Source organism: Pan troglodytes, chromosome 11, assembly GCF_028858775.2.
Source record: "Pan troglodytes isolate AG18354 chromosome 11, NHGRI_mPanTro3-v2.0_pri, whole genome shotgun sequence".
Taxonomy (NCBI): Eukaryota; Metazoa; Chordata; class Mammalia; order Primates; family Hominidae; genus Pan; species Pan troglodytes.
In genome coordinates, this window is record NC_072409.2 from 65,917,879 (window position 1) to 65,989,967 (window position 72,089).

Here is a 72,089-nt window from a genome sequence, read left to right on the forward strand (position 1 = left end):
CCTCACCTCCTAATACTATCACCTTGGGGTTGAGGATTTTAACATGAATTTTGGGAGGAAGTAAACCCTCATAATATAGCATTGTATTTATTTAATAGTTTTCTTCTTAGTGGATGGTAAGTCCCAGGAGGACAGGGACCATGTCTCTTTTGCTCACTAATGATCACTTAGTATCTAGCACAGTACCTAGCACATAGTAGGCACTCAAGAAATTTTGATAAGTGAGTGAATACCTGCATTGCTACAAGTTGTAATAGTATGCTCTAAAAGCTAAGAAAACTCAAGTATTTTTCATTGAGCTGACAGCCTACTGTGTGCAGAGGGAATCTTATGGAACCCATGGGAAACCTTAGATGTGAGATCTGTCAGACCTTAAGCAAGTTGCTAAACTTCTCTGAACACATTTTTATCTTTTAGGAAAATAAAGAATCATAATACGTGTTCCTTTTGCCCACAGAAGGATTTTGAGGATCAAATGAGAGAATCATTATACTAGTGCTTTGGGAGCTTAAAATACTTATTCAAATGTACATTGTTGTTGTTATTAAATAAAAAAATCATGTCCAAAAGCAGAGTGGGAAAAGAAGAGAAGGCAGTCTGAATAAGAAGGGACAAATGGCTGATAGCCAAGAGGTCATTAGTAAATGAACACAGTGTCCTGAAGTTTGTTTTCTATCCTTTTAAACTCTAGTATTTGAGAAAAAAAAATCAAAACAATCATAAAACATTGATAATACATATATTTTTGGGCTGCTTACATCTTTGGGAAGTTTCCTAGCAAATGAATCTCACTTGATTGAGAGCAGATGTTATCTATATTTTAAAATTTCTTAGATCTTCATGATTTTGAATATTGCTTCAACATTCAGTACTTACTTTTTTCATATGTCATTTTCTGTCTTCTCCAATTTTTCTTTCCTTTTGTAAATTGTATGCTAATTTCCAAACCTGTATAAATTCCTTTCTGATGTTAATGATTCCTTTTCTCAGGCCCATTTAATTCTGAAATTCTCAATTCATCAGGCAATTTAAGCAAAACTTATAAAACAACCATTATAATCTGTCTCATTGCACTTATAAAGAATGATTGTAGCTCGGAGGGTATTAATTAAGCCTTAGCTACAAGGTTTATTGGTGACATCATTTGACTCCTGATTTCACAGTGGATTTTATGTAATGACCACCATTCTTATTTCTGATCAAGTATGATGAAGAAACCTCATCTCTGGTTTCCAAGTGAAAAACAAGTCACAGTGAATATAACACTCTAATTAGCTGTCATTTTCATAATGGATCAAGGAAGTGTCTTCTTTCATTCAATCTGAATTTAAACTCTTTAAAGAAATTGTGTATTTGGCACATAGAGGTGCTCCGGTGTGCTTACAAATTCACCCATCCATTTATTCAATAAACTACTATTTTAGGTGCTAGGCATTTTATAAAAGACTCTGTGTTTTTACTTTCCAATGTGTTTCCTTCTTGACTTAGATTTTAGTTATGTAAAACTCATAAAACTCAGGCTTGGTATGAAGATTTTTGATAATTTAGAGGCTTACTAGGCCATTAAAAATGCTTGATGGCTGATATCCAATGCTAGTTTTGCAAAACCTGGGTTGTCACTAGTCACACAGACACACACATGCACACATCTCTTAACCACTCATTTAAATTCATTTTTATTTTCTAAAAATAAGGATGCCACAAAGCACCTTGTTGATAAGCTGTGTCAGTCAGGATACTGGTTTGACTGCTTTGACAGAAAGCATGATAACAGTGGCTTAAACCAGATAGGAGTTTATTTCTTTCAGATGTAAAAGTCCAGGTTGGCAGGGAGTTCAGAGGAAGGTAGCTTTGGTTGACAAGGTTATGCAGGCACCCAGGGTTCTTTCTGTTTTGTGACTCTGGCATCTCCTAGAGTGTTGCCTTTATCAGTGTGGGCAGTGCTGTCTCACTACCACCTACCTGTGGCCCAGCCAGGAGGAAGGGGAAAGAGAAAGTGGAGGACACAACTTCCTTTCAAGAACGTAACCTAGAAGATGCACAGGTTACCTCTTTGCACAGCCCACGGTATAGAACTATGTGATTTGACTACACCAAGCCACATGAGGGGCTGGGAAAGTTAGTCTTTAGCTGAGTAGCACATGTCCAAAAAAACTCAGGAAGAAGAGTAGAATGGATACTGGGGGTAAACTCCTGACCCTTAGGAGATATCCCGACCCCCTCCCGTGCCCCGCATATACTCTGAATTTTCTAAGGTTTTGATTATGTTCTGTAAAAAATAAACATATATGAAAAGAGACATAGAGTTTTAGAATGCCCATGGATCCAACATCCAGAATCTAAGATTTTATTCTACTTCTTGACAGAGTCTCAAGGGATGACAATTCAAACTATCCAACTCTTCGTTTTAGTCTTAAAAACTAGTAGTGTAAATTTTTTTTCCCTCATTAGACAGAGAGAAGCCTATTGGGAGTGAATGGGCTAAGCAGAAGCAGTTTATTAGTGACAAAATTATACAGTTTTACTCATTGTAAGGTAACCTCCCAATCGTAGCATATCTGGAGTTGGGGCTGAATTTAACCATCTCACTACCTTAACTATCCTTGCAGTCATTCATTATTTCTCTCTGAAATCAACCCTGTCTTCTGGGGACTCTTTAAAGTGTTCATTTATTCATTCACTCAGTCAATATTTATCGAATAGCTGCTATGAGAAAGGCACTGTGCTGGCTGTTAGAGGCATGGGGTTAAAAGAGTGGAAAAGTGTACAATCCTTGCCCTTAAGGTATTTATAACCAAGAAGAAGAAGAGGTGAGGGATTTACACATGTAATTAATTGTGTAGTGTGTGATGGATGTTGAAGCTATGGGGTGGGTGGCAATTCAGAAGCAGACTCAATCTTACCTGGTGAGGAGATCTGCTTTGGGTGGGAAATGGCTGGTTAGGATGTGCAGGGGTTTTAAAAAGGTAATAGCATTGGCCGGGTGTGGTGGCTCACACCTGTAATCCCAGCACTTTGGGAGGCCAAGGCGGGCAGTTCACCTGTCAGGTGTTCAAGACCAGCCTGACAAACATGGAGAAACCGTCTCTACTAAAAATACAAAATTAGCTGGGCGTGGTGGTGCATGCCTCTAATCTCAGCTACTCAGGAGGCTGAGGCAGGAGAATCACTTGAACCCGGGAGGCAGAGGTTGCGTTGAGCCAAGATTGTGCCATTGCACTCCAGTCTGGGCAACAAGAGAAAAACTCCGTCTCAAAAAAAAAAAAAAAAAAAAAAGCAATAGAAGAGTTTCTAAGCTGTTGGAACAGCATAAGGAAAGCAGCAGAGATGAGGAAATCTAGGAATGATATCACCCAGACCATTTCCTAGAATGTGCAAGAAAGGTGGGAAGCACAGTGGCATGGGAGACACAGACGTCAGCTTCCTAAGGCAGCTCTTGAGGGTATTACGTATCTCCAAGCCTGTGCTACCTGTTTATTCCATAGGCTCCACAGCAGCAGCGCCAGCACAGAGGCATATAAGGACAACTCCCATGTCCTCATGGGCCCTCTTAATGTCCCTGCAGCCTCCCTTCCTTTCAGAATAATTGGGCTTATTAATTCCTTATATAAACGAAAAGCATTCCAGCACCTGGCTCTCAGTTAACTTCCACACATCAACATGCTCCAATACACTTCTTAACATATAGAAGGGTCAGTGTGTTGCATTAATGTTCTTTTTGATGTTGTTTAACTTGCAAATAGCAAATGATCCTCTACTGTAGAGGATAGGGGAAATTGTCCTTCCACCACCATGGGCAAGTACTGGGAAATCAACAGACAGGTGTGATTTAGGAAGGTAGATTATCCAGAGTCATCTAAAAATCATTGATCAAAGAAGACTGTTTTTGCAACTTTTTAGGACTCTCAAAAGTGAGACTCCCATGAGTTAATTTCTCAGGTAAAGGAGAAACACCAAATCCTTAGGGCATCCAAAAATCTTAAAAGTTAAATCTTAAAAGTTAAATAAAAACATTTGAATTTTTGGTGCTGAGCATCGAGGATACTACATGTGACTCTTGCCTGGAACTGGAGCTGAAACAGAACACAGGCAAAAATCTAAAAATGATATTAAAATGTTAATTTCTCTTCAATATTTCCACTTGTAACAGTTTCTGAACTCACTGAGTTGAAAAGAATGGTTTCAACTTTTGTCACAATAGGACAATTTCTGACTGAACTGTGATCATTTGAAATCTGGAAGTGTTTTGATTTTGATTTAAATTTAAATGAGACACTTTGCAGGTGGGAGACTTACAAAAATCTTCTTCTTCTATCCTGGTAGGAATAGGAATCTAAAACAAAGAGAAGGGATTGGGGGACCTGCCAAGTAGCTGATTATATTGGTCCTATGTTCTAGTCTCAACAGAGATTAATACTAGTGTAGGTGAAATGTTTGGCCTCCCAGGAAGAAAGGGAGTACAACAACCTCGGTGGCATGCATATCGTTGCCATTATTTATAAAGTTTAAAACTGGGTGAAGAAGCTTGGAGAAATTTTGATGCAGTTCTCTTCTTTCATTGGGAAATACACATTCAACTAGTGAGTGAGAACTGCTAAGTGCTTTTTGATTCTATGGCCCAAAGCCCTGTTTACTTATCACTTATTGGCTCTCTTCTAAGTATCTGACACTGAATATGTAAATTGCGCATAGGGCAGTTTGGTGAGTAATAGACCAATGAATAATAAATCAGCATTAATGTCCAACCTAGACTCTTCTAACCTTTTCTACTCTTATTTTCATGAAAACTTTTCTGTCTCCCAGCATATTACTGTGGATTGGAGGAAGAATCCTTCTTTCTTCCTTTCTCTCTCTCTTCCCTCCTTCCTTCTCTCCCTCCCTCCCTCCTTTCTTCCTTCCTACCTCCCTCGCTTCTTCCTTTCTTTCCTTCCTCTCTCCCTCCCTCACTTCCTTCCTCCCTCACTTTCTTCTTCCCTCACTTCCTTCTTCCCTCCCTCCCTTCTCCCTTCCCTTCCCTTCGCCAAAATGACATTTGGTAGACTATTAAAATAGACTTGCTTTGTTAATTACATTGACATTCTTTAAGCCAACTGAATATCTGCAACTAGGCAGAAAGGAAGGAAGGTGAATCTTAAAACTCACCTTGTTCTGAGTTGACTCCAGATACTCATGGGGTGGGTTCAAGGCAAATATCTTGGAATGCTAGAATGGGTTTTAGAGCCAGGGAGAATGTTGTATGCTGTTTGCTGCTAGGTCAATTGTGAAACACCTGTTGGCTACATTTAACAAGGAGAAAAGCAGCAGTACCTAGGAGACTTAATATGAACTGGAGTAGTCAGGAGATGCTGCGTTTGGATATAATGGCCCATCCTTTTCTTGATTTCTAATTTCCAAACCCTGTGTCTGTGGGAAACCTGCAACACAATTGGCTACCATAATTCACTTTCATCCTAACTAGATACAACCTTCTTTAACTTCTGAGACTGAGGTGTTCAGGTCGATGGACCCCTAAAGTAGGCAGCTCTTGCTTGTGTCCATTGGGAAATGCCTTTCATGAAGCCAGCAGAAGCAGCTTCTGGGAAATTGTTGTGCTTGCTTTTCATGATTGGCCTCACACTATCACTTTGGCTGACAGTGCATAGAAACAATACTGTGGGATAAAGGGGACAAATAATAAATGGCTGGACCAAATAATAAAGGTCTTTTTTAGGGACGTAGCCTGAGGAAATCCCATTCAAATTCTGTTAGATAACCTGGAATCAATGAGCACATCAACTTGGTAACAGTGAAAGTGGCTAGAAAAGATCCTAACCCTCCTGAGTGAGCCATTCACTCATTTTCTGAGTAGGAGATGGCTGTTTGTATGATTATTCTGGCATTTTTCCATTGACTAAAGGGCAGTATGAACTGCTTGCACTTTGTTTAGGAGAGAGGAAGCATTACTTGGCTAATACTGCAGAAGACAGTGCCACAGCCCAGCGTCTGGACAGTTTGGCCAGCCAACTTTGTGGAGATTGTCTCAATGTCCATATCATCTCTATAGCCTCATAACTCTGCAGCTCCTCACCTCTCTGAGCACTTGCAGCCTCCAGAATGTTGACACCACATTCAGGACCTGCCCATCTCTGTCCCCTCTTAATCTTCGGTGAACTCTTATTTTTCCCTCTATATCTTTCCCCTCAAAAGCTCCTTCTCATGCCTACCATTACTCCTCCTCAGGGCATTATCTCTTGAGAAAGTTTAGGCGTTTTTAGTAAATGAGAAAAACCTTTGAACTGAGGAAGAAGCATATGCTTTCCACACTGAAAAAAAATTACCAAGGCAATAAGATATGAAAGGTTGGCAACCTGCTTAAAATAGAGGGGCATGGGAAATACAAAGAAAACAAACACAAATAAAACATCTCAAAAATGTGTTCTGTCATATCAGTCCATCATTATTTCAACACAACTCAACAACAATATATTTCACACTCTGTATACTGGCCGGACAAAGAGACTAGCATGATTAAAGGTATATGGGCTTGAATGTGCAGACCATGTTTAAGAACAAAAGATTGTCCAAGGTGGTAAACAGATAAGGCACAGCAAATGTTGGTGGGTCAAGGTCTGTGGGAAGAAGGATAAGTAGGGAGTATCCAGAGTTCAGCTATGATGGTACAAGCCAGCGGTCCCCAACTCCTGAGCCATGAACTGGTAACAGCCCTTAGCCTGTTAGGAACTGGGCTGCAAAGCAGGAGGTGAGCGACAGGTCAGCAAGCATTACCACCTGTCAGATTAGCGGCAGCATTAGATTTTCATAGGAGCACACACCCTCCTATGAACCGTGCATGCAAGGGATCTAGGTTGCATGCTCCTTATGAGAATCTAATGCCTGACAATCTGAGGTGGAACAGTTTCATCCCAAAACCATCTCCACACCCCCTCCCAGTCTGTGGAAAAATTGTAGTCCACAAAACCAGTCCCTGGTGCCAAAAAGGTTAGGGACTGCTGGTGTAAGCAACAGATGCTGTGGATTATTTTTAATCAGAGACTTCTTGATATGGTTGTGTCTGTTTTTAAAGGATGATGGTGGTCACAGTGTAGAAGACGAATTGAGCAGAAGAAAAAGGCCATGAGTCTACTAGGAGGCTTTGCTTTTTAGGTAATGATAAAGGCAGCCTTCCCACAACAGTCATTTCATTTGCAGGGCCGGGGCAAAAGTACAAACGCAGACCATCTCCCCACCCCCAAGCTCCCATCCTACCAAGGCTTGCCATCTTTTAGTCCCATCTGCTGTTCAGGGCACTTACACCTCTGCATCCACATGAGCAAGCTCCATCTGTCTGCCCCTTCCCCATCCCACAGAAAGCTACCTCTTTGTCACAGTTCAGACCTGGATCGCGCTGTCTGCTCTCAGGAGGCTGCTCCCTTGCAGGAGGCTCTGCAGGCTCTGAAGTACATTCCAGGATTAGTAATCCCAGGGTCCCAGGTACTGAGAGCTTGGTCTAGAATTTGGGGCATGGGTTCCAGGTGGGCAAATATCCTTAGTCCTGTGGACTTCTTGCTCCTGCCCTGTAGGAAGTCCAGAGTGGGGCCTTCTGAAGCACAGAACTCATGGCAGGGGTCCCAGTTGCCTGGATATAGGGGAGGTACAGTAGAAAAGATCCAGTTTCTTCTTAGGAAACATTCTCATTTTACCAATGTGTAGAAAAGCCACAGAGAAAAACCACACCGTTCCTGAGTATCAAGTAGACACAAAAAATGATGTCTGCAAGCAAGGTCTGGATGCCATCACACTATTCTCTTATTATAAAAAGACAATACAAGAGAGATAATAACAAAGACACTATGCTCTTCTCATAGACTAATTTGAGAAAGTTTCCCGTTACCTTTTCCTCATTAAAAAATTGGTCTAGGTGTTAGCAGGCCAAATTTCCCCTTTTCTGTCCCTTGGCCTAAATTTTTTTTTTTTTTTTTAAGGAACCAGGGTTCTTCCAGAATGCAAACAGACCTCAGTGAACCAATCCATTTCATCATGAATGTTCACCATATTCTTGATGCAAGACATTCCCTGCCTTGATCCATATCCAGCAGCTCTTATTTTTCTTCATGGAACCATTATCTAATAAAATGTGTATAATTGTGTGTGCGTGTGTTTGTGTGATGCCTGGAGGAACAGAGAGCAAGGGTGAGAGGGTAAAACAAAACAATGCTTTGAAGAAGGTAGTATCCTCTTTATTCTCTCCTATCTTCATTTGTCCAACAGAAATACAGAGCTGAGTCTTAGGGGAGCTGAGTTCTGCTAAAACCTATTAATTCCCAGTAACATGGACCAGTCACTCAGCTTCAATGTATTTTCGTTTCCCCTTTTGCAAGGTCGGGGTAGCACATGGAATCAAATGAGATGTGAGGCCGAATTTGAAAAGCAAAGGAAGCCAGTACTCTGCACAATGCCTTTAGGACTTTCTACTATTGCCCTCTATTTTTCTATAATTCCAGCAGCTGACTTGGGATGCTGGGATAGGAAAAGGCAGAGGGGGAAAAATAGAATCCTAGACAGTGGAGCATTGTTTATTTTACAGGAGAGACACTCCCTCTGGTACCAGGACAGCCTTCTGTTTCTAGCTCACACAACCATATCATCAAGCTCTCTGCAGTGAGAGTATTCTTACAAGGGCTTTGAATTCTTCTAATCTTATCTTCCCCTCAATAAATCAATTCTTTGTCCAGGTGTTTCTCCATCCCCTGGTGGTGTTTCATACTACTTGCTTCTGTGATTATCAACCAAAGTTGGGTTTGCTAATGCAATGTCCTTTGTCCTACACAAGCTGCTCTCTAGCCAGCCTCAGACTTTCAGTATCATACTCTAGTAAAGCAGACAGGCCCTGTGTTTTCTCTAGGGATTCTGGAGGGGTCACAAAAACACGCATAAATCAAATGATTCCAAAGCAGTCTTAAGAAAAACAATGATTATTTGTTTTTTTTTCTTCTAACTCAGTATGGACCTCCTATTTTTGGAAGCTAGGAAACTAAGCTACTTCTTGTCTTCTCTTTTGTAAGAAATATCAGAATAGGAAGTGGAAAAGCAGCTGAGAACTCAAATTCTGGCTTCATAATTTACTGACTGCTGTTCAGTTTTTAACCTCTTTGAACCTTAGTTGTGTCATATATAATAAATTTAATAATATATATCTTATAAGGTTGTTTTGAAGCTTTAAACAAGTGGCATAGAGCATAGATGTATACAAAAGGACAAGAAGTAATCTACTGGATACCTAACACATTTCTTTTTTTTATCTTCAATTTTTATTTTAAATTCTGTGGTACATGTGCAGGGTGTACAGGTTTGTTGCATAGGTAAACGTGTGCCATGGTGGTTTGCTGCAGAGATCAACCCATCACCTTGGTATTAAGCCCAGTATCCATTAGCTATTTATCCTGATGCTCTCCCTCCCCCAATCCCTTTCCCCAACAGGCCCCAGGGTATGCTGTTTCCCTCCCTGTGTCCATATGTTCTCATCGTTCAGCTCCTACTTATAAGTGAGAACACGTGGTGTTTGGTTTTCTGTTCCTGCCTTCGTTTGCTGAGGATAACAGCTTCCAGCTCCATCCATGACCCTGCAAAGAACAAAATCTTATTACTTTTCATGGATGCATAGTATTCCATTGTGTATATGTACCACGTTTTCTTTATCCATTCTATCATTGACGGGCATTTGGGTTGATTCCATGTCTTTGATATTGTGGATAGTGCTGCAATGAACATATGCTTGCATGCCTACCCAGTAATGGGATTTCTGGGTCAAATGGTATTTCTGTCTCTTACCTAGCACATTTCAATATGCAAGTTAAGTTTTAAATTCTGTCTTTCCTACTAATTTACACAAAACACTCAATTTCCACAAAATTCATAAAGCAAGTAGTAATAATGCACATTGGAGAGAGTAACTATTTGCAGGGTCACACAATATTTGCAAATATCATTCTAAGTGATTGCTTGTTTATGTGTGTGGAGGTGTTCTAGCTCTTAGTCTAACTAATTTAGAGCAGAATGTTCCACTTTTGATTGAACTTGGATTTTCAAATTTTCTACTTTAGCAAAATAAGTGACAAAGATTCATCTTGCTCATTCAAAGGAGATTAAATCATCTTTGGCATGCTTATGTTGGCTCTTCTCTGAAGAAGGAGGGAGTGAGTTTCCTTCCCACTTCCCAACACAAATCATCAGGGTATACCCCAAGGAGGTGGCTGGCAAAAATGTAAAATCAGACTGCTTGTGTTTTGAAGCTCATGGATCCTCTAGAGCCAGTTAGGTAGCACTCCTAGATGGTGGAGGGGTAGCCCTCTTGAGCACCAAAAGTGTGTAGTAAGGTTCATTTTGTTTCAGGAATTAATGAGGAAAGCTTCCAGATATTAGGGAAAAAAGAAGTCGTGGATCCCAGGGAAGGAACAGTCAGTGGCTCTGTGTCCACCATGGGCTGAAACTCGACCTGCTATGATGGGGCTGGGAAGTGGGTGTTATCTTTGAAGGGATGGCTGCACAGGAAAAAGCTAAGCATTCGGGGCTATGATTCTGGGAACCAAAGAATTGTGGATCAAAGGCACTCTTGAGGGAGTAAGATCACTTTTCCCTGGAGATCTGGAGTGGACTCTGTAGGGACTTGGATGGGCCGCAAGCCTGGGTGATGATGGAGGACCACCACCATGTGGCAGGGAGAGCAGGGGTAGCTGTGGGCAGATCAGACACCAGGGTCTGTCTTTTCCAGATGTGGATGTCAGAATCAGCCCAACTCTCTCTTTTTTTTTTTTTTTTGGAGCTCTAAACTCCTAGGCCTTTTAAATATTTTCAAAACGGTAACAAGGGGGAGGGTACCAGCCATTCTACTAATTTGGCAAGGGGGACTCAAGACAGATTTATTTAGGGAAAATGAAAGACATGTGATGTTAATTTTATCTTGAAAGTAGGGAGCAGACCCAGTTACATGGGTCTGCATTAGCATTTGCTTGATTTTTCCTTTTGCCCAATAGTTCAAGTTATTATTTTTTGATCTGTTTCTTTTTATTTTCCATAAGAAATACAACAAATTATAGGATGGCTGATTATCTGGCAGACAGATTGGATTGGGGAAGCAGGACATGTTCTTATTGCCAGTTATGGCTGGTCTTTCACCATTCCTGGTCATGGGTTGTGACCCGTGCCCTCAGCTTTTGCTGGGAAATTGCTCTTGTCAACCACACGAGTAGCTGTGTCTTGCTGCTCTCCCTCGCATGTCTCAGTGCCAGTATGTTCAGAGGAAATTCTTTTGTTCTTCATACAGAAACCATATTGTATAGTTAACATACCTTTTTCTATTAGGTTGCAAATTGCCCTGTCTTATTGGGCATATTTGTGGTGCTATCATTAAATATATTGAGTCTCCTAGGAAAGAAATATCTGAAAGACAAATAAGTGGGGTTATTTTGTGAATAATTTATTAGGCTACAAATAACATTGGCTGGCAATGGGAGAAAGAATGCCTCCTCACAAATAAAATATCAATTGCAAGTGTGGCAAGGCAGGGATGGTCTTTGCTGCTGAGGGGCATAATGAATGATTCTATTTTGCAGTTGTTTCTAAAATGTAAGCATTTTCAAATCAGTGTTGCAGTGTTTGGTCTCAGGAGAGCAGTGAGAATTTCTAAAGATGGTCTCATTTTCCAAGTACAAATTGTTCAGAGAGGAACATTGTGTTCTGCATGTTGGCCAGACTAGTTTTGTCATTTGAGAAGAGCATAGACTTGTTGACTTAAAAAGGTCAGTGATGCTACTCTCACTTGTTATATGACCTTGGTCAAGTCACAGAACTTCTCTGTTTCTTTTTGTTTTATTTTGTTTTACTCTGTTTAATTTGGACTTTGGGTAGCCCAAGGTCCTTTTCAGAACTCTACAAAATCTGTTCCATTGACAGAGACAGAAAACATTCTTTTAGGACTTTTGCACTTATCACTTACTTAGGCTTCTGAATCGTAAAAGTTTGGATCCTCTCATCTTCCTCCCCTTTCCAAATGCTTGGGGCTAGTTGTAAGGAGCAGTAGACTTACAGGTTCATATTCTGAGCTTCCTAGAACCTGTTGGCAAAGTGAGGAGACAATGTTTGTCCTCCTTAACTCTAGGAGGTGAGACTGAGTAGCTCTGGGGTGGACATCCAGGGAGCACTCTGTGAAGCCAGGGCAGGGGCTTTAGGATGCATGACAGCCCCACAAGGACTTGAGAGGGCCATTTTACCTTCTGAACCTCAAGGAGGACATGGGACAGTGATGCTTGAACAAAACAAGATATTAAAATTTCAACACTCTTAGAAGAGAGAAATACAAAATAACCAATTGCCTTTATCATTTTGTCTTTTTAAGCATCTGATTTTCTTCCTCCTTCCCATGTCATAGCTGGGGGAGATGAAAGGAGTCTGGGGGAAGGAAGTCTTTAGTATTTACTAATCTCCGTGTTCTGGGTACTAGACCAGACATTTAACCACAAGGTTTGATTTAATTCTTGCAATATCTCTTTGAAGTAGCTCCAGTTATAATCCCCACATCACAGATGAGAAAACTGTGGCTTAGAGCATTAGTGCCACTTGCCCAAATCACACAATTAGTAGGAGGCAGCAGAAGATTGAAACCTTATCTGTGTCAATCCTTGATTTTGCATTTTACTCCAGTATTCTCCCTTTTCATTATGTTTTTCTCCACGTATTTGGTAACCCTCTTTTCCCCAGTGACTCTTGTCCCTTACTTACTCTGATCCTCATTTTGTTTTCCCAAAGATCAACTTTCCTAAATCTCTCCTTGCCTCTTCCCTTCCCTCCTTACCAGGCTGGCTGGCCAATCCAATAAACTCATTTCCATAAAAGGGCTTAGTAACACACAAAGCCACAGCATTTTACTCTTCTGGCATAAATTCTTTTATAATTCTCAGGTTCCTTGGGAGACAAGAGCTGGTGGATGATGCTGGCAACCATAATATTAGTCCAGCTCATTGAGCCCACAAAAAGAGTGTGGGTATTTTCAGTGATACCTTGGGGGAGGTCCCCTTTAGTCAAGAATGGTGTGTCTTCCTGCACAGGAGACTATGAGACGATGTGAAATAAAGGTTTCCTTCTCTCTTTGGTGTGAGCACACATATAAAAGGCCCTGTGAGCAAGGTCAAGGGATTTGACCAATAATAGCATTTCTTCATTGATTTCACTGTTTTTCTAGATAAGAATCCATACACTTATATTAGTGTAGAACATCTCCATCTCTGGTCTATATGAGGCATAGATTCTAAATGCACCAGTCCCCCATATTCACCCCCAGGTTGTCTGTTTCTTGTGTGATGTGGTTTAGATATGAAAATAGTGCAGATTTCAATTGCTTTTCCTTAGCTAAATGGTGTGAATGCAGTCTTCTGAATTCTACACCTCCTCCATTAAAAGAAAAAGTAAAGAAAAAGAAAAGGTCTCTAACTATTCTGTCTAAAAGACAGCTTTTGGGTGACAGAAAGAGAACATCTTTATCATTGAATTTCCTTTGAAGGACATTCTAAATTCAAGGGAGCATTTCCTGAATAGGGCAACTCCATCTAGCCCTACAACATAGGAACAACATCAGGAAGAGCACCATCCCTGCACTGTAGCCTCCTAACTGGTTTCTTGTGATCCAATCTCATCCTCCTGTAATGCAGTGGTCTTGAAACATGAGTGTGCATCAGAATATCCTGGAGAGCCTGTGAAAACAGATTGCTGAACTCTACCCCCGGAGTTTCTGAGTCAGGATATTGAGGGTGGGGCCTAAGAATGTGCATTTCTAACAGGTTTCTAGGTGATGCTGCTGGTCTGGGAACCTCCTTTGAGGACCACTGCTGGAATCCGTTTTGCATGCAGCATCCACAGTAATCTTTAAACATGTAAATCAGATCATGCCATTTTGTTACTTAAAACCCTGGGGTATCTTTCCGTTGCACTTAAGATGAACTCAAATATTTTATGGTACCTGCAAGGCCTGGGATGGTTCCTCTGTTTACTTCTTCAAGTTTATCTTTTTCTGCTCCCTCCTCTTGCTCACAAGGTGGGATCTCTCACCTTCTTTCAGATTGTCCTTGAAAATGCACAGCTCAGTGTTTCTCTTCAAGGACTTAAGCTCTGGGTTCCTCCACTATAGCTGGCTGGCAACCTTCAGATCACAGGTCCACTGGCCCCGTCTGGAAACTCTTACTGACAATGCCATCTGATGCTGTCCCTCAGTCACTGCAGTCACATTCAAGTATCACCTTTTTTCCTCTGTAGCAGTTATCACCATTTGGAATAATTTCTGTTTATTTGCTCATTGTCTCCATCCTCCCACTAAAATATAAGCTCTGTGATGACAAGGTCCTGTCTCTCTTGCTCACAGCTATGTGCTCAGTGTCCCCAAGAGGTGTTTGCCACGTTGTAGGTGCTGGGTTAGTTTGTGTTGTATGAAGCAGTGAGCTTAAACAAAGGGTTTGAATTACCTTCCCTAAGTAGGGCTGTCCTTGGTGCTTGGTCTACAATGTCATTGGAGATAACCCGTCAGCGAGAATAAAGGAATACTTCCCAGTGTTAGAGCAGCCTCAGAGCAGAACCAGCCCAGACATGTGAGGCTGGACATGGGATCTCTGAACCCGTGGCAATGCTGGCGCTGAGTTTCCACCCCATAAGAAAATCTACCAACCCAAGGCGGGAAGGCTGGGAGCAACAGGATGATATTCTTTACTATTTTCCTAGGGTTGATTCTATGGCCATGACACATTTTTGAGTCCATATGACTTTCAGGAGGGGTGTGCTGAAAGGTTAGTGACAGCACTCAGCCTTCTTTGATGACCCTGAATGGAAGATCCCATCCTACTGGCCTGACTGTCTTGCTCCCGGGCAAAGAGAGGGTCCATGTTTGTGTTCACGTCTGTCACCAAACGGGACCCAGGCTGGAGCTTCAGCACCTCACTCCAGGTGAGGGAAATGTAAAAATTCAAATGTATTTAGGGTTCTTTGATTTTTCTTTAACTTTCAGCAGATTTTGGTGTACCTGCTCGATTCCTTATTTGGCAGCACTTTGAAAAAGAAGGTTTTTCAGTGTTCTTGGCTTCCCCCAAAACAACATGAAACAAAAAAGTGATACTGCCACCCAGGGGCCTTCAGAGGTCAGCAGGGTTTCTGCTCTTACTCCTTCTCTTCCAGCGGCACTATTTGATAAAACAGAGTCTGTGGTCTGGGGCAGATAAAGTCACTCTAAAATAGTTGTGTTAGCTGGGCGCAGTGGCTCACGCCTGTAATCCTAGCACTTTAGGAGGCTGAGGCGGGTGGATTAGTGGAGGTCAGCAGTTTGAGACCAGCCTGGTCACCAACATGGTGATACCTTGCTTCTACTAAAAATACAAAAATTAGCTGGGTGTGGTGACATATGCCAGTAGTCCCAGCTATGTGAGAGGCTGAGGCAGGAGAATAGTTTGAACCTGGGAGGTCAAGGTTTTACTGAGCCAAGATCTTGCCACTGCACTTCAGACTGGGCAACAGGGTAAGACTCCTTTTCAAAAACAACCAACCAACCAAAAAAAATGGTTGTGTTAATACCAGAGTCTTACACCAGAGAAACTGCTGAAAACAATCCTATTTCTCAGCATGGGCACATTTTGGATGAGGGTAGCCCTCTCCAGGCTTGCCCCAGGGAAAACACAGATCTGAACATGGTCTGGGATTCTCCAGACTGGAAATAGGGTAGCACCAAAAAGGAGAGATTGGCTTTGGCACCATCTAGATATAGGCCTGTTTCTGGAAGAAAATCCTTTTTTTTTTTTTTTTTAGGTGATAGTGCTTTAGGGAAGACATTCTAGTTGTATTTGTGAAGTCTAGTTGTTATCTATGAAAGTAACAGCTATGCTTACACAACTCCAGGGGATTGTAATCTATCAAATAACCCCTCCAGGAAGAATGTGATGATCAGGTGACCAGGCTTCCAGGTTTGCCTGTAATCCCAGCATAATTATTCACTGTGCCCCTTTTACTCTCTGTATTTCAGGATAATTATCATTAAGTATTAACTAATTATTAAAATTATTGAATCATTATTAATACCCCCTTTCTCTCTCAAAACTATTTCTGTTTGATCAATAAATTCTATTGTCGTGCTATTTCTAATACACAGTCTGCTGTCTCTCAAGAGCTGCTAAGTAGATCTTCCCCTGGAAATCTCTAGAGCAGTGCTCTTTGATAGAACTTTCTACAATGATGGGAATGCTTTATATCTGTGCTGTCTAATATGGTAGCTTCCGGTTACATGTGGCTATTGAGTACTTTGAAATATGGTTAGTATCTGCTATTAAAATAATAAATACTTAAAAAGAAATATGGTTAGTGTGACTGAGGAACAGAATTTAAAATTTTATTTAATTTTAATTAATTTCACATTAAATATATATAGCCACATGTGACTACCACATGGGTCAGTACAGCTCCAGGGTCTCCCTATGTAAGCCTCCAGGGTTATTTCCATGTCTCAGGACTTCCTGACTTTATTTCTCTTTAAATCCACTAGCACCACTTCTCTCTCTCTAACATTGGTAGCTCAGTGGATCATCTTAGCAGTTCCCAAAGACAAGCATACAGACCCTGTCGTCTTAAGGGTTTTAATGGTGATCACCATGGGTAAAACAGAGGACATAGCACAAACGGCAACCTTGGAGGAGTTACCATGATGGGAGGGGGCTGCAAGGGGGGTAGGGGAGACAGGGAGGAGCAGAGACTGAGCAGCCCATGCAAGATTCTGGCACTAGAAGGAAAAACGAAAAAGTGTCTTGTTGCTTATGATCCGGTAGGAATGATGCAACACACTTTTGAGGCCATGTTATGATTTAATTAGAAAGGAGAGGAAGGTTTAGTCCACCCTTAAGATATAAATAACAACCCCATCACCATTTTATTAATTAAGGAACTGGAAATTCAGTTATAAAATAGTTTGGACTCACACATCTGAATGAGAGGCATGTGTGGCTGCTGCTAACACACAGAAATCTGAGAGATGGAGGCAGAATGGAATGCTGTCCTTTTGAGGTTTTAAACTTCCCTCCCAGCTAAGCAAATCATTTTGGTGTCTATTTCAGGATTTAAATATTCTAAAAAATCAAACTAGCAGTCTGCGTATTTATTTTCTTTTTCTTCTGTGGAATATGAAAGCAATCATGAATGATAACATAGGCTTTATTAGAAGAAAATCCAAAGAAATTCTGGCCAGACAGGCAACGAAGAATGCAGCTCCAAGAAGAATCTGTTGCTGGGTGCCTGCACTACATGACCTCCACATCTCCTCTCCTCTCCTCTCGTTTGGTAAATTTCCTCTGGGAGAATCAATATTGCTCCCCAAGTCCCCCTGTGCTCTCAGAAGGTCAGGTAGACATGAGAAGAGTTCAGGGCAAGAGTGTAAGGAGAGCGAGGTATGGGAGATTCCTCTGGTGGGTGAGAAAGGGGAAGTGAGGGTTTTATTATTTCTGTTATTTGGATTTGTCTGGGTTGAGCTGAGAAAGAAGTGCTGGCTGAAGTTTGAGAAGCCACATTACCACCGTGATAATACTACATGTGAGAGGCTGGGATGAGGGGGCACAAAGAAGGTCTATTTTCTCCATGGTTTTGGTTCCTCTGAGCAAACCAGATTTTCTAAATTGTGGGGGTAGCTGGGTGGGGGTAGTGCAATTTGTTACCTTGAATTTTTTTTTTTTTAATAGTTTGGGTAAAACTACTAAGAGAATTAATGGATGAATGGATAAACAATATGTGGTATATCTGTACAATGGAATACTGTTCAGCCTTGAAGGAAATTCTGACACATGCTACAACATGCATGAACGCTGAGGACACTATGCAAAGTGAAGTAAGCCATAACAAAAGGACCAATTCCATTTCACGCCATTCATGCGACGAACCTACAGTAGTCAAATTTATAGAGACAGAATGTAGAATGTGGGTTACAGGGACTGGGGGAGGGGGAAATGGAGAGTTATTGTTTAATGGGTGCAGAGTTTCAGTTTGGGAAGATGAAAAGTTCTGGAGGTTAATTGCACAATGTGAATATGCCTGACTACTGAATAGTACACCTAGAAATGGTTAAGATAGTAAATTTTATGTTGTGCAGTTTTTTATCACAGTAAGAAAAGAGATATGGGATTTCTGATTTTTTTTTTTTTTTGGATTCTTCTTAAATTTTGGTGTATTTTTTTAAAGAAGGATTTTTTTTTTTTAAATGAGTAGCAGAAATTTTCAGTGAGCTGGGTACCATAAGCCTTTTTTTTTTTTTCTTCTCCTAAACATCTTGCTATGGAGAAGAGAGTTTTTTTTTTTGTTGTTCTTATTTTTGTGTTTCCTACTCATAAGTCAATACAACTTTGGGGAAAGAAAGAAAACATTTAATGAGCACTTTCTCTGTACCTACCCCTTTTACATATGTTACCTTGTTTAATATTCATAATAACTGTTTAAGTCAACATATAAGTAAAACTGAAGGTCAAGAGAGGTTCAATTATTTACTTAAATCATACATGTGGTAATACTAACACATGTGGTGATACATGTGGAGCAACATCCTTAAGACTACTTGGCATTTATTAAACACTTACTGTGTGCCAGACACTTACTATGTGCAAGGATTTTACTCATTTAAGCACTAGACCTGCATTAGAATCTAACTGCTTGATCTTCTGACTGCATTCCCCCATTTGCAGGCCATGTGACTGAGGCTCAGAGAGGATCAATGACATGCCCAAAGTCACACAGCTACTTAACACCAGAGCTAGGATCAGCGGTCATATCAATGCTGTTTCCAATTCATATTCTTTGCTATCTTCTGATTTAGACAAAAGAAGTATAAACCCTATTTAACTGGGAAACACATTTTTAAAAAATTAAAAAATTATAATTAAAAAAATTATTAAAATAAAAAAAATTTTAAAATGGAGATATCTCTTTTAAAGGGAACATTTAGCAAACTCTAGACTGGTTTTATGGGTTGTGTTTCACTTTGGCATATCTGCTAGAGTCACTGAAATCATGAATAAAGGGACAAGCAGATCACTTTTCTAGATGTAATTTCAACTCTCAAATGGTGTACTCCATGTAACTTTATGAATAAATAAATACAATGTTCTGAATTTTCTGGGGTGTGGGTGAATCAAAGATTATTCTTACTTGTATTACACAGTATTTTTTATGGCTACAATGGACATGTCTGACTAATGGGAAGCCACCACATCACAAGAAAATAATACAGCTGAGGCATGAAGTCCTTGTTTAGGATGAGCTGGAAATTTTTCTGGGTTCCACATTCTGTCTTGTGATGAATTCTTTTTGGTTTTGAATAAATGCCATCGACTCTCAGACCAAGGCCGTGCATCAGCTTGAGCTATGTTGCTTGTTTTATCTTTGCCTTTCCTTGTCTCTTTCTTGCTCCTCTTAGGTTCAGCATGGTAACAATATGCTTTAATTTTATGCTTCTTTCCTGGTATCAGAACTGAGCCTTGAAGCCACACAAACCTCAATCTTTTTTCTTTCAATTTTCTGCTGGAGTCCAGAAGAATTCAGATTTAGAATCAATACATGACATGTCAAAAAAGAATTAAACAGAGTTGGTAACGTGAAGATAAAATGTTTCTTTCCTCCCTTGGGTTTAACTTTGTCTAAAGTAATAACAAAAGGGGGAGCTTACCATGAGTAAGCAATTTGCTCTGCTTCCGTCTAACCTGACAGTCAACTGATTTTACAACACAGGTTGTAAGATGAATTAAACCAATATTATTTATTTGCTTTTCAGCATGAAAAAAATAGATCTATCTGTTTCTAAGGTTATTATATGCAGCATTGAAGGAAATGCCACCCAGAGATACGATCTTTCCTGTACTTTGAAGCCTATCATTATCTTTCTTACAGAGAAAGCAAACATATGTGTACACATGTACAGAAACACACAAACACATACTATATTTTATTAGTTAGTCCCCTTTTTTCTCCTAGCACACTGAAGGGAAATAGAGACAGTAAAATGCTGCCCACACAATTCAGCAGCCTTCACTGTGGGCTTCTATCAATATTTACTACTGAGGGGCCCTAGGGCTTCTTGCAAGACTATTTTGGCCTCTAGTGAAAAACCTCTGCGTTCTGACTCTGATTTCAACACTGTTCAATTTCCTGACTGTGGAAAAGGATTTCCACTAAATTTCTCCTCCATAAACCTGGTATTGTAATAAATAAATGCTTTCTTCTCACCACCTCTTACCCCTAGGACCTCCTTGTATCTGTGAGGATTCAGTAATATTTGTAAGAGACTTTGTACCTAGGATTATCTCTTGTAAGTGTGAAGTTCAGGTCATTTCGTTTTTCTGTTCTATTTAAGGATTTATTCCCTTGGATCAAACCTGGATTTGACCTCTCAGAGGTTTAAGTTTCTATCGTGCGACATTGTGCTTGAATCAGAAACCCTCTACTTCTGTGTCTTGTCAAAGGCCAATCCTATGACCTTTTTCATAATCAGGTTTGGTACTGTCCATCCTACTTTCCATTTCGGTTTCTGTCACCTCTACAATCGGGGTAATATCTGAAATAAGACTAGAAATTTGCTGTTCTAATTCTTGGTTGAGTGCTGGCTCCTGGGCCTATATTGATGGTGAAGGCCGGGGATTGACAAAAAGGCAAATGACTGATCTCTAAAGTTGTCTTGTGGCAGAAGAACAAATTGTTGAAAATAAAAATTCCTTCAAAACATAACATTTGATTGCCTTGACCTTTTTTTCTGAGTTGGCTTTTTCTTTTGAGTGAGGATAAGCCACAGTGATGTTTCAGCTCCATAAACTCCAAAGAGTTGTAGGAGAAGACATACAGTCAGGATGAGAAGAACCAGATCAAGGCCATTGTTTAGGCTCGAAGACTCACATGGGAGCAGGCTAAACGCTAGGGCTACCCAGATGGTCAAAATCAGCATTCTCATAGTTTGTGACAATATTCTCTCACTGGTCTCCTTGTTTCAGTCTTTCCCTTGACCTATGAACAACATAAATGGGATCACAGTCATTCTGCTGCTTAAAATTCTGTAGTGGCTTCCACAACCTTAGACTAGAACACCAAATTTTTTTATTTTTATTTATTTATTAATTAAACTTTTATTTTAGGTTCAGGGGTACATGTGCAGGTTTGTTATATAGGTAAACTTGTGTCATGGGGGTTTGTTGTACGGACTGTTTTGTCACTAGATATTAAGCCTAGTACCCATTAGTTATTTTTCCTAATCCTCTCCCTCCTCCCACCCTCTGCCTTCCAATAGGCCCTGGTGTGTGTTGCTCCCCTCTATGTGTTTATGTGTTTTCATCATTTAGCTCCCACTTGTAAGTAAGAATATGTGGTATTTAGTTTTCTGTTCCTGAATTAGTTTACTAAGTATAATGGCCTCCAGCTCCATCCACATTGCTGCAAAGGACATCATCTTGTTCTTTTTTATGGCTGCCTAGTATTCCATGGTGTATATGTATTATATTTTCTTTACCCAATATGCCATTGATGGGCATTTAGATTGATTCCATGTCTCTGCTATTGTGAATAGTGCTGCAATGAATATATAGATCAGATCACACATGGGCTTGGAGAATGAGTGCAAGGTTTTATTAGTAGAAGTAGCTCTCAGCAGATTGGGGAGCCAGAAAGGAGATGGTTTTCCCCTAGAGTCGGGCCACTGGGCAATGTGTTTTCCCCTCTATGTGTTTATGTATTTTCATCATTTAGTTCCCACTAATAAGTGAGAACACGTGGTGTTTAGTTTTCTGTTCCTGCATTAGTTTGCTAAGTATAATGGCCTCCAGCTCCATCCATGTTGCTGCAAAGGACATCATCTGCATAGTATTCCATGATGTATATGTATTACATTTTTTTTTTTTTTTTTTTTTTTTACCAAATATGCCATTGATGGGCATTTAGGTTGATTCCATGTCTTTGCTATTGTGAATAGTGCAATGATTGAACTTCATTCGTGGACTCTTCTCCGATTGCTTCCACCGCACCAGCCAAACTCCTTGTAGTTCTGCTTCTTTCTGTCAGTGGATGGCCTGCTCTTCCGCCGGCATGCTCTCGATGACCAGCCGCTTGTGTCTTCTTCACCAATGTGTTCCTCTTGATGTCCTCTTGCTTGTGTCCCTCCCCCTGATGTGTTCCTCTCACCATCCAGCAGCTTCTGTCTCGTCTTGCTAGGGTATCGGGTTTTTATAGGCCCAGGATAGGGCATGGCAGGCCAGAGTGGTACTGGAAAATGCAGCATTTGGGCGAGAAGGCAGAAGTGCCTGTCCTTACCTAGGTCTGTGGGGGTGGAGCCCTAGCCAGGGACCACGCCCTCCTCTACCCAGCACTTTCCTTCCCGCTTTCCATATCATTTAAAGGGACCACGCTCTTCCCTTCCCAGCACTCCCGTATTATTTGCTATTGTGAATAGTGCTGTAACGAACATACGTGTGCCTGTGTCTTTATGGTAGAATGATTTATATTCCTTTGTATATATATACCCAGTAATAAGATTCTGGGTTGAGTGGTAGTTCTGTTTGTAGCTCTTTGAGGAATAACCACACTACTTTCCACAATGGTTGAACTAATTTACGCTTCCACAAACTGTGGATAAGCGTTTCCTTTTCTCCACAACCTCACTAGCATCTGTTAGTTTTTGAATTTTTAATAATAGCCATTCTGGCTGGTGTGAGATGGTACCTCATTGTTGTTTGGATTTTTATTTCTCTAATCATCAGTGATATTGAGCTTTTTTTTTCATATGCTCGTTGGCCACAGGTAAGTCTTCTTTTGAAAAGTGCCTGTTCATGTTCTTCCCACTTCTTAACAGGGTTATTTATTTTTTTCTTGTAAATTTGTTTAAGTTCCTTACAGATGCTAGATATTAGCATCCTTGCCTTGTGCTGGTTTCCAAGGGGAATGTTTCCAACTTTTGCTCATTTAGTATGGTGTTGGCTGTGGGTTTGTCATAGACGGCTCTTATTATTTTGAGGTATGTTCCTTCGATATCTAATTTGTTTAGAATTTTTAACATGAAGGGGTGTCGAATTTTATCAAAAGGCTTTTCTGCATCAAAAGTCTTTTCTGCATCTATTGAGACAATCGTGGTTTTTGTCTCGAGTTCTGTTTATGTGATGAGTCACATTTATTGATTTGCATATGTTGAACCAACCTTGCATCCCAGGGATAAAGCCTACTTGATAGTGGTGGATAAGCCTTTTAGTATACTGTTGGATTTGATTTTTCAGTATTTTGTTGAGGATTTTTGCATCAATGTTCATCTAAGCATACTGGCTTAAAGTTTTCTTTTTTTTGTTGTGATTCTCCCAGGTTTTAGTATCAGGATGATGCTGGCCTCACAGAATGAGTTGGGGTAGAGTCCCTCCTTGTCAACTTTTTGGAATAGTTTCAGCAGGAATGGTACCAGCTCTTCTTTTTACATTTGGTAGGATTCAGCTGTGAATCTGTCTAGTCCTGGGCTTTTTTATTGTTGGTGGGCTATTTATTACTAATTCCATTTCAGACCTTGTTATTGGTCTATTCAGTGAACCAATTTCTTCCTTGTTCAGTCTTGGGAGGGTGTATATATCCAGGAATCTATCCACTTCTTCTATGTTTTTCAGTACGTGTGTGTAGAGGTGTCATAGTAGTCTCTGATGGTTGTTTGTATTTCTGTGGGGTCAGTGGGAACATCCCCTTTGTCATTCCTAATTGTCTTTATTTGAATCTTCTCTCTTTTCTTCTTCATTAGTCTAGATAGTGGCCTATCTTATTAATTTTTTCAAAAAACCACATCCTGGACTTCAGAACACAAAATTCTTACTAAGACCTTTTGTTGTCTTGTCCCTGCCTATTCCTGTAACCTGATTTCATTTTCCTCTTGCTCACTACTCTCCAGTCACATTAACTTGCTTTAATTTTCTTGCACTTGCCAAGCTCTTTCTTGCCAGCAGATCTTTGGCTATGTTGTTTTTCTTGCCTGAAAAGCTCTTTGTCCATTTGACTCCTACTGATTCTTCAGGTTTTAGCTTAATGTTACTTTCTTGGAAAGGCCTTTCCTGCTGGTCTATTTCAAAGTACTCTGTTCTTTTCATGGTACATAGCATAATTTGTTAATTTGTATTTATATGTTTATTGGGGCATAAGAGAAATATCTGTCTTAATCACTGGATAGTAAGATTTGTAAAGGTAGGACAGAGATTTGTTTTATGTACTATCGAGCTTCCAATAATTGGCAAGTAGATAAATAATGTGTGTGTGTGTGCGTATGCATGTGTGCATGCGTGTATATCTTGGGGTCAAGAGCAAGATGAACAGCTCATACTCAGATCACACACAGCACCAAGCCAAGTAATGAGATAAAACTAGGCAAGCTGTTGAATATCAGGAGACCCAGTTCCTCAGGAGCAAGGTTTTATATCAAAGACCTGGCAAATAGCACAGGATGAGGAAATGTGTGTGCTCTAAACATACAGGAGGAATCCAAATAAAACATTGGGAAAGCTGATAGTGCCAGACATAGGACCTTAGCAAGGTAGTAGGTAGTAGACACACAGCACCAGCAACAAGGACACTACAACACGGCAGGAGTGTCCTGGCTCATCAAGGAAGATTCTTATAGGAGAGCATTTGGATTTCACTGAAATGATTCAACTCATGAGGTCTTACTGTGGGTCTCCTATAACAGTTACCAGGTCTGACATCCCTTTTTGCCCTACAGGCTCCCTGGAATGTCTATGTTTGATTTCTCACCTGTGGATACTCAGTGTGCACAATCCCTCATCCCAGCCAGAGTGTGCTGTGCAAACACTGCGTGACCATTTTCAATATTCACCATATAGTTTGTAATTATCATGGCTCTCTTCTCTTCCCAAGGGCATTTAGAATGGGTGATAGAACATTCTCATCTATTTTAAATGAGTTGTATCAGATTAAAAGATCCTGGGGCTGAAAAACCCACGCAAGTAACAAAAAGGAAAAAAAAATCATTCAAGGCTGCTTTTACAAAATGAGTTTTTGCTTTGTAAAGGCTACCCACCCTTATCAGGGAAGAGAGAGACACAAAGGAATGTTCTGGCGTCTTGCTGGGTTGATAAAACAAAGGCTGTTTGAATAGGATGTTGTCGACCATTTTCAAATAATTTTCCTTTCTTGAGTAAAGTTATGTGTTTTAAATGAATAAATTACTGCTATTATTATTGATCAATCTTTTTTTCCCCTTCAAGGTTGTTCTTCAAGTGTTTCTATAATAAAATAAGACACAAAATCTAAGACAACATCAGCACAGTTTTCTCCTTCTAACCCATTTCTTCCACTTAAGTACGTGTTTCAGTTTTGTTGAGAAGGAAGGTTTTCTTTTCCTGACATAAAAGCGGCTCAGTAAAGAGCATCCCACATCCTGTGACCCTACCTTTTGCCTGTGTGGACACTTTCTGGGGAAACAGTGTCCACTGTAAACGAAAATAAGCAATAAGTTGTGAATTAGGATTGACTTTCCCAGGAACGAGTTTTTAAATGGGCGATCCACCATATCAAAACCAGAGGCAGAAAGTAATAGCAACTGTTAAATTTGGGCCCTAACACTTTGGGAAGCTGAGGCAGGCAGATCACCTGAGGTTGGGAGTTCAAGACCAGCCTGACCAACATGGAGAAACCCCGTCTCTACTAAAAATACAAAAAAATTAGCCAGGCATGGTGGCCCATGCTTGTAATCCCAGCTACTCAGGAGGCTGAGGCAGGAGAATTGCTTGAACCCGGGAGGCAGAGGTTGCAGTGAGTGGAGATCGTGCCATTGCACTTCCAGCCTGGGCAACAAGGGCGAAACTCCATCTCAAAAAAAAAAAAAAAATAATAATAATAATAATAATAATGTGGGCCCTAAGCAAGTGCAAAGCCATAAGGGTTGGAGGCTGGGGAACTGCCAGGATGACCTAGCTGTATTGGATTATCCCACTGGTATCATAATAGACACCTGAGGAGCGATAGATGCTAACACTGAGGGCTTCACACTGCAGCATGGCTTTGCAACTCAGCAGGTCAGCACTGAAGGCTTAGCACCACTGGCATCCTGTGAAAGCAGGCCTGAAGTGGTAATGGAATGGCTACATAGTTCAAAAGAAAGGTAACTGTGTTTAAACAGAAGGTAAAGAAACCTGTCTGAGTTGTAGTTGTCAATGCACATGGAAGAATATGACAGATGCCCAATTTCACTGCATACTAAACCAGAAAGGAAGGAAGAGACACAGTGATTACTTCTGGAAATGTACATGTTATTTATTTACCACGGATTCATCATGATAGTGCATTGTGTGGCTATAGAATGCTTCTTAATGAAAATCCTCATGAGTAGATGGATGCCCTCTTTTATAATTTAATACATGGCTCTTCTGTGAATACAGATTTAGTAAATGATGTCAGGAACAGAACAAGGAGATTTTATTTATAGCTATACGTCCATATCCAGGTACTTGTAATATGATTTTTCTTTTTCTTTCCTCTCCCTCCTTCCCATCCTCCCTCCTTCTCTTCTCTGCTGCTACTGAAAACAGTCCAGCATTAGATAACTCCCTTGATTCTTTTTTAGGGATGAAGCAGTCATTTTCAGTCAACAATTCAGCTTATCAGGAGAAAATGACACAGAGTGGGGAGTAAACAAGAAAATAACCAGGGGCCTACTTTGAAGTTCCTTATTGAAAAGCAGGCAAGTCTTCCTCCTTCCTCTTACAAAGAAAACTCCCTCACAGGCATCTTCCCTCTCTGCCTGGGAGATATCCCTTCCCTACTACTTGTCTGCATGCTCCAAAAAGAATTTTGACAGTCTTCTCACCCAAGCACACTTTTTTATTTAACAACAACAACAAAAATCCCCCAGCTATAAAATGACAACTGAGCGCACACATGCAGAGCTACCAGGAAATCACAGTTCTTGCCAGCTTGGATGGCCCAGCCTAGACTATTTGCACTGAGGCTGAGGGTGTATAAACCACTGCTTTGTTGGACTCTCAGGGTGAGAGGAAATTTCTTAACCAAGAGCTCTGCATGGAAAACATTGTTTCTGTAACAGCCTGAGGTCAAACTCTGGGGATAGCTAGCAAGAATTCCATTGGCAGTGTTCAGTTGTCTTGAGGTTATGAAGGGAGAAAGGAATCCCTTTCCCTCTCACCACCTCCAAGATTCAGTGGGGCCTGGATTCTGAAGAACTCTGTCTGCCTCAGCCATTTTTGAAGTGTTCTTAAAAGCAGAGGTATGAATTGCAGCTGAGGTTGTCTTTGTGGTGAAAAAACTCTTAGGCTTGAGGAAGCACTGCCTTTTTATCAGAAATACCCACCAGGTAGGAAAAGATAGAGATTAGAGGCACTGAGGAGTTGCAGACCTCCAAGATCTTGCTTATGTGCTTAGAAAATGATACAGCATTATCATGTGTTATGTTTTGCAAAGGCTGTTATTTTCAAGGAACTGGTCCCACTAGGATATTCTTAGAACAGTTTGAAGTAACATCCTTAGGAGATCGTAGTCATAGGCACTATTCAATCACAAAGGAGACTTTTAAGCCAACTGTTTTCAAATCTTATTTTAAAAAGTTTAAAGAAACAACTTTCAGTAAGTTTGGAGATGAGAAAATCCAAATGCAAGGAACTGGGGTGGTGGGAGCCGGGGACAGGGGAGGATGGAGCAATCACTTGGGAGTGAAGGTTAATAGCCACCTGAAAAATCTCTGACTCAGCAAACTTCTTAATTGTTTTCCCTCTAAGCTTTCTACCTTCTAACATCCATTTCTAGGAGATGAATAGATGGAAGAGGAAAAAGGCCAACCGGAGGTGTCTGGGACTTCTGCACGTGTTATCTCTGTGGCTGGTTTTTGTACCTGCCTCAAAAGCAGATGGATGATCAGGGACTGTGGCTTGCATCTGTAATCCTAGCACTTGGGGAGGCTGAGGCCAGAGGATAGCTTGAGGTCAGGAGTTTGAGACCAGCTTGGGCAACATAGCAAGACCTGTCTCTACAAAAAATAAAAAAGATTAGCTGGGTGTGGTGGCGTGTGCTTGTGGCTCCAGCTACTCAGAAGGCTGAGGCAGGAAGATCACTTGAGCTCAGGATTTTAAAGCTGCAGTGAGTGATGATTTCAGTACTGTACTCCAGTGGGTGGCAGAGTGAGACCCTGTCTCTGAAATTAAATAAAAATGAAAATAAATTTTAAAAAGCAGATCAATATGAGATGATCAAGGTCCTCTGAATGGCAGAAGGCAGGGCCATGCTTACCTTGGAGCTCCTAGGATACTGACTGGTGCAAGGTGGGTGCTCAAATAATACCTGATAAATACGAGAAGAGTGGAGGGGAAAGAGGGAGGGAAGCAGAGAGAGAGAGAGAGAGAGACAGTACAAGACAGAAGGGGGAGGGAGATCCCTCAAGTGTGTACTCTGAAACCTACCTGACTTAATGACTTGATTTTACTGAATTATCACCTTGAGGAATCAAAGAAATGAACAGGAACTTAAAAATATTTTTTAACCCTAATTCAGCCTCCATTTACATTTTGGACTTACCCAATACAAGGATCTTTAAAGTTCAATTTGTGAAAACACCTGGTTTTTAGTATCTACTATCTTCCTTCATTTATTCTCTGGCATACAGCCAGTCACGCCCACCTGCGATGAGCTTCAAATTTGGAAGAAGAGGAAAGAGTGCATTCTTAGAACGAGGTGACCAGAGGTGCTGGGTTTGAGATATGCCTTGGGGGCCTCTACGTAGCCATCATCTTTCTTATTCCGTCATGCTTTAGTCCTCATTTGGGGTCAAACACCAGAGCATAACCTATTGTAACAACTGAGCACATATGTAGGGAAGTGATAGACATCTATCTAGACTTCCTCAAAAATAATCAAGAACTGTCCCAAGCTGGGGACATAAGTACGTGGGAGGGATGGGATCAAGGATACAATCAAGTGTGGGAGGATGGTTTAATCTCTTATGCTATATGGATTTTCATGTGATTAGTACCACCCGGTAGTAGTTTTCAAATGCCTTGCAGTACCTGGATTACAAAGATCAGGAAGTGACATTTTCTACTCTTGACTTTTAGTGATTATGCTTTTGTGAATTACTCCATGTTCTTAGGTACGAAATATATATGATCTTGCAGTAGGATTTTATTGTGCCTCTTTTTTGGAAGGAGAGAGCTAGGGGACTCGTTGCATCAGGAATCAATAGTGAGTTGACACCTTTTCGGGCTTCCTGTTGTTAGAGGTGGGGCTGCAGAGGGATAGAGAGTGCACAGAGGTGTGTAGCCCTCTAGGTGTGCCTGCTCCAAATGAGGCCGGTGGGCCTGCAATTTTGTGAAAAGTTTGCTGAAAACGTTCTGGGAGGCAAGAATATTCCTTTCCCAAATACCTCTCATCACAGCAGGAGGTAAAACAAGACACCCCAGAATTAACCTGAATTGAAGGGGAAAAAATCCTTGAAAAAGCAGTATTGCAAAGCAATATGATATTAATCATGCTTCCCGACCTTTGATTTGCTACAGTCTAGATCATGTTTCTGACTTTGAAGAGTCTCCAGTTCTGATCATTTGAAGAGGATTTTAGGCTCTGGCAATGAGCCATATGAAAAAAAAAATGACCACCAGATGTATCACTCTGGCTTCATTTTTTATTCTCTCTTTGCTTCAGGCACACTGAACTTTTCTAGGACCTGAAGTTGCCTCACTATCCCTGCTGTATCAAGCACTTATGCCTCACTGGTGCCTCACCTCCTCATTGGCTAATTTCAATGCATTCTGTGGTCACTGAGAAGCCTTTTCTAACCCCCAAGGCTGGGCTAAGATCCCTGCTCTGAGCCCCACATCATGCTGTGTTCCCTCAGGCCCAGGGATTAACCCGTTGCATTGGCAAGGTTTGTTTACTTGTCTGTGTCCCACTAGACAATGGGAAAGTTATATTTAAGTTTTCTGTGCCCCAATGTCCTCATCTGTAAAAGGGGAGCTTTAGGTATACCAATCATGGGATATGTGAAGATTAACTGAGTTAAAGTATGTGAAGCAAGAGAGGATCTCTGGCATATACTAAATGCTGACAATTGTGAGCTATTATTTTTATACTTGAGGGCAGGACCCATATCTGTCATTTTTATGTCCCTACAGCTTGCCTCAGGGCCAGTGCAGAGTAAGCTGCCAAAACTACTTATTAAATACATGGGAGACACTCAAGAGCTCTGTAAAGACTGAGTCACAGTTTTAGGAACATTGATGTCTTTGGCAAGATTCCTGTGGCTTTGTAAATGTCCAGACTCACTCCAGCTGCCTCTCTGATATGTGGAGGCAGCAATGTCTTTGACCTCAGCACAGGTGCAACTGGGTGGCCCCGTGGGAATGACAGAGCCTCTCTTCTCTCAGTAGTCAGGATTCTGCTGAACTGCTTACAGGGCACTAAATACCTAAGGAGGCAGGAGCTTGGAGAAAGCTGAGAGGTATCTACCCCCATCTACCTACTCAGAGGATTTTAAGAAACACAGATAAATGCAAGAGACAACATGGTCATATAATGGGAAAAGAGTGTGGCTTGGAGGTGGACACACTTTGTTTTGCATTCCAGCTCTGCAGTGTAACCAGATGTGGTTTAGTTATTAACCTCTCTCATCCCTGGTGTCTTCATCCATAAAATGGGAATTGTGGGCTGTGGAATTAGTAGGACTGGAGGTAGAAAGCCAGTTTTGCTATTTACTAGTTGTGTGACATTGAAGCAGTTACATAACCTCTTTAAGCCTCAGTTTTACTAATTAATAAAATGTACTTAATAATCATATCAGATAACAGGTGGTTATGAGATTAAATAAAATAACATACATAAAATGTTAGCTTAGGAAAAGTATGCAATAGTGAAAGCCTCGACTGTCTGCAGTGGTGCTGTAAATTATTTCTTGAAATATAGCAATTGAACGTGATAAAAAGAATTCTGATGTGTTGGGCAGAAGCTTACAAGGATGTCTTCCAAATTGCAAACAACATGCATTCCTCTCAGGAGACAATTTTATTACAAAGAATGGCAACCCAACTGGAGGCACAGACATCTAATTTGTTTTAACTCTCCGTAGCATTCAGAATCATTTGTAATATTCCATTTGCCCTGGTTGCTTTTAGCAAGAAGTGTTTTATCACATAGAGAAACACATCAGTGATCATCTCCTCCTTAATAAACCATGTCTTTAGACACAGCATTGTGCAATATGATTACAAGCCATTATGGGATGTTCCTCTTACTACCAAGAGCAATGGAGCAAGTGATGTTAATATTATTGAGACTTTGCCTGGCTCAGCTGGATTCCACTAATACTTCCTTTTAGAAAGCAGTACCCAAAAATGGCTGATGAAACTGGGGCCAGCCCAGCTCGACAATCTTCAGACTACATTTTTGCATGTTTCATGCTTTGGAACCGAACACTCTTAAATTGTTCTGTTTTTAACTGCTGAATTGCATTTCATCTTGAGATCACACTAAGGGGGGAAAATCTTAACAACTTTAGCAAAATTTTTGGTTTAGCTGTTTCACATTCCTCTGCTTTACAATGAAAGTATCTCTTTATGCTTCTTGGCATCTGGGAGTAGAATATTGTGTATTTAACAGAGTCTTGGGTGACAGTGGTATGGTGCTGTTGAGTAATTTATTGGCAGGTCTTCTGCAGTGGATCCATCAATACAAGCATGTGGCCCAATTTCCAGTTACAGTGTTTCCATTAGAAATGTCGTCAGGACATAGTGTCTAAGACAGAGGGAAAAGAGTAAGGACACATCTGCCTTAGAGCCCTGAGGACAAAGAACAGAATGTAAAATGGGCCACACTGCACTTGTTGGTCCCCATCCTATTGTGATATTCTTGTATTTAACTTCTGCTACTCCAGGCTGAGCCTTTACAAAGTTTCTAAAAAGTGTCCTGTTTCCATGTCAGTGATGGCCTAGAGGCAAAAAGGAAGTCCAGAATAAAACCACTATCTGAGAACTCTTTTGTTCAAATATTTCTTGTGCAAACACAATGTGCAAGGCCAATGCCAGGCCCCAAGTATTCAATGTAGGACTCCTGGGCTTTGAGGACCTTAGAGGGGGAGACACACACATGCAATTAGAATATGCGGTGAGGTATATCAGAGGAGCTAATGAAGAGCTTGAGATGCACAGGATGGAGAGTAAATGTGCCGGGAAAACTGGGGAAGCTGTAATTGAGGACACAGCATTTGGGATATGCCTCAAAGGATGTCCCATGCCTCCAAGAGTGTCCAAAAGTGACCAAAAGGCTCTTCTGTCAGATAGAAACACAAACAGTAATAACAGCATACTTTTGCAAAATGCATCTTAGGTTTATGAAGTAGACAAGGCAGTTGGTATTTCTTCCAATGTATAGCAGAAGTAACGATGTCTGAAGAGCAAGAATCATTTACCCAAGTTACCATTGGTAAGCAAGGATAAAGCCGGGACAAGGAAATAGGTCAGGATCCAAATTCGGGTTTCCTTAATGGCTTCTTGGTCAGCGTGCTTTCACACTCAGCACCTGTGAGAGGAGAAGGTCCATGTGCATTAGCAGCTCTGATTGCTGTGCAACCCCTCCTGAAGTGCTTCGGGTAATAGTGCATTTTGCCAGCTGCCTAGATTGGGCCAGCCCGGGCCACAGTCCTGTGCATTTGGGAACCCATGATGGGGAGAAGGGCTAAGGCAGGAGCAATGTCCCAACAGTTACCCAGCTCCCTGCACTTTCCCATCAGAGCCTCTAGGTGAGATTGTCATCAGGGACACCTGCCAGCAGCCAGACCCCAGAGTGGGGTGAACGTCCTTATCACCAGGGTGCTTTGTCTCTGTATGGGTTGTTTTATGAGACTTATTACAACAGCTCTGTGATAGTGGTATGAGAGATAGGATTTTCTTAGTGGAGACAAGGATACTGAAGTGCAGAGAGGTTAGATAACTTGCCTACATGACAAATAAATCAGAAAACTGGGGCTGAAATTCAGATATACTTTTAGTTCCACTGGCTCTCAGTCTGCTGAGGAATGTGGTGTCTCTTCATCATGGTTCCTAGAATTCTTTTGATAGGAAACAATGCCTTTACCCTCTAATTGAGCTATGGTTTCAAACGAAGTATTAGTCTGCCTGCAATTCTTGCCAAATCATAAGTCATCTATATTAGGTCTATCCCTGATAGCAATTTTTGATGAGTGGGAAGGGCTGTGGGAGGGAATACTGAGATACCAATATTCTTCAGGGATGGAAGGAGAGAGAGGGAGGAAAATGCCCTCTTCTGCCAAAGTGGGTGTGTGAAAACAAGAACTGAATACCGAGCACCCTCACCTGTGACCCCAACTGCCCCATAGTCCCCCTGTTCTAAGTACATATATTCTACATCAAACCCCTTTTCCTCAGACATGACACTGCTTCTCCACTTTGAAGCTTGGCTCATGCTGTTTCATTCAGCATTTTTGCTTGCAAACATGATACCATTTTCCTATGGTCATTTCAAGTTTTTTTTTTGATGCTCCTGCCTGGATTCATTCTCTTGTTTGATACAAAAGGTCTGAGCACTTTTGAGGTTTCTTGGCACTTGCTGTGTTGTACCTTGAGCTAGAGTTGAGTTGTGTTCTTGGCTAATTCCTCCCACTGAGTGCAGAGGGCAAGACCGATGTCTTAGTCATCTTAGTAGATAGTAGATATATAGAGATATCGATGTAGATATATACTTACATCAAGAGTATAGTAGGCACATGATCACAGAACAGGGACCATCTAAGTTTTTGAATATAATTTATGATTCTGCTTAGGATCAGCTCTGTTCCATGGGAGGCCCTGTTATGAGGCCATAGAGAGCACCTGGACTTTAGGAGGGGCACTAAGTTTCCTGAGTGAACTACTTGAACCATGGATAAGGGTTGGGTGAAGGAGAAACCCTCTGGAAAAAAAGATGCCCAGGTCCAAATAGTTGACCATCTGTAGCCTTTTCTCCAAGTCTGTAGCATACTCCATTGTAGACAGTCCTATCCAACTGCTTAACTCTAGTGACCTGGCCAGGGCAATGTAGTCAAGGGGAGAGACAGGCCATTATGTCCCTCATTCCTGATTCTGAAGTGCAGCTGCTCAAATGCTGTTTACTTGTGAATGCATTGGCTTCTTTCCAGCCAATGTGTAGAAATCTCTGACTCACAGTAAGAACTTTGCAAAATGACCTCAGTATAGTGAATGACAAAAGGCAATTGAAGTGTAGGTGTTTCTGGGTGCAACAAAGATCCTTGGATGTCAGCAGCTCATTTAATATGCATAGCACTTGACAATTTACAAAACAGTTTTACACGTCTTTCTTCATTTGGCCTTCACAATTATTTCCAGAAATCAGTAGAAGAGTAATTTCACTTCCTCTTTACAGATGGGGCTCAGAGAAGAGCCTTGTCTGTGACCACATGGCTAATAGTAGGCAGGTGCAGGAGAGATTCTTGAATCCAGAACTTCATTTGCCAAGTCTAGAGGTATTTCTGTTATCTGTTATCCTCAAAGCATCTTAGATAACATCCACCCACCCAAATGAAAAGGATAAGAGTGTCCAGGAAGTGAAATAAATACATAAAAGAAGAGAGAAGAGAACAATAAGTGAAACTATCTGAGAATATGCAAACAAGAGCCAGTGCAGGAAGGAATGTATTAGCTTTATTTTGACAGGTAACTTTTTTTTTTTTTTTTTGCTTTTTAGAGAAAGAAAGAGAATGAGAAACATGAAGAAGGAGTAATTTGTTGTCTACCCCAACATTCCTTCCTTGGCACCAGTACTTATTTCCCAATAGAAAGGCTGGAAATGGCCAACACTGCTTTTCCAGGCGTCCCTGCAGAAAGGCATGCATGTGTGACTTAATCATGGCCAGTGAGACGAGAACATATGTCTTCAGAGAGCCTTCTGGGACAGATTTTCCTCCTGGTTCTGGGTATGAAGCTTGCTCAGTTCAGTGCCTGTGGGATTCACTGATAACATGAAATACACTGATCCACAGCTTGTCTGAGATGAATGCATGTGCTGTGTGATCCTGAAGTTCTTTATGTCTGTTGGCTTTTCATAGTACATCTGCTGGAAAGAAGAGCCTTTTTGGACATTTTTAAGCCCTTTGTGATGGGAGGGGAGTAAGTCTGTAAGTATGTGTGAAAAGGGGCTGCTATAATGTAAAGCCAACTCGCCAAACATGGTCTTTGCAGTAATAAGGATGGGAAGCTAAAGATCAGGCCTTATGGAAAAGAATCTCCCCCTTTCTTTGACTTGGCCTATAAATGTAGCTTTTCTGACACTTTTGAGGCCCTGTTCCTTGTCTTGTATTCAGCACCTAATAATGTTGTTGCAAATGTCAGGACTACAACAAGCTCAGTTGTGTTGTAGCAAGTAGGAGACTGCTACAGAATGGGAAGAGTCACTAATAGTTTTGGCAACAAAACATGACAATGTGCATATTACCAGAGGCAATTATGTGCATCTCATGGGGATTCAATAGACTCTGGGACTGACTTTAATGACCTGAAAATCCACTTGCCCTTTTCGTTTTCTCTGTTATGTCCAAGTAATGAAAATATTGAGAAAGTTATTGTAAATATAAAATTGCAGCATAGTTCCTTTTTTAAAAAAATAAAGCCTGATCTATCCTTTGACTTGCAAAATGGTTCATTATACTTTGATTCAAAGAGAGAATAAGATTGAGATAGTAGGAAGGGACCAGCTCACTTTGTCTGAGTCACTTGGTACCAAACCATCTGGGCACCAGCCCAGGATAGATGAGTTTTTACATTGCTACATTGGAGCAGAGAGCCAGTTCCACATTCAGTTTTCAGAAAGTCTCCAAAGACCAATGGTCAACTATAACCTGTATTTATTTATTTATTACTAATTTTTAAAATGTGTATGTATTCCTGGGGTACAATGCAATTTTGCTACATTGATATATTGCACTGTGGTGAAGTCAGGGCTTCAATGGGGCCATCACTGGAGTAGCACATGTTGTATCCACCAAGCAGCCTCCCATTAGCTATAATCTTATTAATGTTATTCCTGAGAGGCTTTGGAAAGACTTTCCTAAATTGGATGAGAAACTATTCATGAAATATAAAATGTAATCAACAAACACAGAAGTAGATTCCTCATTTCAGTCAAACTACTGTTACCTCTGGTCTTATTTGTGCTACTGCTCGGTTGTAGCTCTTGGAGTGAAGCTACCCCTTAGGATGCCTGTAAGTGACAACAACAACAAAAAACTCAGCAGATTAGGACTACATCTAAATATTTTAGCTTAATAATAGGTGTCTACCAAAAATAAAACCTCAGACACAATTCCTAACAGTGAGATGTTAGTGGAATGCGCTTTAAAATCAGAATAAGATAAGCCTGTCAGCTCCCACCACTTCCATTCACCACGGGAGGTCCTTACCTGTGTAAAGGTATGAAAATAAAGGATACAGATTGGATTTCTAAAACCGGAAGGAAACAGAGAGTAGCATACAAAAAGAGATATTAATGGCAACATGGTTCAAGAATATATTTAGTAAATGATGCGCAAGATCTGTATGAAGAATAGTGTTGTTTGTATATCAGTAAAACTTTATTGAAATTCACTAAGAAGATGTAAATAATACAGAAATATGCTATTTCATGTATAGAATGCCTCAATATTATAAACTTGTAACTTCTCCCTAAATTGAATTATAGATTTCTGGCAACTTTCATTAAAATCTCGACTGGTTTTTGGAGAATTTAATGAGCCAATTATAAAATTTAAGTGAAGGAGCAAAGTCTCAAGGAGAACCAGGATTCTTCTCAAGAAGAAAACATCGGAAGGGCTAGAATTACCAGATAACCAGGCATAAAGTTATTATAATCGATATAATGTGGCATTTTCACAGAGAGTTACAAATCAAACTAAATAAGGAGAATAGATGGTCCAGACACAGATCTACATATGGAACTTTATGTAGCAGAGGTGGAATTGTAAATGACTAGGAAAGGATGTAGTATTTAATAGATAGTGCTGAGAAAGTTAATTATCCATATGGAAAAAAATGAAACAAGTTCTATTTTCACCCTGTAAAGAAAAATCAATTCTAGTTGAATTAATGCATACATATAAAAGGCAGAACTTTTCCCAGAAAGTATGGGATGATTTGCATTCTTGGGTAAAGAAATATACATTTGAATAGAATGCAGAAAGTGCTAACCTAATTTTTAAAAATTAACTACATTAAATTAGGAACTTACGTTCAAAGACAACATAAGGTAAATGAAAACACAAGGAGATGGCATTTGCCTGACATATAACAAATAGAATTTATTTCTGAAATATACAAAAAAATTTCTACAAATCAATTAAAATGGAGATAACCCAATAGAAGAATGGGGGGAAAGACATTTTACTGAGGAGGCATCATGAATGGCAAATGTATATAAGAAAAGATGTTTAACTTCATTTGTAAGCAGGGAAATGCAAACTAAAACTCCTTTAATAAAGCTCAAAACCAAGCAAGAGTACATAATATATTGTTTATTTATAAATACATATGCTAAAATTAGAAAGCAAATCAATGGTGACTACTACATTCAGTGCAGTGTTCACCTCTGGAAGGAAAGCTTTAGGGTAGGGGAAGAGGAAGCCCACAGATGGATGAAATGCTAAGAGTAAAGCTCTAGTTTTATGTTTCTTGATGGGTTCATAATGTTCATTTTGTTATTTTATAATTCATATATTTGCTACATACATTCTTTAGTAGGTATCATATATTACATATCTTTTTTTTTAAGTTAGTGAAAAAAGGCAAGAAAGAGAAGAAAGAGACTGGATACAGCCTTTGCACTATTTCCTTGTATCTCCAATTCTATCTCGGAGAGTGAGACCTTTGAAGCCACAAGAAACATTTTCCTGTGCCATATTTCTTCTAGGGTGCCAGATACAAAAGAGCCCCTTCTCCTGGACCCTGGTAAAATCTCTTTGTGCAGCCTCCTGACTCTCTGGCTTCTGCTCTGTAGGTGGTAGAAGTTGACTCACTGTTTCTCGAATAAAGTAAAGAAAGGTAAATGAGTTGTTGCAGCAGAGTTATAATTCAAGTGTTGACTCAGCCATCCCATTACTGGGTATATACCCAAAGGATTATAAATCATGCTGCTATAAAGACACATGCACACGTATGTTTATTGCGGCACTATTCGCAATAGCAAAGACTTGGAACCAACCCAAATGTCCACCAGTGATAGACTGGATTAAGAAAATGTGGCAAATATACCCCCATGGAATACTATGTAGCCATAAAAAAGGATGAGTTCATGTCCTTTGTAGGGACATGGATGAAGCTGGAAACCATCATTCTGAGCAAACTATCACAAGGACAGAAAACCAAACACCGCAGGTTCTCACTCATAGGTGGGAATTGAACAATGAGAACACTTGGACACAGGGTGGGGAACATCACACACTGGGGCCTGTCAGGGGGAGGGGAGATGGGGGAGGGATAGCATTAGGAGAAATACCTAATGTAAATGATGAGTTAATGGGTGCAGCACACCAACATGGCACATGTATACATATGTAACAAAACTGCTCGATGTGCACATGTACCCTAGAACTTAGAGTATAATTTTAAAAAATTGCCATTGTGCTGTATTGTACCCAATACCACATGCAGATGGGTGTTTAATAAATGCTTTTTGATGATAGCATTGGTGAGAAAAAATATTCCTTTGAGAGAAGGTGTTGGTATATGCTGGCAGTCATGAAACTTATAACTGTTAACCTTTTGGGCACTTGGATAAATACTGAATAAACACATACTTACAAAGCATAGGCTATGAGCTTCCTTGAATTTTTACAGTTGAAATTGCTCTTGGAGGCTAAGAAAGGAGTGTTGTCCTAAAGACTTTGCCTCCTGGGGCTGTTCTGTTCTGGGGATAATGGGAATCCAAGTGATATCTCTGTAGTGCCAACTGCCTCATTCCTTTACCTGCAGGTCCCAGAGTCCAGCAGGGAAATCGGATGGGGTGAGGAGTTGGGGCAGTCAGCGTCGTTTTGCCTTTCTCTGGCTTTAAAGAGTTCTTGGCAGAGCAGCAAGGTGAAGGAAGGAGAGTTTTATCCTACATTCCAAAAGAAACTTGAACCTTCTCAGAATATCTTGTGGAAGGGAAAGGACTCTCTTGAAATTTATCTCTTTGGCCAAAACCATCAGGGTGATGTGTCTGAATGGTGCTGTGATTCCTTTGCTTAGGAATGGCAAGACCACCTGCCACTTTACCTTTAGGATCACAGTTTCTGCCTAGAGGGCGGGGTGTCAGAGAACGGAAAGAAAAACCCTCTAAAAAAGAACGTAGGTTTTGATTTGAAGTCAACAAATATAAAATAGTGACCCCCAAACCATTTTAAAGCCAAAACAAAATGAAACTTAAATAATGACTTTGAAGACCATGAAGCAAACCTGAATTGTTTTCTCTAATTTGTCTCTATCTTCTGTTGCCTTTACTGTGTGGGAAGTCTGCCCCATGTCCATCTTGCTTCTATCAGCATTTCGTGGCCTGATTGGAATCTCACCTCTCTATGTCCCTGAATCCATCTGAGTGAGAGTGGAAGGATCTTTCCTTTTGTGACTGTTTATGGCTTTTTTTTTTTTTTTTTTTTTTGGTCTGAACACTGTATTTGGCAACAATTCTTGTTCAGCCTGTGGATTTTGATTGTTGCTGAGACCTGTTATTTTAATGCAGGGCATGATACAATAGGCAAAACATGAGCTTTTAAGTCAATCTAATTCAATTTATTTGTGTAGACTCAGCTTTCTTCCAAAAAGGAATTACAAAAACATTTTTTAAAAAAGTTGCAATAAAATTAACCACATAGCAGAAATATGTCAATCATAAGGATAAATAGAGCTGAAAACCTGGCACTAAGCCACCTGTCAGCATTGTGAAAAGAGAAACATGACAAGCTAGAAAGAGCTCATTACCTAAGAAGGGGAAATACCGGCTCTGAAGAGGAGGTAAGTCCCACCCCCACCATTAAACTCTGAAAAAACATTTATAGAGTTATATCTAAATTCAAATCCCATTCTACCACTTAACTAGCCTTGAATCCCTAATTAGTTTTTTAAATGGCTCTAAGATTGAGTTTTTGTGAATCTTTAAAGTGGGTATAAATACATAACTGGGTGATTGTAAAGATTAAAATGAAATTTGTGTATTCATTAAAGTACATGGCACATAATAGCTAATTATCCACCCACTCATCTACCCATGTATCTGACATCATTTCTCCTGTTTCATAAATCATTTATTGTTATTTCATTTTCCATGGTTTTGGTACTTTTGTCCATGAGATTGTAAACTTTTTAAAGGCAGGGACTGAAATTGCTTATTCTCATTCACTCTGGAGAAGTGCTGGTCATAAAGCTGCCATTCCATAGCCTTTACTAGTTTGGTTCTTCCCATGAATGTATCTTGGGTTCTCGTTTACTTCTCTTCTCTGTTAGGCTTCTCTTTCCTCTTGACTTCAATGATGAAGGAAATGTTCTCCTTTCCTGGACTGCATCCCTGGGCTGACTCCTCCATGATTTTCTGTGTTCTTTCTGGAGAGTGGTGAGTATTGGCTACCGCTCTGCTGTGTACCTCATTGGGTTCCACTGATGCCCAGACTAACAGAAGAAGGAAAAATGGCAAGTGGGTTTGTCTAACCCAAATTCTGGTCAGTCAGATCTGCTGCCTGAGAGTGACCTCAACAGGTGTGTGGGTATACACCCCCTGAAAGAAACTTGAAAATCTTTTGAATCCACAGGAGTCCTGCACTGTTTATTGTGCATAAGGGTGGCCCTCTTTCATTAGGTAAAAAGTGAGAGCCCCTGCCCCTGCTCCCTGGAGAAGCTCTGAATTCAGAGAAGGCACAGGGAACTATGAATATTATGTCAATCCAAATGTGTTGGTATTCAGATCTTCCCATAGAACCAGCTAAGCCTTGATGAGAACCCCTAGGCTCTGATATTCAATTTCCCTTTGAAAACATGGTATCATAGCCTCCCCCAATTCCTACACACAGAACCCAGAAGAGCTGCCACAGGAGCTGCCAGCCAACTGGAGGAAAATAGAGACCCTCCTGAATTGTCCTAAACTGTGCTTTCAAAGAAGGCTTAATCCACTCAATTTTCTATGGTACACTAACTCAGGCCTTCAGAGATGCCCGAACAGTTGACATCTCCTGTATCATTTAATCCTCATAATGACTCTCCAGGCAGGCATGATCACCCCAATTTTACAGAAAAGAAAACAGAGGCTAGCAAATAGCAGTTTCAACACATCATCTTTCTCACTTCAGAACCCTTGCTTTTTCCAGTGGGCTGGGATGCCTTCTTTCTAGAATATAAAAAGTTGGTGTTTATTAAAAAATCATTTAACATTGCAACTCCCACACTTAATTAGCACTCTTTTTTGGGTTTGGATTTTTTTTTGTTTGGGGTGCCATATGACAAGTCCAAAGATGTTTTGGAAAGCCAGAAGCTGGAAGCTTATTTAAGAAAGCAATAGTGTATTTAGAAATACAATAACTTAGCAGTGAAACTCCAAAGAAGAGTGGCAGAAGGCTTGCCCATCGATGCCAGCTGTTGGGACCTACTGATTCATGCATACTCTTTCTTCCAGATGGTCTTCTCAGATTCCTAGTAGATGAGAATTTATTACACATAGTGCTTTTATAAATAAATCTAAGGTCTTATGTGTACAATGCACATTATATTAATAAAAGTAAAAAAAAAAGAGAATGAGAGCCTTTTTTAAAGTTCTAAGCATATACAGTTTTCTTTATCCTTATATTTTGTGAGTCAGGGGTGGGGATCACCATTTGAGTTCATATAGTTTCAAGCTTGGATCTCTGTCTCTTGTTTCTCTTAATTTGTCATGTCTCTTGATAAGCAGCTATATTATCGAGGGAACTTCTTCAAGTATAGATAGCATGATTCTCAAGTTCAGGTAAAGCTGAAGGAATAATTTGAATTGTTGGTTGGTGTGTTCTACTCTGTGGGTGAACACAGTTATTTCTAATGTTGCTCAGTGCAAACTACTATGGAGGTGAGAAGTAACATTAAAAATAAACACAATAAGCCAGGGCAAAAGGTTAAGCACAAGACTGTACTGATGAGCATAGAGGTTGAGTTTAAATCATTTTTATTAGAAAGCAAAACATCTTAGAAATGTCATAAGTGACATCTATTTTTAATGACATTGAAAATTTTTATTAGCAGTCATATTAGAACAGCTAAAAGTTATTTCATTGTCATTATTAGATTTTATTACAAATTACTGTATTTCAGGGTAGGACTTATTTTTCTGGTTCAAACTGATGCAAATCAACCTTTTTCTTTGACACTCTTAGAGTGACATCTATTGAGTCGGTTCAGCTCACTGGTTTGTTAAGATAGCTCATTGAACAGGGGAGCCAGCCCTTTTAGGGTCCTGCTTCTCCTAACATAGACAGGCCTTGGAAAAATGCACCAGATGATTTTTTTTTTCTAGCTCTACCTGGTCCTGTAGGTAGAACTTTTGTCTTCAGTTGAATCTGGAAGGTAGGGAGCTTAAGGCTCTATATAAAGTCATCCAAATTGGCAGCTCTGACCACATATTTTGGACTAATATTACAGTGAACAAGTATACTCAGGGCAAAATGAATCAGGCAGAATTGCTGAAATCTATAATTTTTCAGACATACTCTCACCTTCTCCTAAATTGAAAAACTATCCTTTAAAAAACCCATTATTTATAAATAATCATCTAGAGTATCAATTTATTTTTCTTATATTCTTATCTATAATTTCTAGGGCCTTTAAACACACACACACAAACACACACACACACGCATTCTCAGCCATTACTTGGATTCAACTCACTGTCAAATCTACTACCCATATATATATATATATATATATATATTTTGTTGTTGTTGTTCTCTACCTCCTTGTAAAAAGAAAACACCAAAAACCACTCTCCAATCCCTTCCCTCCATGAAAGAAGTGGTCTTTAAAAAAGCAAATAAAGCAACAAGGAATGAGAAGACTTGTGTTGATTTTGGAATGAGAGTGTGACAGTGGATTTGGTGCATATTATTCAACTCTGAGGATGCACTGAAGTCAACCATGTCAATCACACTGTTTGTGTAGCCGGACCTAATCAGGAAACAGATCCTGGTAAAACCATGTTTAGAAAGCTGCTAAATTCTGCTACTCTCTTCAGATATTGTAATTTTTTGTAAGGTCTTCATAGGAATGTTGTTCTGTGGGAGTGCTTTCAGCATATCCATCAAGTCTTTTTTATGAGGAGACAGTATGAATTCTAAATTATATGTCCGATACACACACACACGTATTTTTCCAGTAGACAGCTGCTCAGATGTTTTCAGATGCATCTAACTTCAGATGTAACTTTAGGCAATGACATCAAGCTTGAACCCAGACTCCCATTGCAGTCTGTTGAGTCTGCCATTGGATTATGGTATCATTCTGATGCAGAATTGGAATCGTGGCTTGTGGAGGCCTGATGTTTCAATTTGGGCTGCTGAGAGTCTGTCTCTGTGCTGCCAAAGCCAGCACACTACCGCAGACTGCATCACACCCGAATCAGGGAGGTTTGAGAGTTTCAGTTGATTTAGTACCACCATATACATGCACGTTTAGAGTAGAACTCCATGGACTACCATGGGAGAGGTGGTGCTTGGCATGCATAGAATAGGTGGGACATGTGAACTTTTGGGCTCTCTCTCTCTGCAGGACTGATTTGTTCTTAAATTGACCGAATAATTCATTACTGCTTTGATGATCAACATTTAATTCTTCATTTTAGCCCATGGCTATATGTAGTCAAAACATACTTATTTAAGTGTTATGCCAGTTGTCACAAAACATCCAGTAATAAATTCTGTTAAAAAAATAAAAACAAAAGTGAGAATTGCGTATAATTGACCACCTCCATTGATTGTTTTGTGGTCATATGGACCCCGGCTGGAATTGGCAGACCAGGGATCTCAAACTCAGTTGCTTAAGAGGTTAAGTATATAAGCAAATAAAGTAGGTAAAGACCAACATACTCCCTATCTGAAAGGACACTTCACTCTGGTAATTATGGCCGTATGTAGGAATTTGGGCATAGTAGGGCCAAATCCTCTAATATTCATAGGGAATACCTATGTCCTACATATAATACCTCCCCTACCCATTCATGCTGTATGAGTTCTACTTATCCTGTAAAACTTTGTTTAAATATTAATTGCTTTGGGAAACATTTCTTAACTGTTGTAGTGAGAATGAACTACTCAGTACCCACTCTCATACTCATAGCACATTGTGCAAATCTCCAATATTGATTGTACTTCACTAATGACATAATAACTGCATGTTTGGTGACATCTCCCCAGCTCTACAGTGCAAGGGCAGGCCTCATGTACCTCTTGCAAAGCAAAGCTGGGACCTAAGTAGGTACCACATGATGCTGAGTGGCTGAAAGATGACTATGGAAGCAGAATTGGAGTGGCAAACTCTTAGCTTCTTAGAGCTGATGTGGTGGTTTGGCAAATACTGGGAGCAATGAACAAGAAGGAAGCAGGCCCTGACAAAGTGTGTCATTATCATTCCTTACCAACTTCTTAAACGCTCTTTCTATTTGTATGTGCTACCTATTACATTCCTTTTCCCAATTGGTGCTTCAGATCAAATTCCTATCCCCTCACCAAGCTATATCCTATTAAATACTATATTAGAATGAGGGTTTTTTTTTTTTTTTATTTGAGACAGAGTCTTGCTCTGTCTCCCAGGCTGGAGTGCAGTGGCGCCGTCTTGGCTCACTGCAACCTCCACTTCCTGGGTTCAAGCAATTCTCCTGCCTCAGCCTCCCGTTCAAATAAAGCTGAATGAATAATTTGAATTCTTAGTTGGTGTGTTCTACTCTGTAGGTGAACACAGTTCTTTCTAATGTTGCTCAGTGCAAACTACTATGGAGATGAGAAGTAACACTAAAAATAAACACAATAAGCCAGGGCAAAAGGTTAAGCACAAGACTGTGCTGATGAACATTGAAGTTGAGCTCCTGAGTAGCTGGGACTACAGGTGCATGCCACCACACCAGCTAAGTTTTGTATTTTTAGTAGAGATGGGGTTTTACCATGTTGGCCAGGATGGTCTTGATCTCCTGATCTTGTGATCCACTTGCCTTGGCCTCCCAAAGTGCTGGGATTGCAGGCATGAGCCACTGCGCCCAGCCTAGAATGAGTTTTTAAGGGCAAGCTGTTGCTGTATTATCCTTTGAACCTTGAGAGTGTAGTACAGTGATTAGACACAGCTCAATAAATGCTCTTATGGGTGAACAAATGAATGAATGGTTACTACATTCATCAGCTTGCTTCCTGTCTGGGGCAGCTAGCTGAAAGAAAGCCTGTAAGCGGATATGATTCTGGGTAGGCAATTAGAAAAACAGACCACAGAATAGTTGGGGGTGTGGAAAATCCCTCTATATAAGAATTGTTCACCTCATCATTTCCTTGGAGGCTGGGCCTAACTGGGAGGAGAACCACACCCCAGAACCAGGACCATTGCTACCATTACTAATATTTTTGTTGGCTATTTAATTTTATAATTAGACTTTAGTTTTCTAAAATCTCATTCTTTATCATATAAGCTGAAAGTCTCTCACCAACATATTATTCACCTTGTATTGCTCTACTTCAGCTGTCTCACTTGTGAGATGGGATCAAAGATACCTTTCACTCAGCCACTTGGAAATTCATTTTGAGGTCTCTAATGTGAAAGGGAATCTCAGCACCAGTTGATGATTGTGCAGCCTATTCAGGCTCTAATTTGATGATGCACGGCTGTGATATTTTGCTTCAGAACTAAGTTAATGCAACACAGAACATGTTTTCCCCTGAGGCAAAGCAGCTTGCTTGTGTGTAGCAGACTGTGCTCAGTCCTTAGCATGAATCATAAACAGATACTTCTCAAGCCACATCACTCCCATTATGAGAAAAATTATTGGATTTTTAGTCTTGGGTGGGGAAAGAAAAAGTAGCCTGCAGCTACATGGCATAACAAAATGTTGTTGTAAATTTCTGGTGCTCGAGTGATGGGTTGGTATTACTCACTGCTCCTAAGAGCAACAATTACATTATAATATTGTCCTTTTTGTGTCCTAAAACAGAATCCTATGTGTAACAGAAAGGTGACTTAATGGTCTGAGATTTTCAATATGTGGGGGGTTTCATAGTTTTTAAGTACTGGCAAGATAAATTTAATTAAGGTATAGTAATAAAAGAATAATATGGCAGCAGTAATTGTAACACTAGAGATTGAGTTCAATTTTCCATTGGTTTGCTGTCCATACAAATGCATTTCCATACTTGTGGGAAAGGTGTGTCAACATCTATAGATCACCACAAAGCTCTAGTTTTGTCCACCTTTGTCAGACGCAATCTTGTGAACTTGAATTGACATGCTCTTTCACATAGGACAAAACTGGGGAATCAAAAATAGTCCTACGAAGAGAGTGAGTAGCCAAGGAATACTCCTATAATTGAATAGAGCTCCATGTTTGTTCATTGCTTTCAATTTTTTACATCATTTTCTTATCCGTGATCTCCTTTATTTTTAATCCCAGCAGCCTTGTGTGTGGGGTAGAGAAAGGGTCAGTGTCTTCTTTTATACACAGAGGAGTTCGTCCACAAATACATTAAGCAACTTGTCTCAGGTCACTCAGATAGTTACTGACATTGTCAGGAGGAGAGCCCCGGCTGGTATCCAGACTCCTGGCTGGCAATGGATGTTGTTGAAAGTTGCAAGCACAGAAGGAATAGAACCTTTTAAATAGCACGTTTGCATCTGGAGTGGTCCAGGGGCATTGCTGAAAGGATGGAAACATGACCTAGATGGCCCCCTGATAAAAATCAAAGTTCTATGTTATTCCATGTGGTGATGATTGTGCAAGCATATTAGCAATTAAAAGCTGCTGAGTAACCTTAGTTTTTCCACAAGATCATTTTCCAGGAGACGAAGAGTTAGTATCAGTACAAAGGGACAAAGATGGAGGGGAACAGGACTTTTACCCTAGGTCTGTCATGGTGTGAACACCTACCCAGGTCAGCTCACCTACTGAGAGCTGAGTGCTCTCATTGAGGCCACGTTATTGTATATTACATTCCAGCTGGCTCTAACCTGATGATGCATTTTTCAAGAGAATCATTGATCACTGTTGAATAAATAAATTGCTGTTGTCCCCATGGCTTTGAGCTATTATCTGTGAGAGAAGCAGCTTGGGGCAAATTGCCACCTGCTATACAGAGTATATGCTCTTTTAATTTTTGATTTATGGTTCATATTTGAAACTGCTTTTTGTTTTCTTGATCCATGATATCCCTCTTCTGATTGGCAATCATGTGACCTCCATTGCCCTGTTTCTCTGGATAGACTCCTGTCTCTTTAATGTGCCTCTCAGAGCCTCCTAAAGTGGATTTCATCAATAACATGTAGCCTATAGTTCAAGACAGACCATTCCAATATGAACTCTAAATTTGGTAAAAATCCACTTCATGTGAGGTAGTAAAAGAGAGATGAAAGTCTTTTTTAAAAAAATTTTATACATTTCAAGATCAACATATCTAAAAGACAATAATGGCTTCCTCCTGCAAGTTCCTGGATGAGCTTAGGTATTTTGATGGTTAGATTCCATCTACTTATCTGGAACCTCTTTTCTGAACTTTTAAGGTTAAGTTTTGAGCTTGCTTTTTACCCCTTGCTTAGCCTACAGCCCACTAGATCAATATTTCTCAAATTCGAGTTTCAGAAATGCTGGAGTGTCTAAGGAACATTTTTTGCAGGATTTGAGAATTCCTGCAAAAATTTGGATTTATGTTTTAATAAATAGAAAAATTAATGGGTGTAGTGGATATTTATTGGTGGTTGTTTGGCACATCTTTTTCATTCTTCCTTGATAACAGTACCACCAATTTCCTTTGGAAACCACTTCTCTCTTTTTTCAGGTATATAACTTGAGTGAGGTTAATCTTATCCATGGTTCCTGGCCTTAGCTCTGATTGTGATCAGTGTATCCCCCCTTGTTGGTCTCAGGGATGAGCATGTAATCTGGTCAGAGCCGATGGGGAAGGTTTGCTCAGGATTCTTTCACTTATGACCTAGTTTAACTTAGATTTTCTTTTATTTGTAACCAAAAGAAATCCTGACAGGTACATAGATCATTTGGATGAATTTAGTGCCCATGTTTGTGTTTGTTTCCAGTATCTTTTGTGTCAAGTAATACTACTTAATTATATTGAGCTAATAAGAAAATAATAGAGGTCAATTTAATATATAAAAGATGCACATTTTATAAATGAAGGTTTTGTAGTAATCGAATAGAGAGAAGTGAGTCATCAAATAGTGTCTACCCTTTGAAGCCTGCAGAACCTAAAGGACCCATGCATAGTTATGGGTGCCAAGTTCAGACTGCAAACAGTGATTAATTCTTAGCAACATACCACCATCCATCACATTAAATTAAGATTGCTAATTAAAAACTTATTGGCTTGAAGTGTTGTTTGTATTTAATTTAAAACATTTTTAGTTGCTTAAGAACTATAAGCATAAGGACTTTTACAGCTATAGGTTTAAGGCTGTACAGATTTGAATGACAAAATAAAATTAAGTTAACACCAGGGGATCAAGGAGAAATGTGTTTTTTTCGTTACAGGGAATCTGTTCATTTCTTAAGTTTTAGAAGTGGTGCCATCAATGGTAAAAGGTATATTTATGTTAAAAAAAAGACAGACTATGGAATTGGATAAACATCCTCCTGTCTGGAACATTACTGAATTGTACCAAGCTATGTAAAAATGTACCTCTAAAATTTCAACCCTTGAAAAGGAGCTTCTCTATTCTAAGGAGGACAAAATATTTTGCAAGCATAACTGCTCTCATTTTCAACTCACTAGTGTGTGAGTTTATTCAGCAGATGTGAATATGAGCCTGAGCTCAGCAAGTTCAGTTCCTTTGGTTGCAAGTGCAACTCATGTTGCTCCAACCTCTTCTGTAAAATTTGCTTCTAGAGAAAAGCCAAGCACTGCCAGGAGTCAGTGAAGGTGAGGTGAGTTTGTGAAGGGTGGTGGAATGTGGGGTGACTACTCCTTTTTCTGTAACACTGCTCTCACCAACAAACCCCAGTTGGGTGCATCCCAAGATCTCAATTTGCACTACAATTTGGAAATCACAAGTTGTTCCATGAGAAAGCTGGGATTTTTTATCACTTGTACTGTGTTATACAAGGAGCAAACTTTTTCTAGAAGGAGGCTTTGGGTTTACCTATTGCAAGAACAAATTCAGGTCCATTTGGGTCAGCTCAGCAAATATTTTCCAAGTTCCTACTATGTGCCTAGCATTGTGCTGTATACTTGGGGACACAAGGAAATACTAAAATATGATCGTTTCCCTGAAAAAGTTTGTAGTATAGTGAGAATGTAGATTTCAATGCAATGTGGTAATCCAATGACAGGGGTAATCAGAGAATACTACAGAAACCCATTTACCCACATCATCTGTGAATTCATAGGAAAAAGGAAGACAAAACTAGTTATTTTCACTGTCTTACACACACACACACACACACACACACACACACACACACACACACACACAGTTGTTTGACTAATTATTTTGGCTTTAGAATGGTTGCATTGACATTACCTCAGGTAGATTCGGGTAGACTTAGATATTGATAAGTGAAAGATGGAGATTCAACTATGATACCCAATAGATGGAGACTTGCTGATTTTTTGGTTATCGTATTTTAAAGTTGTCAGCAATGCCTTTGGCCAGTTTATCTCTGCCGTTGGAGAAAACAACGGCAGAGAGGTTTTATGTGGTGAGACAATTACAACTTTTGTTTTCTCACCTATGTGCAATGAAAACTACTTTCTTGCCAACAAAACTGTAGGGCCATTTTCCTGATGATACCCTGGCAGGTTGGAGCCAGAGTTTGCTTTCAGTATTCATCAGAGTCCCGCTTTCCTTGCTCATTAATTCTGGGTAAATTTTAAGTTGTTTCTTCAAGTACTGAAACTCTCAGACTGAAGTATAACAGAAATAACACAGGGGAGGAGGTGGCTGTCTTTGTTGAAACCATTTGGAAGAGAGAAGGGTTGGTGTGGAAGTGTGAATTTGCGGTTGTTGATGAATGAACCAGGAGACTGCAGCCTGTGGCCATTGTAATTCCCCCCAGCCCCCAAGCATCATAAAAAAGTGTTGTAGTTTCAGAGCTGAATTTCTCTCTGTTTGCTTGGCTTTGTAATTTGGGCCAATATGTCTGGGCTGTCAAAAACCACATCCTCTTTATTTTAAGTCTTTCCATTTTTACCTTTCATTTCCTCACCGGCCAAAGCTCTTCTTGTGCTAATTCTATTGATTCCTTCTTTTTCTTATTTGGAAAATAAAGCACCTTGAAAGTCATTCCATATAATGTGGGTAGCCTGCGTCTGAAGAGGCTTTTCTGTAAAATTGAGAATTTCGAATGCATTGCTAGAGGATATTTTTCTTTAAATTTCTTTTTGGGTCTTATCTAATGGCACATTAAAAGTCGGCTGGGTACTAAATTTATTGAGAGATCCAGAAAAAGTGCAATTCAATCTAATAAAGATTTAATTATGCTGGGAAATAATGAGGTCTAAAGATCCCAGTGGACTGCTCGCTGGGTTAACTTGCTCCTGTGATAGATTTCTTAGCATTGGCGTAAAAAATCATGGGGGACACTCTCTGTGTGTGCATTCCTCTTTGGAAGAAAATGAGACTACTTGAAGAGGGGAATGTGTTTGCATAAGTATTGCTTAAAGGTATTTATGAAAAATAGATCTATGTTTGCATAGTCTTCTGAAAGGGGCCTCAAAGATTACACTCTTCAAGAGAACAGTCATAACAGAGCAGCTAATTCTGGCTTGGCTAAATAATGCATCTACTCCTCCACCATTTATTGAATACATCGTGGGGAATTTGAAGCAGTGAAGCCTAAGGCAGTGTCTGCCTGCTTTGTTCAATGTTCTTAGCTTAGAGTTTCAAAAATATAGTTGTTAATAGATGTTACATAGGAAACAAGGGAGAGAGAGGGTGGTGTAGAGAGGACCTGTGGTTAGGTGTTAGGAAAAAACTGCTAACTTATATTCCTCTAGGAAACATATAGTAATTAGTTAAAGGCTCTAAGATGTCTTTCTATAAAATAAGTGTTTACCTTTATTCAGTGTAGAGGTTTTAGTTCTTACAGGATCATGGATGTCCTCTTTCTTTCCAGTGAATATCTATACATCTCGTGGAACACATTACAAGAACAAAATAGTCATATGGGTTGTTCTCGTTGTCTAAGATGGTTGGCTGATATGTTGTGATGTCGTATAGATACAACCTCACACAGGGCAATGATTCTCAAAGGGTGATATATTTGTAATAAAACAATGCCTTTCAAGACAGGGTTTCTTTACTGCTATGCTAATGGCTTGACCAAAAGGAGCCCAAGCGTCCTGCCTCAGGGTGGAATGGCAGCCTGGACCCCATGTCTGTTTGGCTAAAGTACCTCCTGCCTCCATTCCTTCCCTTTCAGGTTTAAGGACGCCCCTGTGTCACACAAACTACAGAAGCAGCTTCCTTTCTTGCTTATTTGTTCCACCTCTGCGAAGGCCATAATCAGGATATGTAACATGTCCACTCATTTTTCTCTAAGAGCGTTCACTGTGGGATTTGGACAAACCTTCTTAATCTCTGACTTCTCTCCATTCTTAGCCTACTCTTAGAATAAGGATCACAAGACATGAGATAGGAAGCCAAAACCTGGTAGAGACAAATATATGAATTTTTCATATCAACTCTTTGAACTACTTAATATAAGGCATTCTATAGATAATAATTCCCTTGATCGTATCCAGGCAAATCCCATTTTATTGTGCTTTGCTTTATGTGTTTTGCAGATATTTCATCTTTTACCAGTTGTAGGTTTGTGGCAACCCTGCACTGTGTAAGTCTATGGGCACCATTTTGCTGGCAGCATGTGCTCACTTTGTGTCTGTGTCAGCATTTTTTAGCAAAACATATTTTAAATTGTTATGTATATTGTTTTTTACACATAATGCTAGTACACACTTAATAGACTATAGCATAGTGTAAACATAATTTTTATATTATGTTTTATATGCACTAGGAAGCCAACAAATTGTGCGACTTATTTTATTGGGGTAGTCTGAAACCAAACCTGCAAATTCTGAGGTATGCGTGTATTCTTTTATTAGTATTTTCATATACATTATCTTATTTGATCCCAACTCAATTTTTGAGAGACATCCTGATGAGAAGAATTAACACTAGATGGATTAGACAGATTTGGAAAATAACGAGCACCCAAGACTAGAAGCAACGGCTCTCCAGTTAAATGCTTTTCCTATGATGCTAGAGTTTCCCAAAGGATGTGGATTTTAGGGAGGGCACAGACATGGCAGTAAATGCTGTTGAATCATAAGGTAAGAATATTAGGGATGTGCTGGTTTCTTTCTCTTTTTGTTTTTCTATTTGATACAGAGTCTGTCACCCAGGCTGTAATGCAGTGGCATGGTGAGCTGCAGCCTTGACCTCCTGGACTCAAACAATCTTCCTGTCTCAGCCTCCTGGGTGGCTGGGCAGTTTCTTTTTTAAACACTTTCAAATACATAAAGGAGAAAGCCTCTGATTCTAGTCTTTAACCTCTCTCTAATATTGGCACATCTCCTCTTTCAATAAATACAGAGCAGGACACAGATAACAGTGCATTAGTTTCATTTCACAGTTACCTTCTATTTGTGGTGACATGAAGTTTTCTTTTAATTGAATACATTATATTAATTTTGTTGACCAGATAATATATACAAATGGTACAATGTTCAAAAAGTACACAAAGGTAATATACCTTTACCTGCTAGCCCCCCAAATTTTGTACAAAGGTAATTGTGGTCAGTAGTTTCTTATTGGTATTTCCACAGATATATTCATAGTAATATGTACGTATATGTGTGTATTTTTATATAGATTTTTAAAACCTAAGTGGTAGTAAATTAGTCATGCTGTTCTGCACTTTGACTTTTTTTTCTATTAAATATTTATCTGGGGGTCCCAGATATGGCAAAAATTTTTAAGCAGGTTCACAGAAGACTGGTCACCTGCTTATAACTTGCTATCTCTCTCCTCTTGCCTGTAAATGGACACAAAAAAATGTCGCTGAAAGTTTTGCTCCAAAAATAAAACTTGAATGATTAAATGAGGTCTAATCATATGCTTTTTGCCTCCACATTTTTTTCTTTTGCCCTTTGTGTTGTCTTGTTCCCTATGCTCTCCTTGAATGAAGGGAAGGACCAGACTCTTACTCACCCAGCAGAGAGGAGATCTGCAAGGAAGGAATAGTGCTAGTGAACATTTTCATCCCTTAATGGTTAAGAGGAGCCTGGAGCATGAATCAAACTAACAAAAGGGGAAAAATAGTTTTTCCTAATGGCTCTCTCTCTGAAAAGCTAAGGTAGATTTAACAAGAAGATGTCGATAGTCTGATTTGCTGAGGTCTATGAAAACCAGTCCACAAATTTCAGCCATTCATGAAAACTATTCTAAGCCATAAGCAGTCAACCTGACACAAAGTTTGGACTCATCAACTTTTGTCCCACCCTAATAGGTAGGCAGGCTTTTCTTCCTTTGCTAGGTTTTCACCAAAAATATGTTTTGGCAGACATAATCTGTTTAAAAACCAACCTGATGTCAACTTCTATGAACTTGAGCACATTCAACCTCAAATAGATATGTATTCAGAGGGTCAAAAATATCTGCTTAACTGTGGTCCAGGCTGGTTGGCTCAGTTCTTTAGTGGATGTGGCCAAGGATAGGAGTTAAATCTTTATGTGGGGCAGAGGAAAAGCTGCTTGCTTGCCCCAGATGATGCTATGGATCTCAGCAGATCCCCTGTAGAGCACGGGAGGTTTGCCCCAGACCAGTGACAGGTGGTCTAGTACAGACTCCTTCCCACAACTGGGAGAGAGACTCCAACCAACTGAAAGTACATATGATTAAGTAATTCATTATGCATCTCCATAAAAGTTACAAAATGCTCTGCTAATTTCAACAGCCTTCTTGAGAACATGAAATAATAATGCTGGCTGTTATTATTAGCACCTCCATTTTATATAGGTCAGGAAGCTAGGGCTCAGGGAGGTTGAGAAGTTTGACAACTTCCTAAGGCTAAAGGGCAAATCCTAATTCAAACCAGGGTCCTTTGACCCCAAATCCCATCATGAGTCAGTAGCCCCACCCTCATGCAGATGGGCAATCAGTGCTTCTTAAATCACCTACCGGCTAGCCCAAACTAACCCTCTCTATCATCTGTTATGATTTAATATGATAATCCCATAGGAAAAAATTTAGGTGGGATGCAATTATATGCCAATCTTAGTGTAGGTTTTATTTATTTAAAAAATGAACCTCAAATGGTAGCACGTTAGTCCATTGTTTTGCTTACAGCCTTTGCCAATTAAACCTGTATCTGGGAATGGGGTCTAGATATGGCAAAACTGTTGCAGCCTGTGTAACAATGACTGAAGGTCATAGAAGTCATATTTGAAATTGTTCAAAAGGTGATTCTTCATTTCCTCTGCATCATAATTATGAAGGGAAGATCAGAAGCACTATAAAAAACATTTTGTTGGGAGGCTGAGGCAGGTGGATCACGAGGTCAGGAGATCGAGACCATCCTGGCTAACACGGTGAAACCCAGTCTCTACTAAAAATACAAAAATTAGCCGGGTGTGGTGGTGGGCACCTGTAGTCCCAGCTACTCGGGAGACTGAGGCAGGAGAATGGCGTGAACCCGGAAGGCGGAGCTTGCAGTGAGCTGAGATCACGCCAGTGCACTCCATCCTGGGCGACAGAGCGAGACTCCGTCTCAAAAAAAAAAAAAAAAAGAAACACTTTGTCACAAGGAAGTTATAGGGCTGTTGAGGGTTTTATCTCACAATTTGCTGCTCAAATATGAACGTTGTAAAGAGGTATGCTGAGGTTTCATTTGTGTTCAAGCTCTTTGAGCTGAGTCAGCTGTTTCCAGAACAAATATTATAATGCAGCAAGTTCATGTGCTGGGGCAGAACACTGAAATGTGGTGATTATATTCCCCATAGATAATGCTTCTTAAACTGGGGGCATAAAGACATCTGTAGTGTGAACATTACTAGGGCCAGTTTTTATGTATCAGGTAACTAATTCCAGCTGTTAACTATGTCCTCCTCTGCCAAAGACTTTCCCCAAAGGTAGCCATTGGTTCCAGGAGTTCTACGCTGAATACTGCAAAAGATGGCCATTATGCAGCCTGTCTGATAGTTTTGTCTGATAGTTTATTTAGAGGCAAATGCACTCCTCCTACAAAGTCTCTTCTACAGTGAACACAAATTTACCTTGATGCTGCACTTTATGGATCAGAACATTTGACCCTTGATACCCAACTCCTTCCCTGACCACACTTTCCTCAAGGCATCCAAGTGCAGCAGCATATAAAGGCATTTGTCCAAAATATTTGAGGCCCACCCAAGGGTCAGATAAATGTCATCATGTTTATTTTCTGGAATCAGGGTTAACGGATAGGGTTAAGGGAAAGATTTTTCCTGTTTCAACTCAAGTTTACTGGAAATGAAGCAATCACATTTTATGTAAAATACTGTTTTTCTGTCTCTGTGTGACATCATAATCTGGCATGCTCTAATGAGTCTTTGATTGTCTTACCTTTGAATGTCATGTGCCTGTTTTATTTGTATTCCAAGATGCAGTATTTCAGAAAGAGGACAAAAAACTACCCATTTGGGCAAGGTGGGGTGGCTTGACTTTCTCTGGTTGTGGGTAACTAACACTGGCAAATGTAGACTTATTAAGTCCTGGGTAATGTATATCCATTGGTCTGAAATTCAAATTCTTACAGATGTTTGGGTCACTTTAATAATTCTCTGGAGATGAGAATAAACTTGGAGCAGTGAGTGATTTAAAACAAACGACCAACACACCATCAGATTGTTCACTGATGCAAACTGCACCAAATTCAGAAAGTAAGGAGGCTCAAAAAGTAATATAAGCCATGGTATCATTGGCTCCTCACCCACCCCTGCATGAGACAAATATGTATTTCATATGAAGCCTAAAGCATATGTATGGGTGAATCAGGCAGTCCCCAGTTGGTGAATGGTATTCATTATTTCCAGAACACACAATCTTCACCCCTTTTTGGCTTTTCACAAAGTGTTCCCTCTTCTTGAAATTCTTCCCTTCTTATATCATTTATTGGAATCCTTCTTTGGAAGAATCTTAGTTATCCTCCAGTGTCCTTTACCTCATCTTCCATAGTATTAGAATGTTGAGCTGGACATGTGGCTATCCAGAAAAATACTACCTTTCCCAGCTTCTCTTGCAGCTAGATGTGACTCTGTGACTAAGTTCTGGCCAATGACATATAAGCAGAAGCGTCAGCTGGCAGCAACTGGAAATCTCCATTGCTATTTTTTGCTCCTTCTGTCCTGCTTTGCTGATCGGCATGGAGAGACAAGGTGGCTGCAGCTGGAGGAGCTACCCCAGAGCCTGTGGGGGGATGGAGAATGGAGTTAGTTCATGGGGAAGCAAAAAGATAGAAGGAGCCTGAATCCCTAATACTGTGGGAAGCCAACTCAGCATTGGATTGCCTGCCTCTTGACTCATACTATAGAAAAAAACAAACTTGTAAATTATTTAAGTCACTGTTATATTGGGGTTCCTGTCACTCACATTGAACTTAATTGTAAGAAATCCACTGTCTCATGCTTTAAAGCTCACTTTAATGCCAACATCACGTGCAAGAACATGGGCTTGAGCAAGAGCTCTGGGCTCCAAGTTTTCATAATATATGGTGGTCTTTTTCGTCCTCTCTCTTTTCTTTCCACAGAGGCTTCTTGAAGCCCACTCTTCTTCTGGCTCCCTTCTAGTCAGTATGCTTATTTTCATAAGTGGGCATCAACATTTTTAAGGAATTTTCTGGAAAACCATGTTTTTCCTTTGAAAGAGGCATGCAATGTGGCTGCCTGGAGGCCCCATCTCGAGCTCATTTGAATTCTTTCCTTCACATTCTAGAAACTCTGTAGGGCGTTGTAAGCTAATGTTCTCTAAATCTACCGGCCATAACCTATATCCCATCTGTGATTCCAGGTTCTGTGGCCTCAGGACCCCTGACACCTCATGATGTTCCTCAGAGCTCTGTTTCCCATGCCCTGTAGTCTCCGGCCGCATGCCAGGGTCTTAGGCACAGCCGCCCACCCCAAACCCCCCAGTGTCTCTCTGGCTACCTACTATGTTCAGACACTGTCTTGGCATGGGGATCCAGCAACAACCAGTGCAAGACAGCCTCTAGACATCTTCCTGGTCTCCAGCTTTCAGCCACATTTTTACCCCAAAGGCCTTTCCAATGCAAAAATTAACACCTGGCCCCATCAGTCTTGATGCTTTCTATTCAGTCAAGTTAGCTTTATCAGAGTCTGTCACAGTCAATTTTTATTATTTTTGTTTTACTGGATTATAAAAATTATACTACTGTAGAAAATGTGGAACTACTGAAACATATAAAGAAGAAAATAACACCTTCTCCTAATCTCTCAACCTAGAGGGAAGCATATCTAATATATTTATTTCCTTGTAGCTTCTTTGTGTGTATGTTTGTGCATTCTTAATTTTAAGGTGTAATATCATACAATGTATGCAGTTCTTGCATCTATCTACCTACTTACCTGTCTATTTATCTATGGCTGCAAAACACTGTATTTTGTGGATATACTAGAATTTACTCAACTAGTTTCTTACTGTTTAATATTTAAATTTCCTGGCCAGGCACGGTGGCTCACGCCTGTAATCCCAGTACTTTGGGAGGCCGAGGTGGGCAGATCATGAGGTCAGGAGTTCGAGACCATCCTGGCTAAGATGGTGAAACCCCGTCTCTACTAAAAATACAAAAAATTAGCTGGGCATGGTGACAGTCACCTGTAGTCCAAGCTACTCTGGAGGCTGAGGCAGGAGAATCACTTGAACCCAGGAGGCAGAGGTTGCAGTGAGTCAAGATTGCGCCACTGCACTCCAGCCTGGGCAACAGAGAGAGACTCTGTCTCAAAAAAAAAAAAAAAAAAAATTAAATTTCCCCCCAATTTTACCTGACTATAAGTAACATTGTGATTAACATTTATGTGTACCTATGTTTTCCATTTGGATTATTTCCTTAGGTTTGAATTTTTGAAGGTCAAAGAATTTTAGATTCTTAGGAGGTTTAAGTCCTCTTGATACATATTGCAAATTGCTTAACAGAAAGTTGTCTCAATTTCTTATTCTCCTATTAATGTCTCATTACTCTCTTGCATGCCTAGAATTTTTATCATTAAAAATCTTTACTAATGTAAAAGTTAAAAAAATTGTCTCATTTTAAAATTTGCATTTGTTTGATTACAATGAAAGTTGAATACATTTTTGATCGTTCATTTACATTTCTTCTTTATGTCTCTTTAAGTCCTTGGCCTATTTATCTGGGATCATGTTTTCTTAAAAATTTGAGAAAACTCTATAAAAAAAATTTTAACCCTTTGCCTGTCATATTTAGTGAACATATTTTTCCCCCAGTTTTCAATTTGCCTTTTAATTTGTGTCACATTTGTGATTAACAACCATGCAAATAATTATGGAAGCAAGTATAATTTTTGTGACATTTTTCATAAATTTTAACTTCAGACAATCTCTATCCCCTCCTCAAAGTCTAACCAATAGTAAGAGGGTCTCACTTTCCCCGACCTGTTTACAGTGATATTCTCATTAAATTCTATGTATTACATTCTCTATCTCCTAAGGATCACTTTTGGGCTTTTGTTCTGTTTCATTGATTTATCTTTTTTGTACCAATATTACTGCCTTCATTCTTATAGCTTTACAATGAATAATTTCTATTTAATAATTATTGAACATCTACCACATTCAGAAACTGTCTTGGCTTAGGATACACCAATAAAACAGATGGACATATTCCTGCCTTCACATTTGTGGTTTTTAGTGCAGGAAACAGGAGAATAATTGATATGTACAACTAGTGAAACATGAGTGGTGAGAAGAGAGGCACAAGCTCCTGGGGAACGTATGATAAGGGTCCACCCTGGGCTCAGGGTGAATGAAGTTTCCTAGACAAGTGACATCTAAGTTTAGTCCTGAGGTTCAGGATACGCAAACAGAGGAGGGAGAACAATATTGAAGATAGACAGAACTGCATGCAGAAAATCCAAGCGTCAATAGCAAGCCTGATGCATTTGAGAAATTGAAAATAATTCTGTGTTGCTGGAGCAGAATGTGATTGGTTCTAAACAGGGACCAGAGTAAGAGTCACTCAAACCGTGTGAAGGAGCATGTAGTTTACCCTGGGGACCATGGAAAATTTTGAAAGGGTTTAAGTAAGAAAGTTACTTAACTTGATTCATAGTCAAGAAAGATCTGTCTGGCTGCAATATGGAGGGTTGGTTGGAATGGGGGCAAAAATTATGGCAGGGAAATAGCTTGTTCTAATAAACCAGAAAGGAAAATGATGGTGGCCTGCGCTAGGGTAGTGGCACCAGAAATAGAGGGATATGGATGGATTTGACAAATGTGGTCTATTTGGAAGACATTTAGGATGTAAACTTGACAGAAATTGGTGATTGATTAGATACGCTGAATTAGTGAGGGAGGAATCAGGGATGACACCACAGGACAATTGGGTACATGTTGGTTTCATTCACTGAAAAGGAATGCAGGAAAGGTGGGCTTGAGGTGGGAAGATGCTACAGTTTGAGATGTGTGTGGTACAACCTAAAGCTGCATGTCCAATAGACAATTGGCTGTGCTGGCCTAGAGGCTGGAGGAGAGTGAGATGAACTAGGGATATAAATTCGTGTGTCTTCAGTATTTAAAGGGTGAGTAAAGCTGTAAGAGTGAATGTAACCCAACCTCTCACACAGTGTCTGCAGAATGAACATAGCAGAGGATCTAAGGAGCAACAATATTTAAGGTACAAACAGAGGATGGGAAGCTACAAAATTAGACACAGGAAGCAGCCAGAGGGAGGGCAGAAATACGGGAGAGTGTGGTATCTTTGAAGTGGAAGAAAGATGGATGTTTGGAAAATGGAGCTGGCATGACATTGATGCTCTGAGACATCAGGCAAGATAATGACTGCAAGGTTGTCACTGGTATTAAGAAGTATGTTAATGACCTTGAAGAGAACAGTTTTGGTGGCCTAGAGAGGGCATAGGACAGACTGCAGTCAACTGGAAAATAAGAAGTAAGCAAACAGAAATGGACAGTGTTGATAACTGTAAAAGTTTTGAGTATGAAGGGAAGAGCAGAAGAGGATAATGATAGCTGAAAGGAGATGTGAGACCAAGGAAATTCAGACTTTCCATCCAGAAATATTTTATGACTCTCCTTTTATTTACTCAAATATTTTCTAGTTCTTGGAAAAGTTTGTAGCTATCCGTGTGGATGTTGCAGATTTCTTGTATGGTTGTTCCTGTTTAACTGGTGCTTTCTCACCTAATTTTAAATGTAATCTTTTTTAACCTTATTACTTTATATTTACTAACCAGCTATTGTTAGTAAATGGAAATCATGCTGATTCCCTATATTTTTATACTTATCTTGTTTCCATCCACTTTATGAAAATATATTATTATATAATTATTTTGCATAATATAATTATATGATATTATAATAGTTATAATCAATTATATTGAGTTCTCCATGTATATAAGTACTGATCTTTCATAGTGTAAATGTCATGCCTTTTCATAGTTTTTCAAGGAAGGGACTGCGCCCTAAAATATAAAATTAAAGGGTCCTGGGAAATCACATAGACTAATATTTTTATTTCTTAAAATGAAGAATTCAGGTTAAGAGCAGTTAGGCCTCTACAGTCTTATTCATGCCAGGTCCTGTTACAACACCATAAAATGGATATACATTCCATTTTCATCAGAAGACAACAGCTTCAGGATGGGGGACAGAATATTAAAGGTTTATATCACATTAATTATGCTAATAAAATACAACTAATTCAGTGAGATCTCCAGCAACATCCTCAGAAACTAATTAAATTTTGCTCTTGCTATTGGTGCCAACATGCACTGTTTGGTGACCTTAACTAGCTCATTCTGCTTCTCCCCATTTGCAGGGTAACTGAACTGGGTTTTATGCCATTATCCCTCTCTTGTTGATACCCACCACTGGAGAAAAGTATTCTTGCCCCCTCTGCTGGCACTTAACACCTTTTTCAATGGATTTCTGAAAATAATCTGGCTCTGTAAAGTTATAATTCCCACTGCCAATAAATGTGATACAGGTTCCCGGGCAGGGAGTCCCTTTGAAAAACCCCACGTGCTTTCTGTAAAACTTTACCAATTTTATTAAACCATAATTTACATCTAATAAGACATCTAAATATATGTACTAGTCAAGGTTCTTGAGAGAGAATATATACATATGTTCAGACAGAGAGAGAGAGAGTTATTAGAAGGTATTGGCTCATGCAATTATGGAGGCTGAGAAGTTGCACTATCTGCCCTTGACAAGCTGGAGGCCCAGGAAAGCCAGTGATGCAGTTTGAAGGTCTGAGAGCTAATGGTATAGACTCCAGTCGAGTCAGAGAGACAGGAGTGCAAAGAGTAGGAGAAGATTGATGTCTCAGCTCTGTCAGACAAAGAGAGCAAATTCTCCCATCATCTACCACTTTGTTCTATTCAGACCCTCAGTGGATTGGATGATGCCCACCCACACTGGGGAGGGCAAACAACTTGACTCAGCCTACCAATTTACATGATAATCTCTTCCAGGAACACCCTCACAGACACACCCAGAAATAATGTCTAACCAGTAATCCTGGCAACCCATGAGCCAGTCAAGTTGTCACATAAAATTAACAATCGCAGTATAGCTCAATGAATTTTGACAAATGTCTACACCTGCATAACCATCCCAATCAAACCATGGAACATTTTTGTCTCCCTCAAAATTCCTGTGTACCCCCTTGCTATCAATGCCCCCTTCCCCTCCTCCACTGTATTTCCAGGAAACCAATGATCTGCTGTCACTGTAGATTAATTTTGTTCATGCTACAATCCCAAATAAGGGAATCAAACTGTATGTGGTCTTTTGTGCTTGGATTTTTTACTCAGAATGAAGTTTTAGTTTATTAACATAAAGGAGTCAGTAGTTATCTCCTTTTTATAGCTCAATAGCTTTCTATTTATGAGTATACCGTGATTTGTGTATCCATTCACCTGTTGATGGATGAACATTGGCTTTTTTCCAGTGTGGGCTAATACAAATAAATATGCTGTGAGTAATCATGTACAAACCATTTCTGGTGGGTGAATACCCAAGAGTGAAATTGCTGGGTCATAAGCCAAGTTTATGCGTTTCTCAGCCCTTTCCTCTTTCAAATTACTTGTGGATTTTTTTTCATTTCTTTATGTAATTATGTCAACTTTCAGTGTCCATGTTTCAAATCAGTGTTGTTAGAAAGATACAGGTTTAGAATTGTAATAAATTCCTGGGGAGTTGTTACTTTTATCATTGAATAAAGCTTTCATTTTTCTAATAATATTTTTGCCTGAAACTCTATTTTACTGGATATTAATATTTTCTCTGGTTAATATTTTAGTAGTTTACCATTCTTATCATTTAAAATATTTCTTTAAGTTTTCTTAAAATAATATATGACCATAATTTTTAAAAGTCAAATTGTGCTGCAAAGTTTAATGAAAGCCTGAAGTACTCTCTCCTACCACTCCCCAACCACAATCCTCCAGAGCCAACATTTAAAATTATTTTTAGTTTTCCGTTCCATTCATATTTTTAAGAACCGCATTTATTCTTTTTCTATTTGGGGCATTATCTATTGATTTCCAAGCATGATAGATAAGACCTATTCATTCAGACCTGCTCCCTCATCCTCCTGCTATGGACAGACACAATTCTTGGTTAAATCATTATTCAGAGTTTGTATCACAGGAGTATTGAATGCTATTTACACCTGAGACCTAACAGTGTTGTATAATTACATTTAATTTTTTGTACAATGTTGTTCTTTTCAGTATCAACAACTGCTTCATTTTGCTGTTTCCTTAAAAAAACTATCACTGATTCTTCCTCAAACTTTTCCACATGGTCATGTATACTGGATAATCCATCTATTCTGTTTTCTTTCTTTGTGATGTACTCTGGAGTCATCCATTCCTCTGCATTTCTCAGTGATATCTTTCTTCCTTCTTCTCAACATTGTATTTAAGCTTCCTGACTCATTTTACACTACTTAACCCTCCTTTTTCTGAGAAGGATTTCTTTCTCTCTTGGCTCACTACATATACCATACCGATTTATAATCATTTGTTTAAACTCAAGTTCCTGAAATAAATACAAATCTTCCTTTCCCTTTTTTTTTTTTTTTAACATTTTAAAAAGCAAATGACAACAAAGGAAAGAGAGTAAAAAGGCTGCTGAAGGGTTGTAAGCATGAGAGCAGTGTGTTTTAAACCATCACTGTTGGCCAGGCGCGGTGGCTCACGCCTGTAATCCCAGCACTTTGGGAGGCCGAGGTGGGCAGATCACAAGGTCAGGAGTTCGAGACCAGCCTGACCAACATGGTGAAACCCTGTCTCTACTAAAAATACAAAAATTAGCCAGGAGTGGTGGCATATGCCTGTAATCTCAGCTACTTGGGAAACTGACTTAGGAGAATTGCTTGAACCCAGGAGGCAGAGGTTGCAGTGAGCTAGATCACACCACTGCACTCCAGCCTGGGCTACAAGAGCAAAACTCCACCTCCAAAAACAAAACAAAACAAAACCCATCACTTTTGCAGAGTGGAAAATGAGGGGCTAGCTGTGGGTGCAGTTATTACCACAGTTCGGTCACAGGATGATGGTGCCGACGTGGACTGAGGTGGAAGAAATGAGGATGGAGAAAACTGGACATATCCAAAAGATATTAAAGAAGTAGCATGCATAGTGCTTGGTGATTGGGTGGTGATGGATAGAGAGGTAGGAGAGGTCAAGGATGATTCTCAGGATTCTGGCTGGATAGACATGGTGCCATTTACTGAGATGGGGGAATATTGGAAGTCATGGAGGAGGAAAAGGAGAAAGAGAAGGACAAAGCATTCATTTTCAGGTGATAATGATGTGACCTATTGTATATAAGGCATTTTTCACACTAACTTTCTGAATTTGCCAAACTTTTTAAAGCAGTAGATAGCTGCCAAAAGTAGATTGGTTCTGGCAGAGTAGGTGTACTATCAAGGATCAAAATTCTACTATAATTGATTACTTTGTTTAGTTGCTTCTGTTTATTTTCTGAGATACCATTTCACATTGAATTTTTTTCTCATGCTCTTTCCTTCCAAGTAGAAAAGACAGGCTTGTCTGGCAGGCAGATGAAGTTGGAAACTGATTGGAGCTAATTAAAAAATATCAAGATGGAAAAGAAAATGTGAAAGGGTGCAGAGCTTGAGTTGAAAAAACCCTAGGAGAAAAATGCAATAAGCTTACTTAATGAACTAACCAATTCAAATAGAAAATTATTGGAAAAATAATTTTTTGAGGGACATGTAGTGATATGCCACCTCCACAATGCACAGTGCCAAAAACGCTGCTGGAAGGAAAAAAAGTGCAGGCCTATTCAACAAGGAGAAAAGACAGAGTTATGAAAACTAGGACTCTTAGGGCTCTGAATATCTCAGAGAGTAAAACAGAATAAATGGTTCTTAGATCTCACGTTCTTAAGTCACATAATGATACACCATTACATATATATTCTGAGTGATGGCATGAGTCTTGTACCACAGGAAACAGAGGACCAAGAGAGGTTAGTTAGCATTGACCATAGAGGTATGATTTGTGTCATAATAGAAATAGAATAATGTAACAAAATGAGCCAATTTCCCTGTTGACCTGCCATCATCAAGGAGATTGTAAGACCACATTTTATTCATTGTGAGTTCCGTGCAAACTAAATCACACATTTACTAATAAATTCAGCACTGCTTAGTGTCTCATAAATTTGTAAGAAATAAGCAATCTTGAAATATGTCTACCTCTACTAAATTTATGCTTTGCACACACATTTCTTTGCTGTTATTATTCATTTTAGTACTATGTTGTTATTGAAACATATATTCCCTTGCCAATCCAGTATACCTTAGTGAAGATAATGGCCTTTTAAAGTATAGAGATAAAGAATAAATCACTAATTTTTTTCTTCTCCAATGTTAATGCAAAATGATATATTGGCCACAAAAGAAAACCCTAATAAAACTATTCTGATTCATCTCCATCTAACGGGCCTTCTTGGCTGCAGATTCTGTCCAGGTGATACCACCCATATTGTCTCATCCAGTAATATACATTGAAATTATTTTTTCAAAGTCCGAGCAAATCCTAAAGTTTCTTTAGGATCCTTGATTAGGGTTATCAAGGGTTGAAAGTTCTGACTACACTAAAAAAAATCAATGCCCGTATCATAGAGGGAAATCATACAACCATAATCAGACTGAACTTCCCTCTCACAAAGTCATTCTATGACAAAGTTAAGAATAAAAAGAATTCTATTACACCATTCAAATGTACTCCCCACATGGAATTAATAATTCTTGATGCTTGGCAAATTGTTCTCAAATATCAGACTAGTGTGATAGAGGCAAAACAATCAGGTGGTATAAAGAATTTTTGTTTTGTTTTGGTAATATTATATTAACAAGTTTACATGACGAAGGCAGAAATTTGCTGAAATTATTTATTTCTTTATGAATTGGCTTTGGTGACACTACTGTCTCAAAGAGATGCTGTGTTGGTAAAACTGCAGTTTTATCTCATAAAAAAGCAGCATAGAAAAGCAGAAAAATCATGGTATAAATAGTCAAACACCTGGGTTTCAAATCAGACATTACCACTTGAAAACTCCATGATACTGACAAGTATCAATTAATCTTATCTTAAAACAACAACAATAGTAACACCTGGATGCTATTTCACATGATCACTGAGAAGATAAAAGAATCCAATGAGCATGCTTTGAAAATTATATTCAGAAATGTCCCTTCCTTTTAAGTAGAATGTTTTATCTGAATTGAGATCACAGTGGTGAACTCTGTTATTGAGTTATCCATAAGGTTCATTTGGAAATGAATATTTTGATCTTTTACATTTAGTGTGAATTCAGCTGAGAAGGCTGCTTGAAGAGAGGGAAGCAAAACTGACTTACTGGTTCTTCTAGAATGAACTAACCGTTAAGGCAAGCTATAGTTTGATACTCCATGTGTTAGTTTTACAATAACAATTTGAAAGCTTCTCCATGAGTTAGGAAAATTTATGTTGGACACGCTTGCTGCTTCAATTTCATATTTCAAATAGGCATTCTGAAGTCCATATAAGGAGACACTGAGACTCATAAAGCAGCCCATCTGCACTTCCTGATTTATAGTCCTGTTGGTTCCCTTGTGGGGATCTTCAGAAACCCTAAGAGGCCATATTTCTGTCAACACCATGCACCACAGGACCAGGGTTTAGGACTTGATCCCTAGAAGCTGTGCAGTTAAACTTGCCTTATAACACTGGAATAGAATGTTTGGACTTGAGGGGATCTGGATCCGATGTCTTAAAAGCCATTGTCCTGAAGAGCTGTCAGGAGCAGCCAGCTGCCTAGCCCTGGTTGCTGATGTGGTACTAATGACACTCCTAGGATGTCTCAGGTCCCCAGGGAGGGAGGGAGGAAAAGAGCCTTTGCCAAGTCCATGGGCTAAAGCAGACAGTGTTCTCAGTTCTCTCCCAGTACTTGTGGGATATTAAGCTATGTGAGATTTTGATTTTCTTATAAATCTCTTATCATGTGGCTGGGGTGACTGATTGGGTGTGAACTGAAGTGTTGATGTGACCCAGTCAGAGGGTTATGTGCTAGGTCCCATGTCCACCTTCTCTACCCCACTCTGGGGCCTGGGTGGCTATCTCATAAGAATGGCATCAAATTGGCTTTCTTGCCTTTTGGCCTTTGGTTACAGGGTTCAATGGGTGGAAGGAAGAGAGTGAGGCAGTGTTTGTTTCCGTGGCTGTCTCCCTGCAAGGGGGCCCAGAGGAGGCAAAGCTCTGTTAGGTGTCCCATCCATGCAGCCTTCCGTGTCTCTGACTCCCATAAACACACCGTCCGCTTACCCCTTCAGGTACATGGAGGTGATGGTGCACTGTTGTCACCACCCTGGGTTACAGCACTCTTCTTCACAGTTTCCCTGTTCCCTGCTCATCAATAGGAACTAGTCCCTTTATTAAATTTTCTTCACGTATCCCAGTTTGAGTGCCAGCTTTTTCCTGCCAAAACTCTGACACACCAGGCAAGCTGGATTGCCACCGGCCTGCAAATGGGGTCAAACCTAAACTCCAGGTGCCAAATAGCTGTTGGGCAGAACGCCATTCAATTACAGTGACAACAGGGGTCCTCTGCTTCTGTTACCTTCTAGTTAAGGGTTGGTTTCTCTTAGTTTTGTCTTTAAAATGTTGTATCAGAAATGTCTAATTTCGTGAGGAGTCCAAGTTGCTTATTGAAAAGAGGTCATGAGTACTATTGCTTAATCTAAAAAATCATTTATTTGATATATTCATTTTGGGTGGGGTAAAAAATTAGGTACTACTTTTGCTATTATGACAAAATAAAATCTCTTTCCCTCTCCTTTCCTTATTTGTACCTTTCTTTCCCTAATAATAATGGGGTCACTTGAGGTCAGGGGTTCCAGACCAGCCTGGCCAACATGGCAAAACCCCATCTCTACTAAAAATACAAAAATTAGCTGGTTATGGTGGCAGGTGCCTGTAATCTTAGCTACTTGGGAGGCTGAGGCAGGAGAATTGCTTGAACCTAGGAAGTGGAGGTTGCAGTGGGCCCAGACTGTGCCACTGCACTACAGCCTGGGTGACAGAGTGAGACTCCATCTCAAAAAAAAAAAAAAAAAAAGAAAATTGTCTATTGTTTAAACTTAGAGTAAATATCTTATTCAGAACACCAGATTTAGGTCAATATGCATACTCTGAAAGAATAAGAAGGAAAACAAAAATCTTATCACTCTTTAATGTTGATATGGTTTGGCTCAGTCTCCACCTAAATCACATCTTGAATTATAGCTCCCGTAATTCCCACATGTCATGGGAATTACCTGGTGGGAGGTAATTCAATCATGGGGACAGGATTTTCTGGTGCTGTTCTTTTGATAGTGAGTAAATCTCATGAGACTTGATGGTTTTAAAGGGAAGTTCCCCTGCACAAGCTCTCTTGTCTGCTGCCATGTAAGATGTGACTTTGCTCCTCCTTTGCCTTCTGCCATTATTGTGAGGCCTCCCCTGCCATGTGGAACTGTGAGTGAATTAAATTCCTTTCCTTTATAAATTACCCAGTATATCTTTATTAGCAGCATGAGAACAGACTAATACAAATGTTCACCAATATGAAAACACTGAAACATAAAATGTTTAGAATGGATGCTAAGCATACCATTCTAGTCAAATGATCTATTTAAGTTGGCTGTTTGATTTATTTGTGAGATAATATCACATTTTAAAAGTTTCAGCACATACTGTTTTTTAAACTATTAATATTGTGTTCCTTCATATTTATGGAGCTATACTAGTCCTGAAGCTTTAATGCCACTCTACTCCTCCAAATACTGTATGTGTGCAGACATGAAAATAATTAGAGTATATTCAAATTAACTTTGTTTGGGGAACAGTGTGGCACCCTATGCCCATAGTTTAGTGCACGTCATGTGGTATCTTCTGTCCTGTACCCTTTCTGCCTCTAGGAACAGCGTTTTCCTCTCTTAGGAACTGCCTCTTCCCCAGATCCAACCATATGGTTACTCAGGATCCACCCTGGTCTTCCGTGATGCTGTCATACTCTGACCTCAAGTAATTTCTCTAGAAGCAGGCACATAGCCAGAGTTCAGCCAATAGGAATGCTTCCCCTGGGATTTTTGTGAAAGGAAGAGAGGAAGAGTCAGTTCTTCTCTAGAGATGGAAACTATTCGTAAAATCAGGTTCCCTTGGCAGCCACTTTTCCTCTCACTTGAAGGAAGCCTGTTTTTGGTGGCAGAAACTAAAGTGGACAGAAATGTGGGTCAGAGGTTAGCCTTGCCACAGTCAAGTCCTTGGCTCCAGCTGTTTCAGAAGCCAGGTGCATTTCTGCCTTTATCAAGTTGTGGTTGTTCAGATTTCCTTCAATTATATAAGACATACTCAGTATTGTACTGCAGGCTTACCCATTTGCCAAAGCTAGTTTGATTGTGGTCTCTATCAGTTACAACGGAAAGCATCATGACTAAAGCAAATGGCTATAACTTCAATTTAAATTTGTTCAACACTTTCTGGGTAGTTTTGAGCCAAACCCTCCAAAGGAAGCAATGCAATATGAAGCCTTGTCCCTATCCTCTGTGAGTTTATGCTAGAGTAGGAGAGAGAATAATAATGATAATAACAACATGATAACAACCACCATGATATTTTGCACACTCTCTATGGGCATCTGCTAAGTCTTTTAAATGCATGATTTTATTTAATGCTTATAATAACTCTATCGTGTAACATCATCTCTTACTTTTGAAAATGCTATAATTAAGGCTCCGTAAGCTTGAGTCATACAGCAAGTTAAGGGTAAAAGCATAACTTGAACTCAGGATTGTTGGGTTTCTGGGTCCTTGCTCTTGTTCACTATACTTTACCTCTTATATCTAAGGAAAAATATGTTTGACTTAAAAATTAATTCACAGAAGGCAGAGATGACATTCATTTGTAGGATCTAGAGTTGTTTAATGGAGGATATGGACTTTGAGGGTAGCTATAGGAAGTGATGGAGGCAGAAAACACAATCCACAGACCCCCTCCGTGCTTTGAGTGTACTCACAACTGAGACTGGTCCAGGATAAAAACAGGGGATAGCATCAATTCAAATACCTCTTAGGTTGCATCTTATACTTTTCATATTAGCTCATTTTTTCCCATTCAAGCTTGCCTTCCTAATGATTCTGCTAAGTGTAAGGAATTAACCTGCTATTCTAAAGAGTCACAGCTGGAAGGATTTCATTTTGGAGGCAGTGAGGCCAAGAAAATTTAGCAGTGTTGATTGCACAGGCCCATAAGTTATTGAGCTTGGAGGAAACATGTGCTTCCTGGACCGATGAGGTTTACATGACTGATAATGGCTTTATTGTGTTGCTATTGGGCAACTTGTGTGTTGAAAGTTTTGCTTTCTCTTTCCAGGCTCTTTGAAAGCAGGGGCTGATGCATCCTTCTGTCTCAGCACAGTGCCCCATCCACCTGACAGACACAAACAGCAATTTTTATGCACAGCAAGTCTGATCCCTGGAAATAACCTTAGAAGTTGTAAAACCAGGGATAATAATTATTTTTGTATACCCTGCTTCTCCCTTTCTAGGGTAGAGCAGACATGGCCATAGGTAACCCCAGCTCCCTCTATGAATATTTTGGATAAAAGCAACCTGCTGAGAAATCTCAGTAATCCTCCTTCACAGTTTTGTAGCAGTACTCCTAGGCCAGTGAGTTTCAACTGCTTTATAAGGAATGAATATTTATTATTTACAATGTATCAGACACTGAGTTAGAGACCTTATAGACCACCCGCTTAACTCTTAACACTTCACAGTAACACTGCAAAACTTGAGATTCAGAGAGGTTAAGAATCTTGCTCAAGGTCACACAGCCAGCAGATGGCAGAGTTAAAATTGGAATCTGCTTATATATGGCATAAAGCCAATGATGCCTTCACTTTAAGCTGTTGGTAGGCATGATTACCATTGTTTGGCTGGGAATAGTGAAACCTGGAAGTTAAATAATTTGAAAAGTCACCTTGCAACCCAGGAGTAGATATTATCTATATCCAGTCACAGCAGTGTGCTTTTGTCAGAGCAGACTTCTAAACAGTGTTACATGTCAGGTACTGGTCAGAAATCGAACACGCAGAAGTGAGAAAACACACTATTTGGAGAAAAAAACAAAGTCAAACTTCTAGAAAAATGCCTGAGAGTTTCCATTAAAAGCAACTTGAGGAATTATTGTTATTTACAGCTGGTTATCACCGAGATCCTTCCAAATTGGCCATTTATTTTTGAAGGTGTTAATGTCAGGCTCAAAATATGTCAACACTGGGAAACTTCAGAATAATCAGTTGGACAGATGATCTGTAGGCTTGTTGCACAGATACTCTTTGTGAAACAGACAGCTTCCTACTAGGACCTGGCAGGAAACAGCCTCTATTGCCATATTTTTCTGAAAACAGCCTGGGTAGTTTGAGGGGCAAGAATCATATACTGTATGTATCACCTAGAGATGATGATCTGTCCATTATGGCTTGTGGTTTTCTTTTACATTATTCGATGACCGTACTTAAAAGAACTGCATTTTTGCATGCATTGGATAAAGTGTCGAAGGCAAGCAATTAATGATACATCCATTTTAAATCTAATGTTAGAAGGAGAGGTATTCTAAAGTAACAAAGAAATAAAAAGCTCCCACTAAAATAACTAGGGTATATCACCTTGGGACTAAAATGCAGTTGAAGACTCACATAGGCTAAATTGTAAACATCTGGATATCATACAGTTAGCCTTGTACTTTCTTAAAAGTTTCTAACTTTAGTAACATGGAAAAATAATCTATGTGGCTTAAGATTTTCTCTATGTCAAGAAAAGTTTCTGTCTTAGGCTTGATAACCATGAAATAAATGTCAAATCGTATCAGATAATGCTGTGTGTCTCCTGGGTTAAAGCAATGCTTATAATATTCAGAGCAACATTGATGATCCTTTTCTAAATTGGCTGCCATAGAAGTTTTGTGGGGAACTTCGGTGAGCCTGGGGCACTTCCTACACCCTTTGGGTCTAATAACTAGGTCCTGGTAAAGCTGTGTGGACTTAAAAAAACAT